Source organism: Ambystoma mexicanum, chromosome 4q (assembly GCF_040938575.1).
Source record: "Ambystoma mexicanum isolate Mex_15411 chromosome 4q, UKY_AmexF1_1, whole genome shotgun sequence".
Taxonomy (NCBI): Eukaryota; Metazoa; Chordata; class Amphibia; order Caudata; family Ambystomatidae; genus Ambystoma; species Ambystoma mexicanum.
In genome coordinates, this window is record NC_090928.1 from 426144142 (window position 1) to 426216230 (window position 72089).

A 72089-nucleotide genomic window follows, 5' to 3' on the forward strand; every position below is an offset into this window, starting at 1 on the left:
CCCTATGTTAAGGGCGGCCACTGTAACTGCCATGGGGTAGTAAAGTGGAGTCGTGTGCTTTAACTTCACAAACAACAGCTCCAGAATCTTGAACAGAGTTATAAAAAGTAGTGGAACTGTTAACAGCAAAATATAAAAGTAGTGGAACACAGCCCCCGAACGTTCCCACTCACTTTGACCACTGGTGCCACACCAAAGTAGTGGAGTGTTTTCTCTTGGGGCAGACAATGTTTGCGTTTAGGAGCCCTGCGAACAAAAAAAAGATCACTGTGGAGAAAAGACTCCACAGGCACCAATGTACACACATTTCTACATTCTGGAAAAATACTAAATCTTCAAGGCAAATCTTCGAAAATCTGGAAAACCATCTGCAGTGAATCTCAATATGACGTTCATTTATACGTTTGTGGTGAAGATAACGGTCTTGCCTGTGGGCAGGGGTTGCTGGAGTGAGTGCAAGCTGGGCCACTGGGGTCAATGGCTCATGTGTCAGGGTTGAGTGGCTAACAGCTCACACTCGACTCTGGCTTACACTCTCAGTTCACACCCGGTGCTGTAGAACGATGGTTTTCTGGCTCATCCCCTGCTGCTTTGCAGCTATGCCTAAACTTAAACCTTAGAGGAAGCCGTGGCCCTGTGGATTAGTGGCATCTAAATGTAGCCACAAGGATCCATACACGTTGCAGGATTCCATCTGTCAGAGTGCTCCAGAAATAAAGTACAGTAGTAGGACTCCTCATCATGCAAACCATCTCCCTTGATGGGCTTCTAGGCTGGCCTAGCACTCCCAGTTGGTCATCGTGCATTCTCCAGTTTTTAAACTTTTATTTTCCTTCGATATTTCAATTGGACATGTCACGTTTCGAGTCTTTAAAGGATATATATATATATGTACTATTCATTTTGGGATATTATTGAACAAATGCAAGTATTCTGGATCATGGATTTGTCTTCTCTTAGTGGATTCCTTGATCTTTCGTGTTTTTTTGGGGCCTCTCAGACATATTCAGAAGAGGAGTTTGACCCTGGTACCTTGTTGGGGTTTGCACAGGACATGCTGTGCCTAATTGAAACACTTGTCTATAGGCGCGTTATACATGCCATATCATATCATAATTTGTCAGAAGAACAAGCCTAGTGTCCAGACTAAAACACTTGTTTACTGTCAGCTGACCAAGCACCTCCCACAGTATAACCTACTTCATTACAACACGTGTGTCTCTAATATAAGAAGGAACCACCATTTTATTTTACCTCAAATGCTAGGATTCTGACGTATCAAACTTTGACTTACATAGACGACAACACTCTGGGTCATGCTGTGTTTGTGAAGCAAACGTACATTACAATATGGTCTGTAGTAGTAGCGGCCGGCATACTAAGGTATTAGGCTATGCTTTTCAGTGCTCGACGAAAAAAAATGAACTGTGAGCCTATTTGATAAATCAGACCTACCGCCAATTAAACAAGAAGCAGGTCACCATTTTGTTTTACGTTTTTTACCCGGGGACCTCACCCGCTCCTGCCTGCGGATCTCAAATGTCTTAAACATGCCACTTGTTTGTTAAAACTACATGTTTTTCAAGGTTGAAAAGTGCCCATTAAAAGTCGCAGCAACCCTGCTGTCCTTCATATCAGACGACTGCTTTCTCAGGTCGTGTTCATAAAACGTAAGGCTTTTATTGAGCACGTTTATAGTTTTCTATCAAGAGCATGGAGCATGTAAAAGATGGCGAGCCCCCTGATATTTATGAGATTGGAAGTTTATTGTGCTCCCCTCGCACAGTACAGGAATGTAGGTACTAATAAACGCAGCATCACTTTACATGGTGTATATTTCAATGAAGGTAGAGAAGGGTACTGCTTCTCCTGGGGCAGAGGGATCCAAAGCTTGGAAGTTAATGAACAGCAAGAAGTAAAGGCACTTCCAGCCCAGCAATAGCGAAAGTAGCGATACGTGCAAAGAACTGGCAAAATAACATTTTAACTTCGACAATTTGCAAAACGTATTGCGTTACTTGAAAAAATAAGAATTCATAAAACAATTAATGAAACCATCGAAGTTCCACAAACTTGGAATACAAGAAGAAAAACAAAAGTACGCTTCATTGCTAATTGCGCCATAAAGAGAAGCAATTAGCCTCTCTGTGCAACACTTTGGGCCTGATTTGCAGATAAAAATGTGCAGCGCCAATTAAAGGCACTATGCGCTGCGCAATAATAAACCCAACTATTTACAGATCTGCCTCTGCGCTGGAATCTAGCACCCTGCGGCACGTCTGCGCACCTTGACCGAGGCGCTAGGGACTGGCCAGAGCAAAGAACAAGAAGGGGCGGAATATGCAAACCACCTCATTAAAACAGAGAAATGAGGGACAAGATGGGCGTGGGGAGGGATAACATGGGCGTGCAGAGGGAGGCTCCCAGTAAATGCACAAACACGCCCCAAGAAGTGCAAACAAGGCCGTATTCACAGAATAACCTCTGGATCTGCACCAACCCACCGCCACCAGTGAGCAGGCGCAATGTGAGACTATGTCATGCAATTGCCGGAAACAATAACCTGCCGTGTAAACATAGCGAAAGACCTGCACTATGCTGGTCCCTGCACTTTTTTCATACCAACTGCTACATAGAAGGAGGGCCAGAATCTACCATACACGCACAACGCTATCCAGCATGCCTGATGAGGATGTTAATGGCAGATACCGCACGCCCCCATGTAATCCTTGAGTTGGTCAGAGAGTGGGAGAATGACCGGGTGTCACAAACCATGTGCACCCAGCCGTTACCACCCTTGGTGAAAGTCCTAACAGCACTACACTTCCTGGGCACTGGCACATTCCAACCGACCTCAGCCATAGTTGGTGATATCTCACAGCCCACACGGTTACACTGCCTCAAGCAGGTCGTAAGCTGCATCATTGCACGTTTGCACAGCCACATTGACATGCCATGCAACGTTATGTTATGTTAGTAAAATGTGTACAGCGCATGGTCACCCAGAGGTATCTTGTTGCTAGAGAGGGAGGTGGAAGCCATCATCTATAAGCAACAATAGACTAGAACAGATATGTTTTAGCGCTTTCCTGAACGCCAAGTGATTGGACAGATTTTTTACTGTCAATGGTAAGTCATTCCAAATTTACTTGGCTACAACTGAGAAAGCTGTCCCCAAATGCGTGAACGACAGAAAGTCGGCACTAGTAGCAAACCGGACGATGCTGAGCGCAAAGGGTGGGTTGGAAGATGCTGGGTAAACTTGGACTGGAGGTATTCTGCCCCCTGTCCATGCAGCGCCTGATGAACAATACAAAGTGCCTTAAAATTGATCCGCTGCGTGACCGGAAGCCAATGAAGGGCACGCATCACCAGAGAGATATGGGCCCATAAGTAGACCCTGTTGCCGCCCGGCGGGCAAGTTTTGAAGACACTGAAGCCGTTCGATCGTACCCTTAGGCTGCACAAGATATAAGGGATTACAATAATTCAGTCTGGTTAGCAACAAGGCCGCAACCACCGGCGGGTGAAGAGTAACCGGTAACCTAGGAAGCACCTTTTTTAAGTATTTTGAGATGAAAATGACCTGCTTTACAAACTACAGATACGTGGTCCTTCATAGAAAGAGAGGCTGAAAGAATTACTCTCTGATTCTTCATGTTGGTCACAGGAACAGTAAGAGCACCAAGGGACGAAGGCCAAAAAGAAGACACCCAAAGTGTAGGATCAGGGGGGGCATCTACCACCATCACCTCCGTCTTGTCCCCATTCAGCCTCAAGCAGTTACGACTCATCCACTCGCCCACAGCAGTCAGGCACTGATGAAGGCACAATGACACCTCAGTCCGATCAAGATATATTCGTATCAGGATCTGGGTGTCGTCGGCATAGGAGTAGCACCTGACACCGAGTGAGTGAATGAGACAGATCAAAAGCCAGATGTAAATGTTGAAAAGAATGCGTGACAAGGCGGAGCCCTGTGGAACCCCACAGGTAAGGTGGCAGGAGCCCGAAAGAAAGGAAGCAAGAGTAAGCACCTCTGTACGATCAGCCCAGAATGATGAAATCCAGGCTAATACCTGACCCGAGATGCCAGTCTGAGTCAGGCGAGTAAGTAAGGTGGCGTAGTCAACAGTGTCAAAGTCCGCTGACAGATCTAAAAGAATTAGGGCGACTACCCCACCTGCATCAACCAGTCTGGCCATGTCATCCAAGACAGAAACAAGTACACTTTCAGTGCCCTGACCAGGCCTGAAACACGATTGGGCAGGGTCAAAAAGTTCTGAAGATTCCAAAAAAGAGGACAGGAGAGGAGAGACCAAAGATACCAAAAGCTTCATAGCAAAAGGAAGTAAAGAAATAGGATGGCAATTGGAAAGGAGCAGTGTGTTCAATGAGTTTTTTTTAGAAGGGGAATGAATTCAATTCTGACGTGCAGGCAAGGCAAAGAATGGCACAAGAATTCTATGCTGTTGCCAAGTTCCCACGTGCACTCGGGAAATAGAATGCACACATGTTGCACTACAACCCACACGAGCCACTGAATACGTATACAATAAATTGAAAAATTGGCATTTGCTTAATGTGCAGGTCATCTGTGATGCCAAGGGACACATAATGCATTTGAACACAAACTACCCTGGAGGCAGCTACATACTATGCCATTACCCCATCCACCATGCACTGGAACTGGAACACTTGAAAACAAGTGGCTCATTGGTATCACCCTGCACACACACACAAACACACAGATTGTGGTACACATCAAATCCAAACCACCATACCACGGCATCCTAAAACCAATAACTTTTCTCCTTCACATCCAAGGGGGACAACGCATATCCGAACTCACCATTCCTGGATGACACCTTTCTGAAACCCCACCAACCCATTGGAGGTCCGCTACAATAAAGCACACATTGCAACCAGAGGAATAATCAAACGCACATTGGAGTGCTGAAATCAAGCTTCCGCTGCCTGAACAATTCAGGTGGAGTACTGTTGTATGCACCAGCTGTGTCATGTAAGATCATATTGGCATGTTGCATCCTGCATAATATAGCCACATGTCATGGAATACAGTAGAGGTGCATGAGGGGTTGCAGTGACAGCCACAGGCAGGACCTATACCAATAACAGGCCAAAGGGTCAGGGGCCAGCAAAAACAGAACCAGTTAGTCCAGGCATACCTCACATGAAAACCATAAAGTGTGACAGCCACACCATTGTCGGCCTAGTGTGTGCTTGGTGGTACCAGTGCAGTGGGTGAAGACACCACTGCATGCAGTTTCCCCCCCCACCCAACACTGGCCTGATCCAGCATGGAAGCTGCAGTGGAACTACAATGCGTGTGCAGTGGCTGACTATGTGGGAGCAGACAGCACCACATCACATGACTGTGCAGCTGCCATATTGGCTGGTTCAAGTGACTGCAGGTGACTCTGTGGCACACCCGAGGGCCCCCGGTCATCTGTAACACGGTTCCAGGGGTGGGGTTGTGGTCAATATCCTAGCATGTGTAGGGAAGCACGTCCAGAGAGCAAAACCACAGCAGGCAAACATCATGGCATATCCAAGTGACACAGCACACATAGTGTACGTTGCCCTGAACCCATCCAAAAACATAACCAAAACTCATGAATATTGATAATGCAGAAATACCCAAGACACATCTCATGTGAATAATTCCATCCGGGGTGAGGTGAAACTAAGGTGCATAGGATGCACAAGCATAATGAATTTGCAACCCAACACCAAACATGGCAGGACAGGGCATGCAAGGAAGAAAAGACCTGACATGAAAAGAACCCTGCACCAAACGAGCATGCCAGTGAATGGTTCAGCAGCAGAGACACATGCACAGAAGGACTGCCAGTGCACAGAGCCCGATCAGCATGCATCTGACACCTACACAACTCCAATCAGCACTAAAAGATCACCAAAATTGCAGCTGCCAGCTGTGACAAACCAACACATTACACCACTATGACACAATCATGTACCACCCTACCACTGGCACATCAGGACAGTACTGCAACACAAAACCAAACATACATGCAAAGCCTCTGCGTGTCCTACCTTACATCAGGTCCATGCTGTTGTTCTGTGCATCCCCACCACCTCCACCAAATATTGTGCCTCGCCATTTGCGAAAGGAGGGTCAGTGTCAAGCAGAAGGAATGGGGAAAGGGCAAATGGAGAGTGTCATGTTAGCATTCACAGGGTGACTGTAGTACGACACAGCAAAGTGACCTGAAAAGGTGACAGATACATGAGCATCAGTGAGCACTTACACAGGTGCACACATAACACATGTAAACTACTACTTGGATCAACATAGAATTCCTACCTGAATGTGCCATTATGTTCCATGGGAAACCAGCATGTCAGTTGATGTCACTGAACATTATATCCAGAACATGACTCAGTCATCACAACTCCAAATGTACCATCCTGAGCTAAGCAACTGCACATTGTACCAGATGGCAATATTCATCACAACATGAAAAATAGAAGACCACCCTGTCCTGGGCACGAAATATGAAAGGAAAAAAGGTACATCCATCACGGTCCACATAGTCATTGGGGCTATTGAGTAAGTGGTGTGGTGAGGTGAGAATCAAAACAAAAAAGGTAGTGCAGGTTCACCAAAACCTAGCATAACTTGACATAATCCAAACTAGGAGCCAACGTGGGGTTCCCTATGTGAAGGGGGTTCATGTCCACGAAAGACCAGCTGCCACACATGACACAGATGCATGCAACAGGTCCTGGTGTATCACTTTTTTCATTTTTTTATTTGTATATCGCACAAAATGTCTGCAGGCATTGTGGTGCTGTCACAAAGGTCAGTAGGCACCATAGTTACAGTGGTACATACAAAGAATATAGAGATATAACAAAGGTAGGTGAATTGGTTAGATACAGAGAGTGCTAAAGATATAAAAACGATAGGAGAATTGGATACAGTGGTATACAAATTAGTTACAATGTGTATGGCATAACATATGAAGTGTACATAGTTGATTTGGTGCAGGAAACATGAATAACACCCATGTCAACTAACACCCAAGTAGGCGTGAGTCACAAAGTAGGGGTGCAGCGGTTAGTTAAACAGCCAGGTTTTTAGTGCTTTGCGAATGATGGGTGTGAAAGTTCGTTTCTGAGGGTAAGTGGCAGGGAATTCCATTGTCTGGCAGCAATTTAAGGGAAGCTAGCACCACCTGCTTTGACTCGCTTGACTCTGGGAATGATGAGACGGTGGGAGTACGCTGTTCTAGTGGGCCTGGGTGAGCTTGTTCTCACTACCTTTGAGAAAAGGTAGCAGGGGCTGTGTGAGTGATGCACTTATGAGTGATGGTGGGAGTTTTTAATAGAACGCATTCTTTGATGGGGAGCCAGTGTTCTTCACGTCTGGCGGAAGATATGTGTTCTCTTTTGGGAATGTTGAGAGCAGCTCGAAGTACGTTGTTTTGGATTATTTGGAGGTTCATTCTATTTTTTGATGTAGTGCCAGCAAAGAGGACGTTGCAGTACTCCAGTCTTGAGCCTATTATGGATCTGGTGATGGTGAAGCAGTTCTCAGTGGATAGAAATGATCTGGCTGTGTTAATCAGTTTGGTATGATAAGCCGCCAAGGAGGCGATGGCACTGACTTGACATGACACAGAGAGGGTCGGCATCAAGGTAGACTCCTAAGGTTTTGACAGAGAGGTAGACAGGAATCTGTATGTTGTCGATTGTGAAGGTGCTGTATTGGTCGGTAAGTTTATTTAGGGTTTCCTGGGAACCTACTAGAAAGATTTCAGTCTTATCGCCATTGAGGCAGAGATGGTGTGCTGACATCCAGGCCTGAATGTTCAAGTAGGTTTTGTTAAGGGCCTTGGCATCAGTTTCGTAGTTACCGGAGAGTGGGAGTAGGACTTGGGTGACATCAGAATAGCTGGTGTAAGCTATGCCAATGGAGTCTAGGATGTCAAATAGAGGCTTGGTGAAAATGTTGTAGAGAGTGGGGAGATGCAGGCTCCCTGAGAGACTCCACAGAGGATGGGGGTTGGAGCTGCACAGGCCTGCTCTGAGAACACTCTCATGGCTTTTCCTTGCAGGAATGAGCTGATCCATGCTGCAGGATTCGGTGAGAAGTGTGCTGAGGAAGTGAGGTGATGACACAGACTGTTGTGTCCACTAGGTTAAATGCGGCTGATAAATCGAAGAGGAGGAGTAGGGCAGGGTTTCCTGCATTCTTTATATCATCAAGTTGTTTTTTTAGGTCAAGAAGAGCAGATTCTGTGCCATGTCCAGGGCAAAGGCCAGATTGATGAAGGCCCAGGAGCTGGTTGGTTTCAAGGAATTGTTGGACCTGGGTGTAGGCTGCTTTGTCGAGGATTTTTAAAAGGAAGCAGAATGTAGTTATGGATCTGTAGTTGTTGGGGAGCTGGTAAAGTGATGGCATTTTAAGAAGTGGTCGTACCCAGGCTCCCTTAATGCTAGGACGGACCAGTCCTGATGCAAAGAAGGTGTTGATAAATGCTGTGAGAAACAGGGCCAGAGTGATAGCACAGTCTTTGATGATCGTGGCTGGGCAGTGATCGCCTTTGCAGTTCGAGGGTTTGAGGTATATTGGGAGGGTGAGGACTTCGGTTCTGTGACATCATGGAAGGAGAAGAGGTGGAGGTCCTGGCAAGAGCGATTAGTGATATGTGTAGCAAAGGGTGAGGACAGTGTGAGGAGAGTGTGTTCTGGTTGGTTAGGATTCTGCTCTGAAGAAGGTCAAGTTTGTTGAGCATGGCAGGTTGGATGTTTGAACACCACGATTTGTTTTTAGGCATGACCTTTGTGGTTGGAGCTGGTGATTCTAGTTCGGTGCAGATCTCCTTGGTTCCAGATTTTGCATTGGTGATCCTACTGTTGAAGGAGGCGGATTTGGCTGAGATGATTGCCTTTTTGCATTGGGTGAATTCTTGTTTAGTGGATTCTAGTGGGTTGGTTTGCCAAGTGGAGAGGGTGGAGCATTTCCTGCAGCATAGTTCCAGTAGCTCAGGGGTGAACCAGACGTTTGCATGTCTGACAGGTTTGGCTTTCCTGGCTGTCAGTGGGGCTATAGCATTGGTTGCATTATTTAGTGCAGAGTTGTATAGATCAGCTAGAATGGAGGGGTCACTGGAGAAGGGATGTCTGAAAGCAGGAGTTTCTAGATAGGGCAGTAGACTTTCTATGGTAGTTTCCTTGAGCTGTGGGCTGGAGTGGGTCGGTAGAGGAGTGGTGAGAGGTTTTTGTTTCGTAGGCATGGCGATGGAGAAGTGGATGACATGGTGGTCTGTCCAGGTGCAGGGGGCTTTGGAGCAGATGAATGGGGAGTGTGTCTCACTCAAGTCAGACCTCGTAGCTGCCCTCGAAGCATCCATCTGGATGTTGATGGTGTCCCTCAGGGATGACAACACAAGACATAGAGTCTCCCTTGAGGCCTTCATCTCATCATGCAGGCATTCTCTCAATGCAGATACCTCACCACACAGTGGCATTGGATGAAATTATGTTGTCAGCGAGGCAAAGCATGTCCCTGCCAATATCCTGCATCACCTCACCCTGTTGCACTATTTTGCAGTCCAAGTCAAACCTTGCAACAGGCATACGTCCCCCACATGTGCAAGGACACCATAACTGCGAGGATGCAGTCCCTGCCTGCCTTGTTATCTGCATTGGCATGGCCTGTGTGTCCAAATGCAAACCACCACCTGCACACACCACCACCGAGTACATGACGGACGTTTGCAATACTGCAGGCACTGTGCCACTTGAAGCAGCATGGCTCACCACAGGCAAGGGCACGGTCTCCTGTCCCCCATCTGGCTCCTCGTCTCCTATGACCTCAAGGAGGAAGATGGGGTCGGAAGTTGCTATTCATCCACCATCTCCCGCAATAAGTTTGCCACATCATTATCCTCCTCTTCTCCTGATGATTCCTGTCTAGGCATGCTGATGATACTCTGCAACATCAGTGGGTTCTCGCCATGCAGTACTGCCCTGCTACTGCTGGTGCATGCTTGCTCATCCCGTGATGTGCGCACTGGCACCTGCTCCCCCTCAGCTGCAGCTGCACCTACAAAAAACAAGCCAACACAAATCATGTCTACATCTGTGAACACACATGACTCACAACAATAGAAAGCAGCACAAACAGTAATAATCACCTATATGTGGCCAGATTAGTGGGCAGCAACATCCAATACCTAAAAACGTCTGGACAAACAATGCCAAGGTGACAGTCGTCAACCCTGCAAATCTCACAGTAAGCCTGGCAACAAGCTACAAAAGAACACAATGCACCACTGGCATGTATTGCAAGTGGCTGACATGGTGGTCACCACTGTGCTCATACATTTATCTTAGAGAATGCAAACATCAAATAGTACTGCTAACACAGGCAACATGACAATGTTGCCGGTTACTGGCATCATGCCTGTAGAGGATTACCCCCCCACATACCACTGCCATTGGATACCTCCAATTTGCTACATATGACCTTGCATTGAATCACATAGATATGCATGACCCTTTGCCAGTGGATCAGCCATGTGAGTGAACACAACATTGATGTCTAACACTGCACAGGCATGGCATAGTAACTGTTCATGTTGCCATGCAGTACATGGACACACATCCATGTCAACATTGGCATATCCACCTAATACTGTAAGGCACATTGAAGTGTCCTCCACGCATCCAAATGACAGGCCACAGACCACGTTTATGGGACCCACAAGTATGTACATCTGTAACGTAATACCCATGATTTGAATCTCACTGCGCACCACCAATTCACTCACACATTGACATGCGCAATGTCGTCAAAATCTAATGACACAGTTACACCAATGACTCACCTGCAGCTTGCTCGAAAGTGTTGATGCGCCAATGCCTACAACCTGTTCAGTTGCAATGAGGCCAGAGGCAACCTCCTCAAATGGTGTGAGCTCCTCAACACATGGGAACAGCTGCCAGTTGCCTGTGGTGAGGACACATTTGCAACCAGCTTTTCCTTGGTCCGCATGGTTAAGTCATCCATTTGCTTGTGCACCTCTTTTGCAGTGTGCCTCTCCACCCCACAGGCATTCACAAGGTCAGTCACCTCGTACCACTTCCGCATATGCTGGGCCATCGTCAGGGTGCTTCCAGCCCTGGGGTGCAGCTTGGAGTGGTGTTCCTCCACAAACTCGATGAGGACCTGAAGTTTCTCCTCCTCAAATGTCCTCTTCCTGCTCAGGCCCTTGTATGCAACTGGTGACTGTCCCGTAGCGGTACCTGTGGCACCTTCATCAACAGCGTCAGACTGTGCAAGTGGTGTGTCCCCACCACGTGGCAGCAGTTCTCCCCTCCTGGTATGTCTTGCTGGTCATCCCAATCCCTTAACTCGTCTCCCAGCCCTGCCAGTTCCCCTGCCATTCATGTCAGCTGGTCAATAAGTAAAGAATGTACTAGTAGTTCTGCACTTGCTCTGTATATATGCCAATTCTGCCAACAACGCCGTCCAGGACTGTGCTCCGCGTCCCCTGACCATTGAGATTATGCTGCAGAGATGCTTCCTACACATGCGCATAGTAATACTAGGAGTTCCGCATGCGCAGTTCGCATGGTGTAACACGCGTAACTTACGTGTTTCGGGTTCTTCTTAGTTTTCGGTATGAATTGATGCAGTCACAAAGAGTGAGACTACACAACACTTATTTGCTTGGTATTAGGCAACCCACCTTTTGGTATAGGTCTGTACTACACAAGTTGGTAGTCTGACTGAGCAGTCAGGCCTATCTCAAGAGGGGTAAATGTGAGCTGTAGAGCTGTATCAATGACATTTGTAAATACAAGTAACCAAGTAACACTTACACTTAAGGTTTCTGTTACAAATAGTTATTTATTTAATTAACATCAATTTTTAAATACACATTCTTTAAAAAGGCAATTCATGTAACAATGTGAATACACTTTAAAATTGCTTTTCAGAATCAGAACAAGTTAGTGGATAATCTTTGATATGCTTCATACACAATTCCTACACCCTGAGGTGACTTCATTCACAAGGACAGTAATGGCATTTATATATCACTCTAGTTAAACTTTGCAGATTCTGAGGTTGCAGAAAGGCAAGGTTTAATGGAGGAAAAGGTTAAACAGGTTCTCAGTATATGTGAGAACACTTAAATCTTCCAATGAAAACTAGACAAGGCTTTCCCAGCAGTAACTGTCTAAAACTAGTTATCATCTATGAGGGACAAACAATATCAAAGTTAATGGGCTAGAAGTGTCTTCATGGAGCCCGCTACAGCCAAAGTCAATTTGAAACAGTGTATGGAGCTGAGGCACTTCTTAGATTAGAGACAGTCTTGACCAAAACTTAGAGTTTGTAGAAAATCACTTGTAGGGTCGCAAGCTTTTAAGTATGTGACAAAGAGAGTTGGAATCAACTCTAAAAGTAAGCCAGTGCAATTCCCAACTGAGAAAGCACAGCTACGAGACAATGAGGTAAGTACCCCAAGTCTAAACAGTATCTCGGGTTTGAAGAAGAGTGGTCCAGCTGGATTCTGTCTTGCTACAGCGGTACATACCCTGTGCTCCTGAGCCTCAGTCGTGGGTTCCTGATGGAGGACGTCTGGAGTGCTCCTTTGGTGGTACTTGGGAGGTCGTCAGCATCTACGGGCTCTTTTTGGATCAGCAGCACTTTGCGGTTTCAGCACATAGTAAATAGAACTGTTGCGGATCTCGGATACCAGTTGGGCTTCCTTCACTCCTTGGGTCAAGCACTCTGGTGAGGGGACTCAAGCGCTGGTCGTCCTGCTTCTGGAGGGTCCTTGGGAAACTCCTGGAGCTTCGGGATGGATTTCAGAGGTTGCACTTGATTACAGATTACTCGATCCCTGGCATTTGGTTCTTGCAGTTACAAAGTACAGTCAGTCTGGTAAGAGGGTCCAGTGGAGTTTGTCTCGGGGTTAGTTGGTCCCACTAACCCAAGGGGAGAAGTCGTCCCTTCTGGAGCTTCTCTGTTGAATTGAAAAATGAGTTTTAGCACAGCAGCAGGGCTTCACCAGGCAATTCAAAGGACCAGGAGGATGCAGCAAGCTTTGTTCATAGTTTCTTTGTTGGGTATTTCTCCCGGTGGTCGACTCAGCCCATGGTCCCAAAACCATAACCTTTTAAGCAGGTTTCTCCCATTCATGCACAGCCTAGGCTGCCAATCAGGACTGGTTGCATTCAGGCACCTCCCTCACATCATCCCTCTCCAGACACAATGGAGCCAAGGACAGGCTTCCGTGCTGAAGCCCACCAAGGCAGAATGAACAAAGGCCTCTAACCTGTCGCAACGCACAGACTAAAACCCAAGAAAGATCTCACAAACAGAAAATGGCAAGAAAAGAAGTCAGGGGCCATTTTGACAAAATGGTCCCCCATGGTTGCTGTACTGCAGCTGAAGTTTCAGCCTGTGGTAGAAAAGCACAATGGTAGGAAAATTAAACCACTGCCACCAGCCATTTAAAGTAGTTAGGGTAATATTAAAATGTTACATGAGAATGTAGAATGAGGGGCTACTAGGTAACCCCCCAGCACTCCACACACGATGGTGTGTGCTTGATCTACAAAGATAAAAGGTAAGTAAAGTCACTTTAACTTTACAATTCTTGGGAACTGTAGTCTACACAAGAAAAGGTAGTTAAACCGTATGAGATATCTCAAAGGATTTCTCTGTGACACTGCACTGAATGTGCTGTGTGTCACCATACAAAAAGTAAATGCCTATGGCGTTTGTCAGACTCCAAAAACAGTGGAAACACATAATCCAAATCAGGTTAAAACACATTACTTAGGGAGAAAAAGGTCTCACTCCAGGGCTAAAATTAAAAAGTCCTTAAGTCCAGTAAAAGAGCTGGGGGTCTCTAAGGTTGAAGGGAATTAGCACAGAAAGGAGAATTCTCCCTAACACTTATTGCACCTGGAGTTGGATGTGTCCACTGACAACTCACTGCAACCGGTCCTGGACACATCTTCACCTGCTTGCACACTCCTGGAAACCCTCCAGTGTGTATGAAGTGCACAGTCTGCTCCAGGTGGACTGTTACACGCCAACAATACCTTGCTGCCTGCTGCTACTCGTGCGGGTGAGTGGGGGAATCTTGAAGGGTGAACCTGTTGATCTGTAGCTGCATTCACGGTGGGGAGTGGGATGGTGGGACTCATGGGGAGTGGGTAACGTCATGGGGTTACAAGGCGTGTTGTAGTTGGGTGCCAACCTATGTATGGGCATGCACATGTGGCTTGGATACAGTTGCACTGCATTGCATTTGACTTCTTCTTGTCCATCATGCACATTGGCAGTTGCATGAATTGTGATATTGAGGTGCCTAGGTTGCTTGTGTAGCACCTTCAGTACCCAGTGCTATGTTTACAGATGGCCAAATGTGGTCATGGACGAGGGTGAGGGCATAGACCACCATCAGAGATGTTTGATGTGGATTCACCTTTTGTGGATTTGAGGGTTTGGTTGACCCTTTTGGCGGCACTGCATGGTTGGATCTTGAATGTTGTTATGCGTGTGAGGGAGTGTTGGGCTTGGATGGACTAGTATCTAGATGGCTGTTGGATGGTTGACTTGCCAGGTGGATGTGGTGCTCTACAGAGGGGAGCAGTGAATCTGCCATGTCCGCCTTGGCCATGGACATGTACCATGTATGGGTGCGGGTAGAGTGTCTGTGGGCAACAGTGGATGCAGATGTTTGTGTCAATGATGTATTGTGGATGGCTGCGTGTCTCTGTGATTCGGGCCTGTCATCATGTGTGCCCCTTACATGCAGTCAGTAGGCCCTGCAGAATGGTGTTCCCTTGGACTGGCAACTGTTCACTCACTGCAGAGACATGCATGATTTAGTTATTTGTTTGCATCATGTGTTCCGTGCTCACATGTCTGGCTCCTGATGCAGTATAATTGGATGCGTGTTGTAATTGGGATGTGGATTGTGTATGTGTGATGGGGGGATATGGCAACTGTGTAGCTGGGTCTTGCAGATGTGCACACAAATGCATATATGCCTCTCCTCTCTCCCTTTCTAACCAGTGTTGCATGCAGCCGCGGAATCGAGCATGGAGGACAAGCAGGTGGCAAGGCAAAGGACCTCAGGTAGGCTGTGCAAATGGCATACACTGATCCACTCAATTACTGCATCTGAGGGACAGGTATCAGCTGAGGGTTCATCTTCAGATGCATGGGACATTGCATGGTCCTGGACGATGAGGGGCAGGATGAATACGTGTCTCACTCAGAAAGGCAGGTTGACATAGGGGTGACATCTCAGTTGTCAGGGTCTGGTGTGGTGTGGTGGAGGTGGAAGAGGCATTTTTGGGCATGTCTGTGGTGTCAGATGGTTATACAGAATCTGATGTGCAGGCTGCAGATGTGCACCTGGGACAGAAGGGTGTGCAGGACACAGTGGCAGGGACAGCCACTAACACTGTCGAGGGGCAGTTTTGCAGAACAATGTTCATGCCATGACACAGACTGCCCTGTCAGTGCATGCTGGGGATGCCATTAGGGATGCTGTGCTGCCCATTCTCCTCTCAGGTTGTAGCCGGCAACTGGCTGCACTCAATGCACTGGAAATCACCTGTGGCCAACTTGTTAGCCATCATGGGCAGGTGTGTGACAGTCTGTCCCAGACGGCTGGAACAGTGCTGGGTGTGGTGAAAATGTTTCATGCATCACAGGTCACACCCACCACCTCCTAAGCTACTGTGCCACCGGGCACCCACAGGTGTGGAGTCCATGCATGCAACCACCGCAGCATCATCTGTCCATGTTCACTCTTTCGCTGCCCAGGTTCAACCTTTGCAATCTGTGGGGATGCAAGTGCACATGGGGGGCCTATCATTGGAACTTGGGTCGGCCATGTCAGGCTCGCGTGATGAGGCTGTGCAGGTGGACATGGCACGTGTGGACAGTGATGGGCCAGTACTCCCCTCCAAGAGTAGGTCATCTTACCAGAGTGAGGCCCAGTGCAAGAAGCGGGCTGACAGATGGAGGGAGGAGTTGCACCAGCAGAGGCATGCACCGGTTGGTTGGAGGCAAGGCATGCCCAGCAAAAATACTTGATCTGCAAGGAGAGGATGGTGGCAAGGGAGCATATTAGAGTGGCCAGAATATGCCTGCTACAGCGCGTGTGACAGCCGGAGGAGAGGCACCATGCTGTGTGGGAGGCAGCTGACAGGGCCAGGGCTGCTGTACATCCAAGGGGTGAGGTTTTATGAACCGAGATTGAGGCTGGGAGCAGGAGGGCTGCAGAACAGATAGAGCAGGCAACTCGTGAGGCCCCGCAGGACCTCAGCACATCACAGAGGCATGCCTCTGGGAAGTGGAGGCGGTAACAGAGACTCCATTGAACTGGGAGTTTCCAGGAATGGCACAGCAGCTGTGAATGCACATATGTTTATTGTGGTGTGTGCATCATTGATGTTGTTTTCAGAGGGGGGATTCCTGTGACTTTCTTTTTGTCGAGTTGTACCATATTTTCATATGATTTGCAATTATATTACAGTTATGTGTTTGGTTGTATGGGATTCTTGAGGTTATTCTGTCATTTCTTCATGGGGAGAATTGCTTTCGGCAATGCTCATGTGTGTGTGCCATCATCCATTGTGTGGCATGTCATATTTGTCTGCTTTTGAGAGGTCACGCCACATGATTAAGTGGTATGGTTCTCTGAATTCATTTGTCATCTCTCTGCATGTCATGGTTCTGTGTAGATTATGTTCTGTGTGGAATGTTGACATGCATGTGCTCAAGGTGCATCAGGGCTTTGGGGTTACATGTGCACAATGCTAATGGGTATAATGTGTGATGTTTACAGTTGAGGGTGGTGGTGGGGAGTTTTGATGGTTGATAATACTCAATGTCAGTGTGGTGCTACATGGTGTTTATTGCACAGATGGTCATTTGTCCAGGTGTGTTTCCCGTACGTGTATGTGATTGACACTGTATGGGATGGTACCAGCTAAGCGACATGTATGTTGGTTTGTATTCTGCAATGTATTTTTCATCATGGGGGACGCATGGGTGCTGGGCTGTGTGATTTAGGGGTCCACATTGTCTGCAGGTCCTTTGGTGTGATGCTTGTATGTGTGGGGTTATCTGTGTGGTGTGGTGTTTGGTGGTGTTATAGGGGTTGTGTTTATTGTGTGTAGGTGCACTTTACACGAGGGTGGTGGTTCCTTTTCAGGGGTTTACAGGGGGTGGAATTAGTGGGTGTGAGTGTACTTTGCATGTGGGTGGCTTAATTTGATGGGTGTACAGGGGGTGGGAATGGTGGGTGTGAGTGCCCTTTGCATGTGGGTGGCTTAATTTGGTGGGTGTATAGGGAGTGGGAATGGTGGGTGTAGGTGCATTTTGCCTGTGGGTGGCTTCATTTGGTTGGCTACAGGGTTGGGAATGGTGGGTGTAGGTGCTTTTTGCATGTGGGTGGCTTAATGTGGTGGGTGTACAGGGGGTGGGAATGGTGGGTGTAGGTGCCCTTTGCATGTGGGTGGCTTAATATGGTGGGTGTACAGGGATGGGAATGGTGGGTGTAGGTGCTTTTTGCATGTGGGTGGCTTAATGTGCCCAGATGCCTTTGGGCCAGGCATGCTATACAAATAAATAAACAAAATACAGATACAAATGTAGTGGGTGTACAGGGGATGGGAATGGTGTGTGTATGTGCCCTTTGCATGTGGTTGGCTTAATTTGGTGGGTGTACAGGGGGTGGGAATGGTGGGTGTAGGTGCCCTTTGCACGTGGGTGGCTTAATTTGGTGGATGTAGAGGGAGTGGGAATGGTGGATGTAGATGCCCTTTGCATGTGTGTGGCTTAATTTGGTGGGAGTGCAGGGGGTGGGAATGGTGGGTGTAGGTGCCCTTTGCATGTGGGTGGCTTAATTCGATGGATGTATAGGGAGTGGGAATGGTGGATGTAGGTGCCCTTTGCATGTGTGTGGCTTAATTTGGTGGGTGTGCAGGGGTGCAAATGGTGGGTGTAGGTGCCATTTACATGTGGGTGGATTAATATGGTGGGTGTTCAGGGTGTTGGAATGGTGGGTGTAGGTGCCCTTCACATCTGGGTGGCTTAATTTTGTGGGTGTGCAGGGGTGGGAATGGTGGGTGTATGTGCCTTTTGCATATGGGAGGCTTAATTTGATGGGTGTCCAGGGGGTGAGAATGGTGGGTGTAGGTGCCCTTTGCATGTGGGGTGCTTAATTTGGTGGGTATACAGGTGGTGGGAATGGTGGGTGTAGGTGCATGCTGCATTTGGGGAGCACAGACTTATTTGATGCATGGGTTTGTTGATGGTTGGTATGGGTGCACCTGTTGGTGGTTGCTTGTGGGTTCTCGCCCTGCTATTTGTGTTGCTTTTGCTGCATCTGGTTTGAGAGCTCGAAATGTGTGCAAAAACGGTAGGTTTCACTGGCTCCTTAGTGGTTCAGGGGTGAATATCGGTTTCTAAACCAACAATCAGCCCCACACCTTTAATACACGTGAAGGCATCTGAACAGATTGGAATTAAAAGCAAATTATAAACCTCCTTGTCCACTTTTGGTAACATTGAGAGAACGGCAGGCTTATCTCCGAAAGGTCGTGGATCATTGGTTAGTTGCAACACAGCAAATATACCACTATTACCCAATGCTAAAAGGCACTGACCAGTCAAGGTTGTATAAAAAATATCGACTTCATTTATACCACAACAGACAGTTATAGCAACACTACGAAATACAACCCACCCTGTAACGAAATGCAGAGGGCAGACAGTTTCAAAGAAGGAAAGGGGATGCGCTCTGCATACGGACAGGGGGGTAGACTGTATGGTTTATTAACTAGAGCAGTTTAAGGTTACTTGGCTACAGTGCAAAGGGGAGAATGGGTCTTAATTTGTCTGTAGGGACCTTTTAGGAAGGACCATATAGGGCACAACCACAACGTACTTTGTGCAGTAGGTGTTCTTGGTGCTTGACCGGGTCGAGTCAGCTTCAGGTGGCTTTGCAGACTTCGGTGACAGAGTTCAAGATGGGAGTCAGCTGCGGGTATCAGGCAGCAAGATGGTTCAGTGAGCAAAGCTGGACAAACAGCTGCAGGCTGGCTATCCTGAGGTAGGGGCACATGTGTTTTTTGTGGCAGCGGTGGAGACACATTGCAATGGTTTCCCAGTTCACCTCCAAGATGGTGGCCGATAGCATTTGCAGGATTCCAGTCCTCCTGCTTCCATGTATGCATTGGGCTCCGCCACCTGAGGCAACAGTGATTCATAGGGAGCAACGAACTGAGGAACTTTGCGTAGCTACTCTTACTGGTGAGCGCACCGTGAGTATGCTTCTAGTGATTGTGATTTACATTCTCTTTACTTATGCTGTGCCTTTCTAACCCTAGAATTCTATTTCAGGTTTCGTCTCTAAGAACACTCATATTCCGATCCTCCCAGTTGATGCACACAGGCGCCGTAGTTCTGGGTCGGAGTCCGTATCTACATTCCCTAGGCAACTGGCGCTACACAATGGCTCGCTAATCTTCCTTCCCTGTTTTTGTTTTCAATCTGGCAGTCATGTTCCTGCATTTTCAAACACCCCGCTCGGAACGCTCTGAGTGTTCTTGCTGCCTTTCGACAGACAGAGCCACTCTGAGTGCTGAGAAGCTCCACGATCACGACTCGACAAAACCGCACTCCTCTCTGTGTTCCCTGGCAACTGGTAGGTGGAAGGCTCTTCTCTCTTCTCCACTTATTACTTTCTCCTCTCCTCTTTCTCTTGAGTTACGCATATTCTCTCTTTCCTAACAGCTTCTCAGAGAGCAGTTGCCTCGATCCAAATTACATGCGCCCTTCGCTCATTGGAAATCCTTTACTCTGAGACCATAGAACCCATGGCTCTCATTACAAGGAATCCAGCGTAATCACAAGCATAGCCTTACATTTCAGGAAAGGGGGGTTACTGCTGTAACTAATTCCCTTCTTTCTTATAGTTTCACAGCTTCATCTCAACTCTGAAGGCAGTCCTGTGAAAGCAGACTGCTGAAACACTGTGTCATCATCACTTGAGGTACCGAAGGGCTTCCCACCACTAGAGGCGTCACAGGGATTTTGTTACTCAGAGGGTTTCCCTAGAAACCCTGTCCCTTCCTAATCTTGGGAATCCTTCATATGATCACCCAAAAGAGGGGCTCAGCCCTCTTTTAAAACTAAGTGGGCCACGTTGATTGGTGTATCTTTAGCCTATCTTAATGAACCAATCCTGGGGTCCCTGCCAACAATCTCCTGTATGCATGAGGTTATAACCATAGTGCTTTGCAACAGGAAGGGTAAAGGAGTAAAGGGGTGAAAAATGGTGATACTAAATCCCACCCATCGTCCTACCTGTTGTTCAACAAAAAGTCTCTCCACTCTGTGGTTCCTGATTAAAGTGGTAGGTATCCCTTGAAGCTGTGATGAGACCAGATGCTCTGGCTCCTGCAAACCACATTCCCGTACCAAGGTAGCCTACTATAAACATGCAGTCCCAGACATGACAGCTCACTGCCATTGATACTGATGGAAGGAGCTGGATTCAGGTTGACAAAGTTACATACGAAAGGTTGTTGGTTATCCCATCTCCTTTGTTAGTCTATGCAGCCAGGCCCCTTGTGGGCCTGATTGATGTACGCTCTAATTTTATGTTAATCGCTGCCACCAGTTGCAGGGCTCAACAAAAGAGCAGGGATGATCCAAGGAGCCTTTGTTAGTTAATCAGGCTTGCCATGGCAGGGGGAAGTTTGGTTCATCCCCTTCCCGGAGATGACAAAGTGTACTCCTGGCTGTCGCATTCCAAATAAATATGACAGGGTGGACTGTGCCTGTAAGCTTTGTCCCGCCAGAGTACACAGGTCTATGCGTTTGTCATGGTGTTAGCATAGGAAAATGGGCGTGGATTAGCCCCACACATTTTCCTGAGGTTCATCTACCATCATTTCATTTAATTACAAATTTCAAAAAAGTCTAGGCGAGTGCATACCCACCGTGCCGATGGTCTAATTCATCACAACCTGCATACTCGTAATTAGCCCATTTGCTTTGCCTTGTCTCGCCTCGCCTTCTCTGCACTATATTGAAAAGAGGGTGAGTAGGCAGACATATGAGATGCCAACTATGTCACCCTTATAGCGAAGTGCCTACAGATTTATTCCTTATGTAGGGCGGATTACTTAGTGCATCCCTACACTTATAGAAAGTAAAAGAAAACTTTTATTTGTTATCTGCTGATTTATTATTTCCACCTCTACATCTTGAGTGAAGCTAAATATTGGAGTAAATGTTGTGAGTTATGCCACCATAGTCAGGCAGCATTTATTGCATGCAATTTTTCGTTTGGGTACAGCATGTTATGAATAGTACCTGGACTTTAATAAGGTGAGTGGTTAGAAAATGCATTCAAAGAATACTTTTTTGGAACTAGGGAATTTTTGCCCTACTGTGACATGCACTTGCAAAGTTGCACAATTTCTGCAATATGGCCATCAGACTCTTACGTGCCTACCCACTGCACTTTTTCATACTTCAACCAATGCCAGATGGTCTTGTTCCAATAATCTGCAATACCACATCGCCGTTTCTCTGTGTAGATTCTAGGGTTCAAATCCACACTCAGCACTTTAAATACTTATGGTGCTTTTAAAATGGCGAAATCCTATTATACGCAGACCCCTACAAAAGTGGCAAACATCTTTGGAAACACATGTTGGATGAAGCACGTGTGCTCCTGAGTGTAGCCAAGGTCATTACCTAAACAATGAGGAAATAATATTTTTTAAAAATCCCAAGATATATTAGGATATACTATATAATAATATTACAAAATAATATATGACCTTATTAGTGAACAGAAATCCAACACTGGTATAATGCAAACACTTTTTCAACCAATGTGCAGGCCTAACAGCGCACTTGTGGCCGTTGCATTATTAGCAAATTGAATATCAAGGAAGAGAACGTGATAAACCTTGAAAGCATCTCACAAAATGCAACAGAACTTGAAGCATCGATTTATTTTAGCAGGCTTAGTGTGAGGTTAATACAGCCTGGCAATAATATAACATTTCAGTGCCAGTAACCTAGCAATTCTATGGTGTATTACTACTCACATTCCATAATATTTGGTCATATTTTTCATGTTGTCATTTAGTCTTTAATCACTGAGTTACTCAGAAGTGCTGCTGCTTATGTTGTATTTAATGACTTTTACCTACAGAAAACCTCATAAAAGTATTATTGGTTTGGGAATGCAGAAGTTCTTGCCCTCCATTTGGGTCATTAATGTTTTAGGAATGTAGAAGTTCTCGCCCTAATGAAGATTGACATGGACACAGTGGCAGCACCTCGCGCCGACATACACCCCATTCAGGGGGTCACGGCCATAGTGGCTGAGGCGTGTTTAAAACAACACTTTTACAGATGGTGCTACAGACATACAATTCATGATCCCCAGCAGGATTCTCATGTATGTATGGAACTATCTTATGCAGATAATTCGCTAGGTAAAATATGTTTTTTGTTGAGCCCTATACGCATTGTTGATTTGCTGCGCTTGACACAGCCATTGACACAGATAAGGATTGGTGCTGGGACTGAACGATGCATATCAAAAACATTATGGGGTATGGAATCTGCAAATAACCTTCTCTTGAAAATGAAGCAGTTTTGACGCATGTGTTTTATGGGGGTTAGAAACATCATTGAGAAAACAGTTCCCAATTGGGCGGGGATAAAGTATATATAGATGAGAGCCTAATGGAGTGAAACACGATCGCTTAAGGAAGCAGTGGCATGCGATATATTTGTGTGGTATCCGCATGTATTATGGATTATATAACCGGGTCAATTATTTTAGTATTTTAATATGAATATATTTTGAATAAAAATTGCTGTTTTAAATGCCCCAAAAAATCTGTTGTTTATAAAAAATGGACTGTGTCGCACCTTAAAACACTTCTGTATAAGTGTGTTATAAATGCCATATCATATCATATCATGTTGAGCTGTTATGGGATAACATGTCTGCCCTGAATCTGTTAAAAATATATTATGATGAAGGAGGTGTTGGTTGTTATGGAGGGGTTGACAGCCTGTGTCATAAACTACGAACCAATGGTGAGAAGGTGTCATGGGGAGCAGTTAAGATGTGGCTTTCAGGGGAGGATGCCTGCATGCTACACAAAAAGGCCTGATAATGTTTTAAGTGGCCAATGACAGTGGTATGCGAGGTCAATCAGCAGTGGCAGGCAGATATTATGGATCTGAGTCATTTTTGCAAAAATAATGATGGTTTTTGATACCTTCTAGCTGTCATCGACGTTCTCTCCAAATATGCTTTTTTTGAGGCTTTGAAGAACAAGGTGGGCCACAGCGTGGCGATGGCTTTTAAGTGCATATTTAACAAAGGGAGGGTTCCCGCTAAACTACAGACGGGTGCTGGTAAAGAGTTTTTAAATAAGCCGTTGCAGAATCTTCTAAAGCAACAAAGTTTGCTCCACTTTGTAATACACTCTGAAGTTAAAGCCTCCATTGTAGAACATTTTATACGAAGATTTAAAACACAGCATTTATAAATGTACATAACAATACACATCATAGATCTATTAAATTCAACCCTGCTGATATAATGTCACAGAATGCCCTCAAGTTATGGAAAAAACTGTACAGTGAAAGACTTTTTTAAAAAGACAAAACTTATACCCCTTAAAAAGGAGGATCGTGTGTGCATTTCTAAACACAAGGCCGTCTTTACAATAAAGAAAATGGCTATATTTTTTAAGACCAGATAAAACGTTACAAAAAAGGGACCAGATCTACAAACACTTCCAAAAGGGTATGCTTCCAAGATCCCCTAGAGGATGTATCACCAAGAAGAGAAACAACAACAGAGTCAGAAACATGACCACAGAATACAAAAGTGCCATAAGGCTTTCAAGGTCCCAAGCACAATTGCAACAGAGCGACTCTCTATGCTGAACTTGGTTCTTAACTTATCTAGTTACCCTCTCAATCTCACTGAAACCAGTATGCTCAACAAGTGACTATCTTTTGCCCATAGAGCATCTGCCGACCTCGTCCAAGCCCTTATAGTCCTGTTCAAATACACCAGGAAATTCAAACTGAAAAAAAAAGTTGAATGGCATACAAGTAAAACGAACCCCAGAATTAGTGGAATTGACATGCAAAATCTGGATCTCACCCACCTCCTTGGAAATTTGGAAGAAGTTGAAGCAGGCATCACCAACACAAAAAGAGACATCATCAAGGATCTCAACATAGAAGAACTCAATATTGACACACCTGAACTCTGGATAAAATCCAAGTTCACTCCTAGCTTTCATGGGGACAACGTGATAGGTATTTTCCAGCAAGCGTTCACGTGCGATCCGCATTAACTCGAGGACAAGATGAGAAACAGCAAAAACATGAGACACAGTAACCTGAACGCAGGAGAACAAGACGCACTCAAAACCCTTTGAAATAGTGATAGCATCATTATCAAGGAAGCCGACAAGGGTGGTAACATAGTCATTCTTGATAGAACAAACAATTTCAAAATGGTTACAACACATTTGTCAACTCCAGGCTGCTATGAACAATTAGCTAACAACCCGACTGACAGCATTGTAAGACAAGCAAAGGAGCTACTTACAAAATGGCACAAACGTGGGCTCATCACTGATGAAGAACTCAAGTACCTACAACCTAAACATCGAAAGATACCAACAATATATTTTCTTCCAAAGATAGATAAGAGCTTTGAAACAACACCAGAAGGGAGGCATATCCTCAGTGCCATAGGTTGGGTCACAGAGCTCTTCACAAAGCATATCAATAGCATACTGACTCCTGAAGTTCCACAAATCCCAACATACCTATGTTACATGATGCATACCCTACTAATTCTTAAAGAAGTGACCTGGGAAGCCCACTATCTGCTGGTGACCTTAGATGTCAAGGCACTATTCACAGCAATAGATCACACACTAGCACTGAGAGCGGTTGACTACACATATTCCAAGGCCTCAGCATTGTTCTATTCACATCTAGAACTAACAAAAGAATTTCTAGAATTCTCTCTAACCAACACCATTTTCCTTTTTAACGGGATTTACTACAAACAAACCAAAGGAATTGTGATGGGGGCCACATATGCTCCTGCCATGGCTAATCTATTCATGTATCAATACAAACAGGTTTATGCCTTTGCCAACTGTGACTTTAATAAGCTGATCCACAAATGGTATCGTTATATAGATGACATACTCATGATTTGGACAGGAACCCCACAACAACTGTCGTCATTCAAAGAATACCTGAATACCAATCAGTTCGGCATTGAACTTATTGGGACACACAGAAACTACACAATTGACCTTTTAGACATCAAAATCACTAAGGACAACCAGAGCCTGAACAAAACTACCTACAGGAAACACACAAAAGTGAACTCTGTATTATTTGCAGCCAGTTGCCACCGCAGATCTGTAATTGACAACATCCCTATAGGAAAATCTATCAGAACGCAAAGAAACTGCAGCACCACTGGGGCATTTGAAGCACAATGTGACCTCCTATGTAACAGATTCTTGGAGAGAGGATACACCAAAGCAGCAATTTGATCAGCGGTCAACCTTACCAAACGTACAGCACGTGAAACATTACTAACCCCTAAGATCAGTGGGGGCGCAAAGACAATGCCATCCAATATGTAACAAGATTCCATCAGGACGGCCACCAGGTTAAAAAAAAAAAATCATAGGTAAACATTGGCACCTGCTCGGCATTGACCACGACATACAGCAATGGATACCAGACAAACCACAAATGTCATACAGCAAAGCACCCAACCTGTGGACAATGTTGAGCCCTTCCCACATTCCACCAGAGGTGATTCAAAGATACAATCGGCTGCCATCAGCCAAACCAGCAGGCTTCTACAAGTGTGGCACTTGCTCTATTTGCCCACATGCAAAGAATGCCAACTCCAATAATTTCATGGGCACTCACAGTCACAAAGTCACTGATTTCATTGCCTGTAAATCAAAATGTGTCATTTATGTTATTATCTGCACTTGCAATCTCAAATATATTGGAAGCACCATTTGAGAACTCAGAACCAGGATAAGAGAACACCTTGGGCTGTTAAAATCACAGGACGCAAGATACCCCTTGGCCCTGCATTGGCAGGAGAAACATCAGATGGAGAGAAAGGAGGACATCCAATTCATCGGGCTATAACTCATCAAAAGTGATGCACGAGGAGGAGACAGAGATTTGAGACTAAGACAACGCAAAGCCAAACTGATCTGAAAATACAGGATTGTGAGCACAGGCCTCAACACTGACCATGAGCTCAATGTTTTTCTATGTCTCTTCATCATCTCTATGTATATCTACTAACAACTCATGTCTATACTCACTGTGAACGTTCAGGCAATTTGGGTATGCCCGATGACCACCATATTTCCTGGCCTCCCCTCGGCCCCTATGCCATGCAAGATACTCTCCATTCACTCTGCACTACAGACCACCGACATCTCGGCAACTACGACACGCGATATACTCCCCTGGCACTTGTCCCTCTGAACCTTCAGGTTTTTTCTTACTACCTCAGCCTCCATACAGAGGCACTCCTAACATCACCATCTGGCCCTCCTGGTGCTTGTCCCTCTGAACCTTCAGGCTTTTCCACACTACCTCAGTCTCCATACAGGAGCACTCCTAGCATCACCATTACCTTGGATTAAGGCGCTATATAAATACAATAAATACAAATACAAATACCATCTGGCCCACCCCACCCAAACTCCCCCCTTCACTTCATATTATCTTCACCCAACCACACAGAACATTGTAGATGCCTTATGTAACAACACCACAGCCCGTGTGTCACCCACCTATTACCCACCCACCTATTACCCACCCACCCGAAGGCACACGCCTCTTCCTATCGATACCCTCCCACCCGTAGGTCCAACCTGGATGTATTTATGTATATGAGCCTCACTAAGCATTCCCTTACACAGATCCCATTTACCTCCCTCATGCAGTGCCTAAAACGTGTGCCATCTTGGCACTGTTCCACAATGACCTGCTTGGTTACTTATGGACACACCAGCACCTGATCACCCCCAACATGCCCCCTCTGGCAACCATTATCATCAGGGTATTGACATCTTTAGCACCTTCAGCTATGCAGCAAGCGCCACATGCACATATCGGGACTAATTTCCCACCCGCCTTCTGTGCACACCAGCTATTCCCTAACCATCACACATAACGCTCTTGTATCTCAGCACACCTGCCCCAGGCCTTCGCAACCAAGCTGTGCACACCCATGCCCTGGGCCAATCCAACTCTACCAATGTACAATGCACATGGGCAGCCATACAGTGATATAATATACTAAGACCTCACCCTCTCTCATATGCCGCACCAGCCTCCTCTTATCATGATACACCCAACATGACATGGGCTTGCCCTATCCAATGTCATTTTTTTGGGCTCATGTTGAACCAGCCAATGAGAGCATTTGTCTGAACAGGCTCCGTAATGCATTCAAAGAGACGATAATATATTAACACACACCCCTGGGCTAACAGGATCTAACGATCGCCGTGAGCCGAGTGTGTACATCGAAGCCCCGCCTGGCACCTCAGGTAAGCAAGTTTGCTATGTCTTTAGCAAACTTCCAAACGCCGTCTCACTCCCCACCGTGGCGACACTGACGTTAGGACTCTGACCTCAATTTTCAGGTTCACCATGCGCACACCTATTCTCTCACCTGGAAACAGCCCTTGGACCCCACACGGGTCCCTCAATTCCCTCTATTCTGCCTCCACTTTGGTACGGGGCCACACGCCAGAGCGGCTCTGCACCACCCCCCCACTGCGCGCCAATGTGACAACTTGTTAGAGACTGTGCATTATCTGGCCTGTAGATACCTTCCCCACTTGCTCAGGACCTCACGGCAATGATCCATGCTGGATCAACTCTCACCACACCGGGCCTTCAATCGCACCCTCCTTCTCCCAACTACACTCACGTGCGCAAACTAGCAGGGTGCCTCCTCCACTATCCGCCTATGCTTTTCACTAAGGAGCTCCCGTCCCTGGACAACGCTTCCTCTGCACACAGAAAGGCACTTAGCGCCCAGCTTGTGCCCCCCCTCGACCTGGCAACATGACCGCATGCACTGTAGCTAACACTGCAGCTTACACCCCACTGGGGTACTTACTACCCCCACCAGGACCACTTGCCTGGCTTGCTTAAATCAAACCCTCCTTGTCACCTAGCAGGGTGCTTCCTCCAGTATCCACCTTTGCTATTCACTACTGAGCTCATGCCCCGGACAACGCATCCCCAGCACACAGCTACGCACTTAGCGCCCAGCATGTGCCCTGCCTCTACCAGGAAACATGACAGCATGCACTGTAGCTGACACTGCAGCTAACACCCCATTGGAGTACTTAGACACCCCCTTTCCACCGGCCCCTGGCACTATATGGCCTAGCTATGCTCGAGACACACACACTACAGGAATTAGTGGGCACACCCACGCTACATTTCCTTTACTAATTCCTTCCCTTGGTTATTGCAGAAGATCTCCAGCCATTTATCGAAGGACCAACTAGTCCTAGAAATTCCGGTAAGAACCGCAATCCTCATCTACATATCCAATAATTCTTCAGGCGCCCACGCACCGTCATCTAATTCATTCTTCTCTTTCTTCTCATCTCATGCTTGGTGCAACTTCTTTACTTCATCAATCATACTGCCTTACTAGGCTAAATGTGTGCAATTGCACATGTGTACCCTTATGACCTCACAACCACCACACATCACCTTATTGTAAACAATTTGTGTATTTATGAAATGTGAAATGTATACAACACAATGTCTATCATATCTCCAAACCATCAATGGACAATTCACAGCGATTCACCACACACTACCATGCACTATTGTGCTCACACCTTTTCACAGCCTTGATAAAGACCCCTGGTCGAAACACGTGTTGGATTTTTTCATCATCAATATCTACAAATGCCTTCTTGCAAGACCAAGGTGCCTTATTGCCCGTTAAAAACCAATATTAAAAAACCTATACACTGTGAAAACCCATGTGTTTTTAGCAGTGATTCAGTGATCATACACTCAGGCATCACTACAAAGGATGACAACTGTCAGATCCAGCGCCATTATCACCAGGGATCCAACCACAGCTTCCTTGTCTTTACAAAGGGGTATGAGAGGAACTACAGCGACAAGATCTTTATCATAGAAGGAGTGACTCAGAGGGAGTGTGTCTATATATACATACTAACTGATTATTCGGGCAAGGGTGTTCAAGGTGTTTTTTATAGGGAGGAGTTCCAGAAAGGCTGTGGAGCCAGAAAACAATATCTAGTTAAATGGCTGGGGTGGCCTGACCAATTCAACAGTTGAGTGTCAGCTGCATCCCAAGAGACCATGGGTGTGTAACGGTGGTCAAAATGGAGCCTGCATCTTTTTATATCATGCTTCCCAGCAACGCTTCAGCTGAGACATTTCTAGGGAACAAAATATCCAACTTCACTGTGAAGCTGGCCAAACACGTAAATCTGGAGGGGCAGTGGATGGTGGCGCTCACCGGAGTTCAGTACGTCCGATAGTGGGACACTTTAGCCCAGGGGGGCAACATATGTTATAAAATGAACAATCCCTCTGAGGCTCTGGGTGTGTGGATTTCTGAGGGGCACTATTCAAATATACCGGAACTTGTTCGAGTCGCCAACAAGGCTGTATCAAACATACCCGAATATGAGGACACAACGCTACTAGACTCCAAGCAGCGTGAAGCTGTTCTACAGGGTCCAGACCCATCTGTTGGGTTTCAACAGCGGGGAGACTGTGCAACATACTGGGGACAGTGCAACACATTGGAATTAAAGAACCATGGGATAATACCTGCGCTGATATTTACAGGGATTTTATAGCTTATTGCTCTATAGAGATGGTGGAGAGTATCAACGGGTGACGATAGCTACGCCCCGCTATTTAGAACCGTGGAGATTAAAGGGAGCAACAACGATATTGTGAATACAATACAACAAACCTGACTATATTTCTGTGTGAAAGAAGTTCCGGAGACAGAGTTCCCCCAGAGCGGCTTGGATTCAGGTAAGCGTTTGAAGCTCGTACAGTCTTTAAAAAATAAGCGAAGATTTGCTGAATGCTTACTAATGCCTTTTTTCTGTTCTTTTCCCTTTTCCTTAGGAAGCGGCGTGCCGGGATGGGAATGACACCGCCGAAGTTGCCCGCAGAACAGAAGCGATGAATGATGGGCAGAAGTGCCGCAAGGTAAGGTTGTTCCTAACAGTGTTCTTGTTCTTGCAGGAGCTGAGCGCAGAAGAAAGATGCAGGCCTACTGGAGACCGATCCGAACACGGTGAGTGTCACGCTGCAGGTGCAGAAAACACAAAGCATGTTTCTCAGCCTGGCCATGGCTTAAATAGTCTCTGGGTATCCCAGGTGTCTCTAGGCTGAACCACACTCAAAAGACTAGACTGCACATGTAGTTCTGGGAACCGAAATATGTGGGGGCATCCATCTTGCCCCCATCAATGCACTACAAGTCCAATCCCCAATGTTATCCTATGGGAGTGAGTGAGTCTGGTGCCACAAGTGCCACGTCTGACTCCAAGTGGGTCTTTGGAGGGATGGAGAGGCCCTTGAGGGCCATGTAGGTGATCGTGGTCTGGGTCCAGCATGACATCTTGGAGGGCTGGGGACATGAGGGGCAAGAATCATGACACCCCTCCAATAAAAAAACATAAAATGTGAATTACAAAATGACTCTTTAGTGCCAGGCGGATTCCGGAGACAGTTTTTCCATTTCCAGGTGCACTTTAACTTAAATATATAAAAATGCAGGCTGGCAGTTAATCCTGCCTGCAGCTAAAGAACACATTTTGTTTTAAAAGCTCTGTTTGCACTGTTAAATAAAACACACAGGGCTAGATTCTAGAAAATATACTTTTAAAATGTTTTTTACATCTTGTTTAAATATTTTGCACTTTTAATATACAGCTTTTTATTTACTAGCTTGCATTAAATACATGAAATCAACTCACTTTTAAAAGTAGAATGCCACTTTCGTCACCAGACTTTAGATGTCCTGGGGTTTTCAGTTCCAGCCGGGGCTCCACAGATTGTGCACATTTCTGGAAATCCACAGCGCTGTTCTGGCAGGCTTCCAAAGCAGGGGTTTTAAAGACATACAACCACCCCCCCCACCCCCAGCAGAACACCCCCATCCGGTCTATTTCACATCCAGGCTGCTGCAGACCTTTGAAAACCCCTAGACATGGGGAATTTACAATACAATGGGTCATTCTGATGCCCTTTAGAAACAGCAGTCACATGCCAGCTGAACATTACATGTGTCTTGGGGCTATGCTTCCTTTACAATAAATGGGGCTCTGCAAATATCACTTAGTCACACCAGGCACATTGGCGGTGCATGATCACAATAGCCTTGGGGCTTCATTGCAAGGTTGCATCGTTCTGATGTGGCTTCGTATCATTTCTAAAACACAGAGAAACCGAAATAGCTGAGTGTCAAGAATTGGTGAACCCTGCCAAGCCTCCTCCTCACCTCTTTATTTGGAAGAGCTGTGATATTCAGTCTGTTCCTTCCTTCATGGTTTCTTTGTTTCCTTAGTCTTCTTTCCCTTTGTCTTCTTTTCTTTTTTGTCCTGCAAGTAGGGACAAGCTCCCCCGGAGGCCACCTTGGCAGGGAATGGAACCCAAGCCAGAGGGAACCCCGAGGAGCAAGCCCAACACCAGGGAAAAAGCTCAGAAGCACCAAAAAACCCTGGTAAGTATGAATAGGGGTATCTCCACACAGTCTATTGTTTGTATATTTGGATGATCTGTCAACGGTAGCAAGGATGACTCCAATAGGTAATGTCTCTGATTACAGTCTACAGTCTGTGCACACGCCTTCCAACTGCCTATGGACAGAGAACAATCTCTCACCCCTCCAAGGGGTAGATGAGGAGTGCCTTGAAGGAATCCTGGAAAGAAGCATTATACAGCTGGGACCAATGCAAAGTGTCTTACTTCTGTCTGTAAGGATCCGACAGAAAGATGGAGAAGGAGAGAGAAAACCAGAGACAGTAGGTAAAGTAGAGAAAAAGCTTGTAAGCGAGCAGAAGGCAGACAGGTAAGGATGCAAAGAGGAGTGAGTGCGAAGAATCATGGGAAACAGAGCGCAAGGAAGCACGATTGGAAAGGAAGCACAGTATAGTCAGAATATCAGTTGAAAAGACTGACAGAGCATGAAAGGAAATAAAAGTTAGCAGCCAAATGGTGGAAAAGAAAGAGCACCCCCGCACCAAGGAGACACGAACATGAAAGCTGGCGGGTAGGCGAGACGCAAGGTGAAAGTCTGCGTAGCGCGGCTAGAGAAGAGATAGCAAATTAAGCCAGAAAACACGGGAAAATAGTCTTCGAAAAGACGGGCAAGCACTGGAGGAAAATACCAAGTAGCAAAGCTCCACGAGTGGACTGCACGAAACAGCATCAAGTTCCAAAGAGGACAGATACAAGGCACCGTTCCTACAGCACGATGCGTTGTTATAGTAGCGGTGGCCATATTGGATGAGGACTGGACCGCATCTTCAGTTCGACAGAGAGCCCGTATTGCTCTATGCTGCTGAAAATTCCAACTCTGCCAAAGCCTCCAAGATCATAGCATGACACTGAGTCAGAGCACCGGGCTTCGTGTGTGTGTCTCTGCCCTGCTGTGGCATTTTCATAGATAAAGGCAAGCTGCAACTGTGTTACTGTGAACACTGTGTTTTGCACACCAGGCAGAATGGTAGAATTCAGTGTCCCAGCATGTTGCATGTGTTTGTCTCTGTTTATTTGTAGCCCTGGAATTAGATGTTCACTTTTCATTGTGTTATATATTAAAAACTATATAAGTCCAAAAAAAATGTTGTGCTTATTGCCACTGTAGACCTGATAAAAAACGGCTTTCATAGCAAAACCAAACATACAAAGCACTCAATCCAACAATTTCAGTGCACATAGCTTTCTTATATTAAAAACATCATCATTAATATATTAACCAGCATGGACTTAAAGAAATTGGCATTTAAAAGTCAAACACTCATCTGTCTGTGCCACACGTTCCACCACTATGCAGGGACTTCCTTTGGCGAAGTGAATCAATTTGTTTAGTGCAAGCCTTCTTCTATTTGTACTCTTTTTGAGGAAGGTGAAATTGAAAAAGTTCTTTGACACACAGATTAGTGGGCAAGATTTTCTCTCCCGGGACTCTATAACAGAAACAAGTATTCTCAGTGTAAAGGACATGGAAACAGTACACATTCTCGACAGTTTACAGGATTCCCAGATTCGTTTGACAGATTCAGAAATTAATGATTTTTCTGTGAACGATAGTTAAGGGATAGCGACGGATCACATTAAAGCTAGTGGTCTGAAATGAAATCCACCTTTAACCAAGACATTGTTTCTAATCACATTGATGTGTTTGAAGAATGTGTAATAAGAGATTGAACAGTTTTAACAGACCTAAAGAAATGAAATTCAATCTTACAGTATTACAAGGACAAGCTGTTGATGCATTAAGAAACAATGGGCCTCATTACAAATCAGGCGGTCCGGAAATAACGGTGGCGGTAAACCCGCCGCCACCGTTGTTTCCGGACCGCCTGATCCCGACTCCTGCAGGCGGGAGGTGATGTTCCCGCCAGGTTTGACCTGGCGGTTTTAACACCGCCCGCCTGCAGGCGGACGAGGAAACATGATCCCCATTCCCATTGAGTCCCATAGGACTCAATGGGAATGGGGATTAACACCATTCCGCCTCCGTGATTCCCAGAAAACCGGGGTTGTAATGCCCCGGTAATTCCGGGAATCACAGAGGCGGAATGGTAATACGAGTCCGACGGTAACCAGGCGGTTGTACCGCCTCGGTTACCGCCGGACTCGTAATGAGGCCCTATGACTCAATTGTTATCAGACAAGCGGACAAGGGGGGAGGTGTGGTTGTCTGGGCCAAGACTAAATACTTGTTAGAGGCTCATAAACAGTTAGACAACCCATGTTACTATGAGATCAAAGATTTAGAGTTCATCAATGATATCAAAATTGAACTTGATATGATGCTTAATTAGTATAAATTAACTGACCTTTTAGAGAGTGATGACATTGCCTTCATGAAAAGGGATTTTCTCATTACTCCTATTTTTAGTGCTTTATTCTGAAAGTGCACAATACAGACCCTCCAGGTAAAACCATTGTTTCCTCCAGGGGTTCCTTATTAGAAAATGTATCTAATATCTTGATTTTTTTTACAGCCCTTTGTTGAAGATCTAAACTCATATGTTAGAGATACAACAGATCTATTGAACAAGATACAACATATTGAATGGGAAACAGGGTACTTATTGGTTTTGTTAGATGTCACGTCCCTTTATACATGCATTCAGCATCACAATGGTCTTAAACCTTGTCAATTCCTCTTGGACTCTAGATCTGTCAGCTACAAACAACGTAATGGTGTCATTATACAACTTCTTCAATTTTGCTTAGAGCACAATGTATTTCTTTTTGAAGATGTAATAAATAGACAAATGTGTGGGACAGCTATGGGGTCATATATTGCTCCCATTATGGCAATATATATATGGGGTGGTAGGAGCAAAAGGTGGTATGGTCAGAATTGAATTATATCTATGTGAACCAGATTATTTGTTGGCATAGGTATATAGATGACCTGTTTGTAGTCTGGAAGGGTAGTCTTCAGTCTTTAACACAATACATTACTATCTTAAATGATAATGACATGAACCTTGGGCTTACGTTTGAAAGCAGTGATGAAAAATGTGTTTTTCTTGATTTAGAATTGTTTGTTGAAAATTCAAATATTAATAGCAGACTACAAAGGAAACAGAAACAGGAGGCATCTAACTCTGTCCTTCATGGTACAAGCCATCACCCCGAAAAATGAAAAGCTAGTATTCCCTACGGTGAAATGATAAGGGCTAAACAAAACTATTAAACAAATAAGCAAGGGCTTCGCCCTGGCAACCACCCCACAAATTGAGCCCTGGATCATGCCTGGAAAGACTGTCGCTCAACCTGAGAAGTGATTGAGCCTTGTTGTTCACAGTTCTAGTTTTACAGTTCAAGTGTAAACATTCCCATGGTGGTTACATCACCCCTGTTTCTCAGGTGTGTGGGTTACTGATGCCCCAAACCCAGTCTTCTGCTTAGATGAGCCTAGTTCTGGGCATTCCTTTATCCTCTACCCCAAAACCAAAGCAGCCCCTGATCTCCTTGAGGAGGTTCCAGAGTTCTTCAACATGATGTGGGGGTCAGACAGGAGAGAGCAAGAATGAAAGCATTCCTTGATGTGTCTGTCCTTCCCACCACCTCCTAAATTATCACTGGCTCCATGATCCTCATGAGACCCTCTTCCCTCCCTCAAGACCTGACTATGTCTAAAAAGTGGTATTTGTGTCCGACCCGCAGGCTCACAAATCAATAGCGTGACTAGGCCCAACCACTTTTCTCTCCCCCATTTTCCTCCTCCAACTCTAATGAAAATATGGCACTTCCTCCTCACTCCAACTCTCCTTGTCAAGGGATATCTTTATTTCACCCTCCACTCTAACAACCTGCTACTTCCCTCCTCCTGTCCTCTGATCTTCCCCTTTCCCTCAATTCCACTGCAGCTTTTACTTTCTTCCTCATGTCCTCTGATATTACGACCTCCTCTCTTACATGTCTAACTCTCATAACCTCCTGCTCTCCTGTAGATGAAAACTCCTCCTGCCACCCATCCGCCTCTCTCTTTTTCAGCACTCTCGACAAAAAAGGCATACAGTTGCAATCCTTGTAGATGATCTCCCTATGATGATTTATACTCCATGATTGGATGGGTTGCATTTCTGGTTTGGGGATTTATTAGGTTATCTGGAGTGTTCTTGTGGCTACAGAAGAAGAAGAAGGACTCCCTCTGAGCTGTTTTATGCTGCTTTTGCTTATTTGTTCAACAGTTTTGTTTACCCCTTCACAGCCTTCATAAATGCTTCTTTCAAGACAGGTATTGTCCCGGATAACCTAAAGGATGCCTGGGTTATCCCACTCCTCAAAGAACCCACCCTTGACCCTTACATCCCTACTAACTTCAGACCAATCACAACAGTCCCATTCTTGCTTAAGATCTTGGACCGCGCAGCTTACCTGCAGATTCAGGATTACCTCGAACTAAACAATCTTCTAGGCCTGAGACAATCAGGATTCCGCCCTAAGCATGGCACGGAATCAGCTTTGATTGATTTAAAAACGCAGATGGATACACTAAAGGACAATGGGAAGTTAGCCCTTCTCCTCCTCCTCGATCTTTCTGCAGCTTTTGATTTGGTCAACCACCAAATACTATGCCAACATCTTAAATCCGCAGCCCATTTCTCTGACTCTGCCAATGCTTGGATCCACTCATTCCTGAGCAATAGATCTATGAGAGTCTTCTCTCCCATGGCTTCAGCTGACCCCTCCCCCATTCACTGTGGCGTTCCTCAAGGATCATGTGTATCCCCTACGTTGTATAACGTTTTCACTAAGCCCCTCTTCGACGTGCTCGACTATCTGGGTGTCGCCTACACCAACTACGCGGACGACACCCAGATACTCATTCCTATCACGGGAGACTACACATCTGACACCAAAGCCCTCAATGATGTCTACTCGGTCATTCAGGCTTGGATGGCCCATCATGAACTCTGCCTTAAAGATGACAAGACCGAGCTCCTACTTCTAGGTTCCAACCAACGGCTTAACAAACTAGATCAGACCTACAATTCATTCACCATCGACGGCAAAGACATTAAGGTCTCCAAAGACACCAAGACCCTAGGCGTCTATCTTGACTCCACGCTTTCCTTGAACAGACAAACAAACACAGTTAGGCCAGCATCTGCCTATACTTGCAAACTTATCACCGCTTGTAGACCCTTCCTTAACTCGACCAATTGCATCACCCTCGCCAGAACTCTCGTCATGGCCAAAATTGACTACTGCAGTGCCCTTTACTTAGGGACTAGTCAGTCTAACCTCAATAAACTGCAAACTGTTCAAAACAATGCCTTAAGGGCAGCCTTAAACATCCCGAGACGTTCCCATATCTCCTCTGTCAGATCGGACCTACGTTGGCTCCCGGTAAAACAAAGAATTGCCCTGAAAACGCTAGCCTTTACTCACAAATGTATTAACAACAAAGCCCCACCTTACCTGTCTGCCCGCCTCACACTACACACATCATCACGTCCAATTAGAGCAGCCCAAACTCACAGCCTCACGTTGCCTAGATTTAAACTCCAAAAAGCGGGTGGGGTGAGCTTCCCTGTTCTAGCCTCCAAACTTTTGAACAAGCTCCCCACTCCTATCAGAACTGAACCATTGTTCCAAGCCTTCAAGAACAACGCTAAAACTTGGCTGTTCTCCCATGATTTATGAGACCCTCACTCTATCTAGTACTCTTGTGTGTTTTAGGCCATGCTTTACACCTCACTGTACTTACACTACAACCTGCCATGGCACTCTTTCTGTACATCTCCGTATATCACTGTATATTGTGTGTAATTTCTTTGTAATTAACTAATTCTGTAACTAATGTACTTAATGTAATGTAATTACTTGCTGTAACATGTCTTCAAGAGTATGCGCCCGGTTGCCCATGGGCCTGGTTCTTTGCACTTTATAAATAAATAAAATACAAATACAAATACAGACTGTTTAGGGGCCCTGATACAGTGCTTCTCTGCTGTTGCTATTATCTATTTCCCTCCACCCTCCCAGTCCAGCTAGTGTTGGGGATTATGCATTACCCATGCTTGCTCATCACCTCCTGCAGAGTTAACTCGACTAAGATGCCAGAAGGCGAGTCAGGGTGTCCATTAATAATACGTGTTTCATATCTGTGATTAGTAGTGTGACACTCTCACCCCAGACGTTGTACAAACATCTTTTTTAATCTGAGACTCGACCAGTCTTTGCTCCCAACGCCAAGCAGCCTTGTTTTTAAGTCTCACATTGTGTTTCTTTAATTATTATACTAACAAATGCAAGCTATTTTTGGAACAACTATTAACAGTGTCCTTTGCCTGTTTTTTCCGTCAAACTCGTGTTCACCCTTTTAATTGCATGTAATGACTTTCCACTCAGACAGTTTACAAATGTCAAGGGCACGCTGACAGTCGCGTGCATTGATTGAATGAGTTGAGAGGCGGCTGTGTTTGCGCGAGGCTTATCTGATCTGCATGCGGCAGCGTCGATTTTGGAGTCAGCGGAGCTGCCAACTGTCACTCTTGAGTAGGGAGTGCCACTGTGCTAGGAACTAAACATGTTAATTTCGAGTACATTGCCTCTCCCTGCCCTACTCTGAAATCCATTGAGTGCCATAACTCCCAGTGTGGGAGTTGGTACATGTCACTCACCTCTCTCCAATATTGTCCCCATGTGAACGTCTTGATGTTAGAAGCTTTGGATTTAAAGCATTATTTAAGCATCGCTGCGCACAAGAACATTGAATTCTCTGGCATAACATCATAGAAATGTTGTTCTGGCCTTGTACTGATGCTAAGGTGTTTTAGTTAGTGTTAAATGTATATTACGAGATTGCAAGAATGTTCTTAAAACATCACTACTGTCATAGAAAGCTTTGAGATGCAATAATGTTCACAATATTCTTACACCTGTTATAATACATAGCTGTGCATGCATTGCAACATATATTTAGCACGCATAATATAGAGTGAAAGTTATTAAGTGGTTTCAGTGAAACTGTGTTAGGACACAGTGCATGATTATTGAGTAATTTAAAGGTAATTCTGTGAAATTACTGCCAAGATCGTTTACCGTTGCCGCTATTCTATTCAGTGGAATTGCCACTGGATTACGAATGGTGATGAGGCAGTGTACATTTCCTGATTTAACTCCCAGCCTATCTTATTGGGTATTTACCATGATCATTAATTCCGCTTTGTTAATCCATTGATTTTTGGCATTAAAGTGGAGGATTTACTGCAAGCATTTTCCTAGAGGTAAATCCTTCATTTGAAGGTCAAACTCGGAATTTGGTGTGTGGTAAAAGTGGCGGTAACACAATTTCTGCCAACAAGGTGCTGTTAATTGAATTACTGGCACGTTTTTACCGCACCACTTAACTTGTATGATGCTTCTTTTCTCTAAGCCTCAGGTTCAGGGTACAAGAGCAAGTACCCTTGTCAAATAGGGTCTCCCAAAAGCTTTCCTGGGCTCACCTACAGGTAGCTGTGGTCAAGAAGTCAAGGACATTTCAGACAAGGGGAGCAGAGTTGACCTGAGTGCAGTGCAGCACAACAGTACTTACAATAAGGAACGTCAACACAGAGTTTTGATAAAAAAAAGGTCCACACAAAAATGTGATTAAAAATGAAGTCTTGGTATATGTATTGCCATTAAAGCGTGATATGGCTGCTGTGATACTGCAATACGAATTTTGAAAGTTTTGGAGCAACTTTTGCAGAATGGTCAAGTGGCTAGAGTTGTCCCTCGGGCCAGCACAGATCATTTGCAATAACCCAAATATGTCTTTGCAGGAGTGGCATGGATGTTTATTAAAATGAAAGGTTGCACTCATTGACTCTATCCTGGAGTTGTGCATAACTGGCGTTCATGGGTGCAGCTGTTTACGAGTCGTCTCTTGTTATATGCGCTCAACTCTGTGTCAGCAGTGCCACAGCAGTGACCAAAGCAAAAAAGCCTTCCAGGGAACAGCAGGCCGGTGAACGACCAGTCAGGCAAATTTCAGTTTAGTTCTTTAGTACACATATACCACAGGCACTACTGATTGTGTACAATGCTTCCACTCCATCCCTCAGCAAGCACTTCAGACATTCTTTGAGCAGCTGACTCAGCTGTGCCTGCCAGGTCAGGAAGATATCAATGGTCAGGGTTTCCGTCTAGCCAAATGGAGTCCTTTTCTGGAAACATAGGCAGTGATTCCCACATCCAAAGAGGTCTTAGAAGGCAGACATTCCACACAGACCTCTTCTTGTGTTTTTAGGGACTGTGAGAAACCTGAAGGTGTCTCACACGCTAGTCCCTGGGGATCTGTCATCCAGATGGCCAGGACATGGCCATCGCTATTGGATCAGGTTCCTGGCAGAGGACCAGTGTGGGAGGATCACCTGGATGGGGGCTCTTCGGGCAGTGGAATTGGGACACCGAAGGGTGAGACGTAGTATCCCTTTTCCTGTAACACCTTTTCCCCATACTACCAGGTAGGATACCGGGAAGCTAAACCCCCCCATACTACCAGGTAGGATACCGGGAAGCTCAAACTCCCCCCAACCCCGATTTCCGGCACAAACACTTTCTCATAGACAGTTCATCGTGAGCAACAACAGACTAACACCAGAGCCGTATACCTGATATGTTCCAACACCATTATTAATCAATGCACACACCTGACTCCCATTATACTTCCTCACACGGATAAAAGGCAGAGCACTAAAGCACACTCTGAGTGAGGAAAAGCACACAAGATGGTGATTTAACATGAGGAGAAAAGCAGCGAGACTGGAGAGGGTTGCAAGGAGTACCCTTGACCTCTAGAGACCGCTACATACACGAGCCTTGGAAAGTGAAAAGCCTAAGACAAGGAACTGAAGCTGAGCAGACCTACACTGTGTATCAAAGGTATCCGGGGTGCTCCTCTGTCGATAATCCAGTCTGGGAGGAGTGATTGTCATGGTGGTACCATCCTTGGCTCCTGCAAGAAAGCTGCACCAGTAAAAGCAGCACAGCCGGGGAATTGAGAGAAACCGTTTGAACCAAGGATACAAGCGGCAACACTGTATGAAGATGTTTACAAACAACTGTGTTCGAAGCGCATGTGTTAAGAAACGCGAACAATTGGCAGCTTAAGGAGTGAATAAACTGTTGAAAGCTAAATCACATACCAAATACAGGGTGGTCTGGCGCCCAGGGGGGTGCTCATTCGAAGGTCTCTGTTGGGTATCGAACTAAATAAGAAATACATTGTCAGAAGGAAACTTTGAATCAAAGTGGTCCTGCGATGGGCACAACAAAAACCTGTGCACAATCGAAAGTCTTCAATAAGTATAAAGTTGAACTTACTATTGGTCTGAGCCCGGCTGAAGGAGACTAGATGAAGGTGAAGAGGCATTTCAGTCGGCTGACGGGGGATCTGGGGTGAACAGTGAGTCAACCAAGAAGGAATAGTTTTGGAATTGCAAGAAAAGGGGATCTGATCCTGGCTGAGGGGAATCCAGGCAGAATCCTCCAAAATCATTTAGTTACAAGAAGAAAGGAACTTTCTATGTTTTTGTTTTGCATATCAGGCCCTCTAAAATAAGATACTTTGATGGAAAAGAGACTTGAGCACAGAAGACCCTGATATTGGAACTGCCATTATATCCTCGTACCGCAGACAGCAAGTGTGCGCTTTGCTCAGAGTTAACTGCTTTGCCCTCTGCTGAAAATGTGGGGAAGGGAGGCCAACGGACCAAGTATCCTGATTATCATTTTGTGAACACTTCCTTCTTTTTCAGGAATTATGCCCCACACTATTTGTAGCTAGTAGTGAGGATTGGCAATAGGTTTGTTTAGTATAGGCCCTTTTATTTTGACACAACTCCACTAGGACTGCCTTCTTTATTGTTTGATATTCGTAGCTTGCTCCCATATTAGATTTCGGTTTATCACACCTCTTTAAAAGTTCAATAAACACCCTTGAACTGTGAACACTTGTGTATGTCTTACTTTGATACCATGCCTTCCTTACAGGACTTATCCACATTGGCATTACAATTCACATGCTTGGATAAAATATGGGTGCAGACTCTTGGCCTACACCGGATAATCATGAGATGAGACAGCTCTCAGCTCCATTTCACAGGGTTATATTCATTAACAAATTTGGTGGCCACTCAATCAATGAGTGACTTCACATTAGTTTCCTGTGAATCTTCCCAGGCTATGGCTCAGGTAAAGGCCAAGGATTGGCCACCACCCCACTAATGTGCAAGATTTCACCACCAACAACAGAACTTTGCTTGACTAAACAAACCAAAAGAGTTAGGCCATGTACTCTTTAAGAACAATGCATTTGAGATGTCGTTTTACCTAACTATCATTGGTATCAATGTGCCACAACCGTTGTGTTAACACTGGATGTATTACAATCCAGTGATGTTTTGTTAGAAGACTACAGCATCAGTAAAAAGTGCTCATGATCACTTTTTGTCTTTGGTTTGAATATTAGGAACCAATTGTTTTTTAGAATGGTTTTCATGTAGAAAGCAATCTCCTGTTAAACCCAGTATTGTTTTTCCATCCCTATTTCAGAACCTATGTTTTGTCTCAGATGTGGGTAAACCTGGTTCTAAAACATTGTCTCCATTCCTTGACTGCACACAATGACAATGATTTTTTCTTGTGTTTATATGTTGTTCATCTGACTTTCATTTATAATACATGTAAATAAACACATGTCCCCTGAAGTAAGGGGTTTAATACAGTTGTTATGATTTATTCAAATATATTTTGTTACTTCCTTAAAATGTGAGTATAATTTAAAATACTTGCATGCTGGGAAAAGGGTGATTATCTTTAACACCACTACAGTTCCCTGCAAATAATACAACCTTCCACAATTTGAGAATGGTTTAATTCTTTCGGCGGTTACCACCCCCCCAGTTATACATACAAAGGCCATATCTAGACACCATTCAAGCATCCTGCCATATCTCCTGTCAAGTGCAGCTCTCACTCTCTAAGACAGGCAGAGACTAGTTTCATAAGCAAAAGCTGTGTCCCACTCATGCTTACAGGGCAGAACATCGGACTGTTGAACATGGTACAAACGTTCAAAGGAATTCCATGTAGGGACACAGCCTAGGACACAAAAAGGTGTACACAACCAGAATCATACACAAAGGCTGCCAGCAACCAGTAGAGCCGGCTCCCTAATCCTGCAAGGTGTAAGGGCATGCAAGGGCATATTTGGAATTCTGTCCACTATGAGGAATTTGATAAGAACTAAATGAGGAAAGCTTGTGTGCCAGACTCGCAACCAGTAAAAATATCAGGGAGCTCACAGCAGAGGAGCACTATAGGATTTCTAGTTTTGCAAATGGAAAGATGGCATTGCAGTGCAACTGGAGCCCAGGCTTGCATTGCAGTACATGTAGCAGTGCAAGACTAACGATTCAGTACCAGTGAGGGCCAGTAAGGGCCTGTGCTACAATAAGCATTTTGATATCACTACCTTTGGCTCACAAGTATAATGGCAGTTGTGTCAAGATTCTAACCCTAAACGCATCAAATATGGACCCATAGTAGGAGATTTTGGTTTCAGAATGGGAACATAGCCCATCTGTGGTGGTACTAGCAGCTTCTACATACTATTTATTTATTTTTATTCATAGCATGTTTTCTCCAATGCTAGGAGAAGTGGAGATGGCTCGCATCTTTTCCGACACCTAGGAACACTACAACTGCTATTTGTTACACTTTACCCAAGAGCCACAAAAATCTGGACAATCCCTCACGCAGCCCAGTCATATTAGGAATCAATTAAATCCTAAAACCTCTATCTAAGTACACTGATAATATTTTTTTACACATCATGTTTCCAGGATTAGATCTTACAGAACAAATGCTGCCCATGTGATTAGTCAAAGGACTGAATTGTGATGAATCCAACAACTTTATCATCAATCTTGATATTGAATCTCTTTACACTTGCCTCCCTCAACGACCTGCCATGTAGAGTTTTATGATCCGCATTGAATATCGCAATACAGAAAAGCAAGAAGCAACAGAATAATGTACATGCTGGTGTACTGAATTTACACTGAGCAAAAAAAAAACTCTCTTTTAAGATCAGCTATATTATCCGCGAGATGGACCGGCAATAAGGAGGTACCCTGTTTCCCAACATAGCCACAAAAAGGTTTTTGAATACACGTACATATACACCATTTATTAAAGTTTTTCTATCATATAGTTCTATGGAGAAGATACATTGATGATATTGTGGTGATTTGGGGAGTAAACAAGTGCTCATGTTTCCCTATCTATGAGCACCAGGCACATGGGTTCTGCCTCAAAAAAGGGCCGGTCACTTGACACTAGATGTTACCATCAAATTCAATAGACATACAATGATACAGTGCCGTGGTGCAATCCTGGCCAGAGTCCCCACCTTTCTGCGTCAATATACTGTGTTGACATACTGTTGAGTCACTGTGAATGGTTGGCCTAGCCATGGCACAGAGTCTCATGCTCCTCTGTATTCCCCAAACCCTAATACCCGCCAACAAACACACTATAAAGAGAAAGACTATACACCTACTGTCTAATCACATTCTGGTATGTGCCAGACAAAGTGTGTAAAATAAATATGATGCAAATCAGTTGAAAGTTGCAATAATCAGTGGGCTCAGTAAAGATTGACCTCACCAAAGGATCTGAAGCAGACTGGAGCTGATTACTAAAAGTCCCAGTAATTGTCTTAGTTACCTGATCTGGAATGTGTGTGATACCCATAGTGTTGAAGGCACTGGTCAACCTAGGGCAAAGGTATTCCTCAGTTTTCATGATTCCAACTTTGCAGAATTTTGCATTGCCAAAATATTTACCACATTTGTTCGCAAAGCTATAGATGGTACATTTGGGTTTAGTATATAGAAGGGGGATGTGGGAGGATGAAAGATGGGGTTTGGTGGGTCTACCCCTGCTGTTTACAGTGTAAAAGTGATACAAACGGCCAAATGGCAAAAAATACAAATAAACAAAGTGGATAACCACAAACAACATTCTCAGTGACTCAAGCCATAGAACCATGGGCTCATAAAGTGCACAATCTGTTGACCGGCAATGCCCACCCGAGGAAGGTACCTGCACTTATATAGTGTCTATGCGACTTTGATAATTTGCGTATGGGCAGGGAATTGCCTAACACATAACTTTCCAATTCTGACATTGGGCCTCATTACGACCCGGGCGGTAAGTGAATAACGATGCCGGTAAAGTATTACCGGCATCGCTTACCGCTCTGGCCGATTATGACCTGATAAACCACTATTTGCGGCACCATAATTGACGGTGCCGCTAAAAGCGCCAAGTACACGGGCACGCGACCACCCATGCCACAAATACCGGCATGGCACAAACAGAGGAACATTACGAGTCACGTGGACATGCAGTTAACGCCCTAGTGAAGGCCATAAAGTACCTTACCGCCATGGTGCAAATACCGGCATCGCAGACCACCCGTAAATGGCCATGTGCAGTGTTCCCAACTCCCACAGGTGCACACAATCAGCACAGGTGGAGGCAATACAGACTGGGCCAGCTCAAAAGGAGCACACCCCAACCCTTCCCACACCCAGTCACACTCCACAATGATTCCAATACTACTAGCAATGCAGGGGCTGGAGGACTTGATTGCATTGGAAGTGCTACTACAATTACAACAACAACAACAACAACAACAACAACAACAGGCAGCACAGAGGAGACACAGGAGGAGAAGGAGGGCAGGGCCAGCATGCCCCACCAGTGCAGCCAGTGGCACCACGCAGGCAGCCCCCAATCCCACGCATCAGAGCCAGTCCATTCAACCTAACCCCTGAGCAGATCCACATCCTGTACCGTCTGTATTGGGACACCATCACCACCATTGTGGACATGATACATGATGACATTGTCAGCATGATTGAAACACGCACCGCCATCCCACCCCTACTGAAGGTAGTGTCTGTGCTCCACTTCCTGGCCACAGGCACCTATCAGCACACAGTGTATTTGTATTTGTATTTGTTTATTTATAACGCGCAAACCCACAGGCCCAGGGGCATCAGGGCGCAATTTGTACAAGGTTGCAAGAAAAGAACATACAGGGATATAAATTACAATAAAAGAAGTGGGGCACATGCATGGCATTTCACAACCATTATTCTCACGTACGCTGAACCAAGTGCTTGATGCCCTCCTCAAGCACACAGACGACCACATTTCCTTACCACGGTCTGCCCTGGAGATCTCAAACACCAAAGTAGGTTTCCATTCACTGGCCGGCATCCCTGGTTGCATTGGCGCCATCGACTGCACCCATGTGGAATTGGTGATCCCACATGCCATGGAGGTGAGCTACTCGACACCGAACCAGAGGCGAAATCCCCACGCAACTTGATCAACACCAGGGTGTGGCATCTTGGGCCCCTCCAGTATCACACATAGAAGCATATTGTACCACGCAGCAAATCTACAATAGTGTACGCCTCTTCCCAAAACCTCGGAAGAAAACATGTGCACACCAACAAAGAAGACACGGCCGGCCCTACACGCCCAGTATGGCATAAATATTATTCGGCAAAGATCTTAACAGAACCCCATAGCTGAACACGGGCCCCGAAACCAATGCCAACAAACCTGTGACAGAGAACGGTACTGGGCCCTACACCCCACGTACTGCCCACCTGACATCACCACCAGAGACCCATATGAACACCAAACACAAGCTGTCACTCTTTGCCTTCACCCCCACTTCTCCCAAACTTGCTGAACCTACGATGGCGAACAGCACCACCATGGGAAATTACCTCACTGCAGCAACAAAAGGAGATATTGCAGCCCTTTTGGGGGAAATCAAGAACCTGGGCACCAACATAGGAGGCAAAATAGACAGGATTACTCAAAGATTGGATAGCATGGAGGATAGAATTGAAGGGGTGGAGAACAATCAGGCCTCCATTGACACACTTGAGGCACAACTTGACCAGAGAATGACAGAGTTAGAACACTGAGAAGAAGAGTTCAAACTCAAGCTCGATGATTTAGAGAACAGAGAGAGACGGAATAACATCCGCATTTTCAGAATCCCGGAAAGGGAAGGAGAAACGGAAACCGATCTGAAGCAAACACTCCACAATATTATCAAACTTCTGACGGCAGACGAGGCTGTGGATGAACCAATAACAGAGCGAATCCACAGAGCTGGAGGCCCCTCGGGAGGATCACGATCAGTGCTTGCCCGATTCCATTGCTTCCGAGATAAAGCTTGAATTCTTGAAACGGCCAGAAGGAGTGATATGATCACGCTGGAGGAGCCCAAATTTCAATATATCAGGACCTATCTTCTTTGACATTAGCCCTCAGGAGGATGTGCGGTCCCCTCACAAAGAAACTCAAGGAGAAAAATGTCTGATACAGGTGGGGCTACCCCTTCTCACTTACATTTGAATATGAAGGGACCAGATATAGGCTAAGATCTGAAAAAGAAATAAAGACATGCATATCCAACCTCCTCGGCTCCCGGGAAGAAGACGCTAATCGGGACGAGACACAAAGAGAAGAACGAGAATGACGGGTCCAGGGCCCCCGGAGAAAGAAAGTGAAGGGGTCGCAAAAATTCCGGAGAGGTAACCTTTCCCCGGAGGGGGGCAACTGAAGCTCTACAAGACTGGTAAAACAAAACCTAAACAGTTATCTACAGGGTATATGCAAGAGACATTAGCATCAACGCAATCCCACAACTCTAATGAAGAAAATTGGGGGGACCATGCAGGGGCTCAATCTAAGCAGAGATGTCCCAATTGGACAAGGGCCGTGACGTAACGGCCCTTATAGGTGGTTCGCCGCCGGCTTGGTGCAGTCAACCGGGTTCGATCGAACGCCACCAACTGGGAATGGAAAGGGGGATGAGGGAGGATGAGGGGGGTTTAGGGAATTTGATGCAGTCAGAGCAGGATCTACAGTAACCCAAGACAGCCAATGCAGTGCACAGTTTAGAACGGATAAGCAACAAAGAGCAGCCATTAAGAGACATCTCCCAGTGAAAACACCCAATGGCTACAAATATTGACGCAGGGAGAACTGCCCCCTTGTGAGTAGGGACACTCAATGTTAAAGGGCTCAATTTCCCAACGAAACGGTCACTTGTGGCCAGAGAATTCCGCAGGGCCGAAATTGACATTCTTCTCTTACAGGAAACGAAATACATAAAGGGTGAAGAGCGACGGATCCTACCAAAGCGGGTTGGAACAGATTTCTGGGGCTCCGGTCCATTGAGAAAAGGGGGGGTGGGGATTCTCATCAGAAGAGGCATAGAATTCGTACTCTCCAAGACATGGTGTGATATAGAAGGCCGAATGCTTCTAGTGAGTGGTCACATAGGCAAAGTCAATGTAACCATTGCGACCCTCTATTCCCCAAATACGGGTCAGGCCAGATTCCTCACCAGAATAATCCCTAAGATACTATTCGAAGCATCAGACCATATTATCCTAGGCGGTGACTTTAACAAATGGGCAGACCCTATCAAAGACCGTAAACCTGCCAACCCCAATGTGAAGCTCCACAACAGAACAGACCAAACTGAGCTGGCAAGCATGATGGAAATGTACAATTTGAGAGATGCTTGGAGGGACTACCATCCCGATGAACAGGGTTACACCTTCTACTCAACCCCCCTTAATACGTACACTCAAATTGACTACATATATCTATACAGAGAGCTTGCTGAGGTAGTATCATATTCAGAGATAACCCCGATCACTTGGTCTGATCATGACATGGTCCTCACAGAAATGCAGTGGATGAATCTACCAATCAAGGGTGGAAAATGGCGTTGTAACGAGAGCCTCTGGAAAGACGCAGTCTTTAAAGCCGAAATGGAGACTGAAATCTCCCAATTTCTTGAAATAAACAATAACGGCGAAGTGTCCAAACATACGGTGTGGGAGGCGGGAAAAGCCACCTCCAGGGAAATCCTAATACGAGAAGGCTCGTCAAAAAAAAGGGAGCGAAATATTATTGAACACAGGCTTCGAACCAAAATCTCTCGGTTAGAGGGCAATAATAGGAGAGACACAGATCACGCAAAACTGAATAAGGCAAAAGAGAAGAGAAACAAATTGAAACTACTAGAAAACGAACAGGTAGTGTGCAAGCTGAGATTCTTGAAACAAAAGTTTTATGAAAAGGGAGACAAGGCGGATGCACTTCTTGCTGCTAGGCTCCAAGAGCAAAGAGCTGAACAAAGAGTTCTACAAATCATTGAAGATACCCCTCTCAACCCACATGTTCACCCCACTATCCCAGAGAGCTTTGTCAACTTTTACGAAGCCTTATACTCCTCGGAAACGAACCCCGACCAACCAGAAATAGAATCCTACCTGTTCCCAATAAACATGCCCGGTATCCCACCCGTAGATGCCGACTTGCTGGAATCCCCCATAACGGAATTACAGGTCCAGGCTGCTATAAAGAGACTCACCATAGGCAAATCTCCGGGTGAGTACGGATACACAGCCGGATTCTATAAAACCTTTAACACTTCGCTCACTCCTTTCCTAACAGAACTCTTCAATGAAATAATAGACACCGGGAAACCCCCAGACTCCATCACCAGAGCGTTGATCACGGTCATCCCGAAAGATGGGCGAGACCCCACGAAATGCGGATCGTACCACCCTATTTCGTTGCTCAACTTTGATGTGAAAATCTACACAAGAGTTTTGGCCGCGAGGTTGGAAACATTAATGTCACAACTTATACATTCCGACCAAGTCGGGTTTATATTGGGGAGGCAGGGGGCTGATACAATGCGTAAGACCTTACACCTAATCCACGCATCCCAAACCATGGCCAACGACCCAATCCTCCTATCCATTGACGCAAAGAAAGCCTTTGATAGGGTCGAGTGGGGATTCCTGAAAGCAGTATTACGCAAAGTGGGGATGGGCTTAAGGTTCAGAAAGGCAATACACGCTGTATATACAAACCCCAAAGCATCAATATTTGTAAATAGCGAATATTCCAGATGGTTCAATCTAGAACGTGGAACTCGCCAGGGGTGACCCCTTTCCGCGATCCTCTTCGCCCTCTCCCTAGAGCCCCTAGCAATAACAATGAGAGCTGACCCCATATTGGAAGGTATCCAATTGGGGATAACAGAGTATAAAGTAGCCCTTTATGCAGACGATATCCTTCTTCATATTACTAATCCTGCGACCTCAGTCCCCGAGCTCTCCTTCTATTAAACGAATATGGTAAACTTTCAGGGTTCAAGGTGAACAAACAAAAGTCCACACTCCTTCCCCTACAAGGCCAGGAAGATGCGAACGCCACAACCTTTTCCACATTGGGTCTCAAAATCGAACATGCAAAATTACAATATTTAGGGATACGAATCACTAGACAACTAAATGATCTCTATGAAGCAAATTATCCCCCCTACTACAACAGTTCCAGGTTAATTTGACGAGATGGGACAAGCTCACGATATCCTGGTTGGGGCGACTTAACGCAATTAAGATGGTATCCCTCCCCCGATTCCTATACCCCTTCCAAATGTTACCCATCAGGATCCCAAGCAGTTGTTTTGTTGAAACCAAAAGAGCCATCCTTAAATTTCTCTGGCAAGGGAAGAAAGCGAGAATTCCGTACAAGACTTTAATACTCCCTACAGAGAAGGGTCGGGTTGGGCTTCCTAAATTGCAAAACTACTATGAAGCTTCCCAAGTTAGAGTTTTGATCCCCCACTTACGCAACCACCCAAATACTCAATGGGTCAACATGGACAATCACTATTTCTCGCCGGCCACAGTATCTGAATGGCTCTGGTTTCCCAAGAAGAGAATTTGTAGAAAACTTAAAGATCATCCAATACTAAGCACCATATGGGACATATGGACACAGGGCAAGAACATTCAAAACATTACCACATGGCCCGCCCCCTTAACCCACCTATGGTCACCCGGAATTAACAATCATATTCCGAACGTAGGAAGGTTTCAAGCATGGTACGAAGCCGGCCTAGAGAGAGTTGGGCAACTACAAAAAAAGTACTCCTTCATATCTCTCCCAGAACTAACGGATGCCCTGGAATTGGCCCCATATCCACGTTCCAATACACAAAAATAAAGGGCATTCTGACGAGACCAATGTGGAAGCCCCAACAGATGAGGGATCTCACGCCCTTTGAGAAGATACTAGACTCGGGAACAGAAATGAAGGGCCTGATATCAGCGATGTATAAAGAACTGGTGGGGGGTGGGGGGACTACAGACTCATTGAGAGACAGATGGGGAAAAGATTTTGGTGAACAGATCACCCCGGACCTATGGGAAACCATATGCCAAGCGGCAACACAAATCTCCATCTCGAACCAATACAAACTTCATGCCATTAAATTGCTACATAGATGGCAATATGACCCTGTTAGATTATCCAAAATGTTCCAAACAGCTAATCCAGAATGTTGGCGGAGATGTGGAGAAAACGCTGACTACTGGCACATGTGGTGGGGTTGCACCCGAATAAAGGTTTCCTGGAATGAAGTCCTGGGATGGATTAAAGAGATTGATGGCATTACCAGAAAAGCCGATCCTTACCTTATATTGTTTGGCTCGTAAAAAACGAAGACGAATGGATCAGAGTAAGAGATCTAGCCCCACAACTGCTGCTGGCAGCTCGAGCTGTACTTGTTATGAAATGGAAATCCACCTCAGTACCCACTAAAAACGAATGGATCAACGTTGCCACCAATATATGCATCATGGAGCACATAACGGCGTCACTGCACGGAAGGTCATCACAAGCTGAGGCCCTATGGATGGATTTCAAGAACAAGTACCTCCCCGGTGGTCTCTTTCGTGGCTCAACCAATACTCCGACATGTGAGGGGTAGGACACAATCTAAAGGTGTGCCATGGAACCCTCCTGAAGTACTTTCACTCTGGACGAGATCCCTACAACACGCAGAAACTGTGATTCTCATCTGATAAATGCTGCAATGATTGAGTTAAGAACTGCATGACCGACAGTGGGGAGGGCGAGGGAAAGAGGAGGGGGGTCATGTATTCATACAAGACCTAATCAGAGACAATGAGCTTGTAAACACAAGTACCGAATATACTGAATCTTACTGTTTTGTCTTGCAATCCTAAGCTTTGAAATGTTTTTTGTATCATGACTCATATTTGTAAACCTAATAAAGCCAAATTTACACAAAAAAAAGCTGGCTCTTGTTCCAGCGGAGTCAACCTGTAACTTCCAACATGAGTTGGTATTTAGGGTAATGCATGCAGTGTGAATGGGCCACCATGAGCCACATCTGAGCACATGTGCTTAAAAGGACCAACTCAGGTCTTCGAGGAAGTCAAGGTCACGCGGGTTTGTAATGGTAAAGATGTGCCCATGTAAAATGTACATTGTTTGACTGAGGCACCAACGCCATAGCACGTGAATTGCACATAGTCTCATATCTGCAGCAAGTGATCAAGAACGGAAGCCGTAGAATTTTTCGAGAAACAAATCTGAATGCTATATTTGTTCGAATTTCGGCTATACAAAAATGTCATAAAGCCGAAATTTCAAACAAATATACCATTTGCTGGCATTCTCGTTCACTATAATGGCATGGAGGGTTGCAGGGGTGTCTGCCGCTCCTGATTCAATAAAGTAAGAACAAAAAAAGGACCCTGCTGCGCAGGTGCCCATCCACGTAAGTGAAGGGAACCAGCGTTACCGAGGGATGGGGGAGCCGGCAGCACACAACGAGGTGTGCCGCCAACATGTAAGTAAGGGGCGGGTTAGGGATCATGATTTTATAGTATTGAGCATTTCGAAATCAGCATTTCCGAATTGTGCAATGTCGAATTTGAAATTTTGCGCCTCTGTTAAATCACTGATACCCATCAAGAACTACCAGGCCGTATTGGTCCATAAACGTGTATGGTCAAGACGCAATTTACAAACTCAATACTGTCTCACAGAATGACTTGGACAAGAATTAAGCCATGCTCATCCATTCCCGAAGCTGTAATGATTGATTACAGGCCGGGTCATGAGTTAAACAACAGAGAGGTACTAAAACCTGTAAAGAGGGTCTCCAGGCATTTACCACCTGGTACATCGCGTGGAATGGTTGATTATTCCTATTAGCATCCTGGCTTTGCGGACTGAAGTGCTGACATCAAGTTGTATCTCTAAAATAACAGGCTGCAACGAAAGTGAGACCCATTGTTTGGTAAAAAAAAAAAACCTTTGCTAAATTGGTTGCCATAAATGGAAACCCCGGCTCTGTGAGACTATTTGCTTTCTACTTCCGTGGCTAGCTCTATGGACCGAAGCACACTGTGCCGGCATCATGCAGAGGTGAGTGGGCCCTGACTGTGGGCAGGGCTGGGACGGGGGGGGGTAGTTTCAGGGTGGGGGCTTCATGAGAGAGCCCTGTCGTGGGGTTAACTGTACGTCCAGGCAGTTAAGGACACCCGGCCACCCTAGGGGCTGACTCATTAGCCCCAAAATGGTTGCTAGAATACCCCACCAACAATGGAATGTTTTTATCAGCTGAGCATAAAGTACACTACATCCGACACTCAGGGATATGTGACATTCTACAACAAATGATTCATTGTATACCAGGTCTGCAAGACTGTAAGAGGCTTCTCCATCCACGTGTAACAATTCTAAATAACATATAGCGGCTCTATGGGTGTAGCATTGTATAACAGCTCTGTTTTACATTCTCTGGCAGCCAACCACGTGTCTCGTCGCTTCCTAATGCACACAGGGACAAATGAGAACATGCAAATAATCTACACTATATGTATTCAATGCTCATCACTGAGCACCACCCCTTTCTGCCCCTCAGGGCAGGAGGAGAGGAATGACTCAATGGGCATAACAACAGGATGTATTACCCTATCTCTCTCCTTGTGCATTCTCACTAGCTTTAACTTGTCATTCACAATTTGCCAATTAAGTAGTTACCAAACACCCGCATGTTGTGGTGGGCTCTCTTACTCCAGAATGGAAAATAACCTATCTAATCAAAGCATGGACCACCAATACAATACCACAATTTACTCCTAATGGCTCAACCTGTAAACACCTCTGTTTCATGACGAAGGCCTATGGATAATGCCTTCGCCACTCTCTGCAGCTCTGCTGCATGTGGACTCCAGAGATCCCCAGATCAGGCGGGAGCCTGCACCTGCATCCAAAGGAAGGAGGCTAGCACCCGACGCCATTATGCCTCACGCGGCCCCCGCCGCAATACACATTGGTCGTGAGCCGTGTCTAGCCTCCATGGCAACCAGAAGCTTCCCAGCCCATGTGACTCGTCCACCCTTGCCGGCAGCCCCTCCTCTCCCGCTTTAAAGGGAGAGGAGCAGCGCCGCCCGGCAAATCCGCTTCATGGCGAAGGCCTATGGATAAGGCCTTCGCCACTCTCTGCAGCTCCTCTGCGTGTGGACTCCAGAGGTCCCCATATCAGGCAGGAGCCTGCACCTGCATCCAGAGGAAGGAGGCTAACACCCGACGCCATTATGCCTCACGCAGCCCCCGCCGCAATACACATCGGCTGTAAGCCGTGTCTCGCCTCCATGACAACCAGAAGCTTCCCAGCCTGAACCGAGTCATGTGACTCGTCCACTGTTGCCGGCAGCCCCTCCTCTCCCGCTTTAAAGGGAGAGGAGCAGCACCGCCAGGCAAAGCCGCTTCATGGCGAAGGCCTATGGATAAGGCCTTCGCCACTCTCTGCAGCTCCGCTGCTTGTGGACTCCAGAGGGCCTCAAATCAGGCAGGAGCCTGCACCTGCATCCAGAGGAAGGAGGCTATCACCCAACACCATTATGCCTCACGCAGCCCCCGCCGCAATACACATCGGCCGTGAGCCGTGTCTCGCCTCCATGGCAACCAGAAGCTTACCAGCCCGAACTGAGTCATGTGACTCGTCCACCGTTGCAGGCAGCCCCTCCTCTCCCACTTTAAAGGGAGAGGAGCAGCGCCGCCAGGCAAAACCTCTTCATGGCGACGGCCTATGGATAAGGCCTTCGCCACTCTCTGCAGCTCTCCGCTGCTCGATGACGCTGGACAGAGCTCCCGGTCGCCGTCAACAAGGTAAGCCTTCCAGCTGGCTCCTGAAACATCCACCCTGCACCGCTCAAAACACTTGCCTCTGCTCTCGCAATTTACCATCCCTACATACTTACACCCCGAGCACAAACCTTCGTAACCAGCGCCTCGGTAGTAGGTGTTGGGCTGATACCTCTATAGCCAATACTATCTTCTGCCCCTCCGGTCCTGCCTACTATGAGCCTAGCCTTCTACTACCATGCACTCGAGCCCCCAATGCTGCACTCTGGCCTGGGCCTGTTACCCCCACTATATTGAATCTGCCTGTGTTGCTTGTTGCACCCATTCCACTGAACTTGCCTACTGAGCCCGCTGCCCCCACTGTATTGAGTGCTGCAACCATTGCATCTAATCTGCCTGTGGTGCTTGCTGCCCCCACTGTATTGACTGCTGCAACCTTTGCATCTAATCTGCCTGTGGTGCCTGCTGCCCCCACTGTATTGACTGCTGCAACCGTTGCATTTAATCTGCCTGTGGTGCCTGCTGCCCCCACTGTATTGACTGCTGCAACCTTTGCATCTAATCTGCCTGTGGTGCCTGCTGCCCCCACTGTATTGACTGCTGCAACCATTGTATCTAATCTGCCTGTGGTGCCCGCTGTCCCCACTGTATTGACTGCTGCAACCTATGCATCTAATCTGCCTGTGGTGCCTGCTGCCCCCACTGTGGTGCCTGCTGCCCCCACTGTATTGACTGCTGCAACCTTTGTATCTAATCTGCCTGTGGTGCCTGCTGCCCCCACTATGGTGCCTGCTGCTCCCACTGTATTGACTGCTGCACACATTGTATCTAATCTGCCTGCGGTACCTGCTGCACCCATAGTATTGCACCTACCTGTGCCGGATGCCCATGACAATACCATCATGCCTACGCATGACCCCATGGCCTCTTCATCCACGGCCCAACTGACCTCCGCCCTTAAATGTGCCCTAATAAATGCCCATTCAGTTCCTGCACATGCCCTAGAAATACATGACCTTATTCTTAAAAATAGCACTGACCTCCTTATTTTCACAGAATCCTGGCTGAATGACTCATCAGGCCCTGCCCTCTCCCTGGCTATCTCAGACGGATACACCATCTATAGGCAAGATCGACCCCTTCTCAGAGGCAGGGGAGTAGCCCTCATCACCAAAGACAACCTTACCATTAGGAGGATTGAAGGTGAACTTGGCCACAACTGTGACCACCTTCCCCTCAGAATCTATCTCTCTCCTAACCTCATCTTGACCCTTCACATTGTGTATCGACCTCTGGGTCCTCTTGCCGAATTCCAGGAATCCCTCATCCATGCACTTTCAGTGAACCTAAAGAGAAAATCCAAAGTCCTTCTCACAGGCGACCTCAACCTAGGTCTCAACGATCCTAACGACACCCACGCGACTGCTCTAAACAAATCCCTCGCCACTCTCGGATTCGCACAAACCATTTCGAATCCTACCCACATCAAAGGACATTCCTTAGACTGGGTTGCCCACCACAACTGCCCAGTGCTAATCACCGGAAACTCTCCTGTCCCATGGACAGACCACCACCACATCCAATTTGACTTGGACACATCTAAAGGGCCCCCTAAACCCACCATCCCTCTTCCCGCAGCTCTCGCCAGAAGCTCACGCCTACTAGCTGTAGAAAGGATCACACCCTTCCTTGAGATACCGGCTCTTCAAGCCCCCTTCTCAACAGACCCCAACACCCTTGCCAACGTTTTCAAACTGGCAATCACCAATGCAGTTGATGCCATCGCCCCTCTCACTCTCAGAAAAGCTAAGAAAGCCAAGCATACCAATGCATGGTTCTCCCAAGAGCTTCTTGAGCTTTGGTCTAAGAAACAAGCTACCCTCTCAGCCTAGAGAAACAAACCTAATGACGCCACTAAATTCACCTTTAAGACTATCTCTAAGGACTACAAATCAGCTATTATCCTCGCTAAAGCTAACTCGTTCAACAATAGGATTGCCAACGCTAAATCTAGGATCAAAGAAATCTTCACCATCTTTAGGGAGCTTGAAACTCCATCCACCCCACAATCCACCATCCTGAAAGATGCAAAATGGTGCAATGGCATCCAATCAGCCATGCTCAATAAACTAGACACCTTGCAAACCAAAATTCAGGCACACCACAAAGCTCTGGCCCTCCTAATTACCAACCAGAATATCAACACCAACAAAGAGACCAAAACCCACTCCTGCCCACCTTTCGACTTCAAGGACATCACCGAATCTGAAGTCATCACACTCCTAAAAACCATCAAACCATCTAACTGTAAAGGTGACGTTTGCCCTGCACAGTTAGTCAAAGACTGTGGCCCTAACCTTGCCCCCTTCCTCATAGCCTTCATAAATGCATCCTTTCACTCTGGCCATGTTCCATCTGATCTTAAGGAAGCTTGGGTTTGTCCGCTCATCAAAAAGCCCTCACTCGACCCATCAGTACCGGGGAACTACAGGCCCATCACCACTGTCCCCTTTCTACTAAAAATTCTGGTCAAAGCGGCCTACCAGCAAGTCCAAAAATTCCTCGAAGAGCACCGCCTGCTGGGCCTCCGGCAGTCTGGTTTCAGACCTCGACATGGGACTGAAACAACTCTACTTGACCTAAAAAATCAAATGGACGACATTCGTGACGCTGGCAAACCAGCGCTCCTCCTCCTCCTCGATCTATCCGCGGCATTCGACCTCGTCGATCACAACACTCTGTACCACCATCTATCTATTGCAGTTAACTTCTCCCCAAAAGCATGCTCATGGATCACCTCCTTCCTACAGGAAAGGGCCATGAAGGTTTTCTCAGATTCAGCATGCACCTCTCCCAGTCACATCAAATGTGGGGTGCCCCAGGGCTCCTGCATAGCGCCCACCCTTTACAACCTGTTCACCCAGCCTCTCTTCAATCTCCTCGATGCCATGGGCATCTCATACACCAACTATGCGGATGACACCCAAGTGCTCATCCCGCTCACAGGTGACTATGAGTTGGACAAGAACACCCTTAATTCCATCTAAGCCACCATTCAAGCTTGGATGGCAGACAACTGTCTATGTCTCAATAGCAAGAAGACCAAGCTTCTACTTATCGGGTCACCAACAATTCTAGGTAACCTCAACAAACAATACTCATCCTTTACCATCGACAACATACCAATTGCGGTATCCCAAATAGTCAAAACTCTAGGAGTTTACCTTGACTCCAACCTCACCATGGACAGACATGTGAATGCCGTAGCCTCTTCATCTGCATACTACTCCAAACTCATCTACGCTGCAAGACCCTTCATCTCTTCTCAAAATGGCCTCACCATTGCCAGGGCCATGATAGGATCCAGGTTGGACTACTGCAATGCGCTCCTTGGTGGAACCTCCTGCAAAAACATTGCTGAGCTCCAACTTGCCCAGAACAACACCCTCAGGGCTGCCACAGGTTTCTGCAGGAAAGACCACATTTCTGACCTTAGAAGGCAGGTCCACTGGCTGCCCATTAGGCAGCGGATCACCTTTAAAATACTTTCCCTCACCCATAAATGCCTCCACGACCTTGCTCCCCCCTACCTTGCCCAGAGGATTTCACGACCCACCTCTGCCAGGCCCTCTAGATCTGCCTACACCAACCTGATTTCTACACCCAAGACCTGCAGAGCACGTGCAGGTGGTTCGAGCTTCCCAGCTCTAGCTGCTTCATACTGGAACGCCCTACCCACGCACCTCAGGGGAATTGACTCTCACTTAGCCTTCCGCAAAGCCTTAAAAACCAGGCTGTTTGTCTAAACCCTCCTGCCATGATCTCGTCAGGTAGACGATTGTCATATGTAACTACCCTCCGTTTTCTATCTCTGTAACTAAGTAGCTATGTTTTCTATGTATACACAATCTTGCTTGCATACACCATCATGTAATAGCGCCTCGATGTCTAAGGGCTGCAGTGCGCTCTACAAATTAAAAAAATAAAATAAATGATGCAAGGCCCAATCTAAACCCAATAAACCTGAATAGGTGTAAGCTGAAACTAGATGCATTTCTGATGGTAGCATTTCAATAAACCGATACATCATAAGACATCTTCTCATACGTCAAGGCACACTATGGCCACTTATAGTTATACTCCATCCCTTCTTAAACCTAACTACTCACAGGTGGCCAAGGCAACATGATAAGTCACATTTGTTATAAGCTAAGACAACTAATAAATCATATGCATGGCAAGAATGGAAAAAACATTTTAAGAAAACGTCTTGCAGAAGTAATGAAAGCAGGCCTGTCTATTTGCTATTCGCTAAAGCATAATCCAGCAATCAATAAAAGCTTCAGACCCTAAGGTTCTGAACAATCAAAGCACACACTTCTGTGTGACAGACCCCCTAATGCACATGCTCAGAGCCTGGTACATGCAGTCCACATGGGCCACGGGCAGCATGTTCCTCTGTGATCAGCGCGAGCATCGTTCTTCTAACCAGGGGCATTTATATTTTTCTATATGATGGCTTCTATGGGAGTGCTCTAAGCCAGTATCTGGTCATTGCATCTAATGCCATTGCATCTAATGACATTCCATCGAAATGTTTCCATCTAAAAAATGTCCATCAAATGCATATTTTTGGGGGGTAAAGGATTCATTTTTGTTTACGGGCATTATAAAGGGTATAAAACAGGGGTTGGGGACCCCCGCCCCCCAAAAAAAGAAAAAAAGAAATAAATGCATTTGATGCACATTTTTTAGATGGAAGAAAATTGATGCAAATGCATGTCGATGCAAGGAATTTGATGTAATGACTATAAACCCTCTAAGCCACTCCATAATGTACATAAAAACTACAAAGCCTACAAATAGGTTAATAATGATCTCCATGCATATGCTGTAAGCTTCTTCATAATGTAAATGAAAAGCTAAGAGCTCAAGGTTAAATAAACAAAAGCTTTCTACTTTTTCAAGATGCCCTTCTCTTTTTCGGTAGCTTCCCTCGCAGTGGCATCTTCATAGAGCAGAATGCGCATCACTCTTCATTTACAAAGAGCACAGGGCACACGGCAATGTCAACAAATGTGCCAGGAAGCTCAAAAGTAAACATAAATGCAGGCACCTTCGCTTTACTAAAACATATTCTATGCCACTGTGGCTGGAGAATCTGTTACAAAGGACATGTCCAAATGTTCTCATAGCTCTTGCAAGCTGCTCTTTGGATGTGGCAATAGCTTCCATCTTTTTATAATGGGTATTGCTATACACTACTCATATTCAATGTTTGCAAATAAGCATTTATATATGTTTCAGGCTATATAGCACCTTATTCCACTTACTTCTAGGAGCTATGTATATTTTTATTTTTTTATTTTTATTAGTGTACATAGTTTTTATGCTGATAAAATAACTTAACTTACAAAAGGAGATGACTTAAAAAAACAGAAATTTCAACTAATAAATCAATATGCCCCGAGCGGCGGGGACTTTACCGACTCAGGTAATGCCCCGGGGCCCATACTTAAGAAGGCCCTGGGGCATTACCTGAGTCGGTAATGCCCCTGCCGGAAGGGGCATATAGCTATTAGTACCCTGGCCCGCAAGAACTGCGTGACCGGGGCACTAAAAGCTTTTTTTTTGTCCCAAAATGCTGCAGCATTTCGGGAGAAAAAAAAACAAACAAAAAAACAAAGAAAATGGTTGCCAGGAAAGGGAAAACGGAGTCCGTTTTCCCTTTCCATGGCGGTCATCGGGAGTGCACGCGTTGGAAACAGAAGCGTTCCCAACGCGTCTGCTCCCGAAAAAAAAGAAGGTAAGTAGGGTTGGGAGGGCGGAAGGGAAGGGAAGGGGAAAAAAGAAAACATTTAAAAAAACATACCGCGGTCTCCGGCGGGGAATGATGGAAGCCTCCAGCAGTGTGGAGGCTCGGAGCAGAGATGGCCCCGCTCTGAGTCTCCACACGCCTGGAGGCTCCTATCGTCCCCCACCGGGAACCAAGGGATAGAAGGGAAGTGGGGTGGGGAGGGCAGGGAGGTGGGAGGAGGGAGGAAAGGGTAAAAAAAAAAAAAGCCTTACCTGAGTCCCCGGTGGGGGGGGCCAAGGCAGCCTCTCAGCCGTGGGGAGGCTCGGAGTGGGGGTGGCCCCGCTTCGAGCCTCCTCATTGGCTGAGGGGCTGCCACGTCCCCCCCTCCCCCCGGGGAGGACAAGGAGGCTGGAATCCCAGCTGCAAATCGCTCTTTTCATTCTGATTGTGCCCTCACCGGGTACTAATACATTTTGGGTAACAGGATAAAATATATATCAAATAAAGTACATTAGTCCCATTTATATCTATCGAACATAAAAAAACATCCAATGTCATGTACAGTCATTCTTCTTGAATCCATCTTCCTTCATCTTTAACTCTGCGCTTCTATTAATTTGAATGTGAGCTCTAAAAATGTAGTTAGTGCATAATTCAATTTCCTATTTCTGCATTCGTATATCATCTCCCACTATTTTTTGGAATCCAAGCCGCATGCAACCAACACATACTGTTGGAAATATGTGATTCTCAGTTCCCTCAATTCTGGCCAAAATAATATAAAATGCTGCAATGTTTCACACTTCTGTTTGTACAGCCTGCATTTCAAGCAGATTTGTTCTTTAATGTTAAATTGTACATTTTATATATAACTAGTTCAGAAAATATATCACATTAAAAACATTCTCACTGTAGTTAAACGCTGCACGTTTCTGCACAAATAATGCCTTGCTCTAAGACAGGTTAAATGATATGATAGTTTATTTATATAGCGCCTACACACAATGGGCCTCATTACGACCCAGGCGGTAAGGGGTTAACGGCGCCGTAAAAGGTGGCGGAACCGCTAACCCCTTACCGCCTAATTACGAGGTCCCTTTGCGCGTACCTACCTTAACGGTTACCAGCCGTTAAGGATTGGACCCGCAAAGGGACCTTGGAGGTAATTACGGTACCGCAATTTACGGTACCGTAAGTACCACCTTCCCCATTTCCATTGAGCCCTATGGGGGCAAAAATGGGAATGGGGAAGGGCCAATGGTGAATGGGGAATTACCGCCCCGCCAACCACGGAATGGGGCGGTAAGAATCGGTAAAATACCGGCGGCAAGCATGGCGCTACTAGCGCCATGGTTACCGCACTGGTCGTAATAAGGCCCAATGGCCCTCATTAGGACCCTGGCGGAGTGGGTTTCCGCCAGCGCTAATCGCGGCGGACCCGTCCGCCGTACTACGAGTTCCCTTAGCGCCATGGAGGTTTTCTCCGCCTGGTTTTGCCGGGCGGAGAAAACCATGGCGCTAAGGGACCTCGTTGTTAATTACGCCGCCGTACTTTACGGCGGCGTAATTAACTCCTTCCCCACTCCCATTATACCCTATGGGGCAAGAATGGGAATGGGGAAGGGTAAAATGGGGATTGGGGATTTACCGCTCCGCCAAGGTCGGCATGGGGTGGTAAATCCGCCAACCCCCATGGCGCTATCGACGGCTTTCCGCCGTGCTTCGCGGTGCATTTAGCACCGCGAAATCCGCCAGGGTCGTAATGAGGGCCAATGTGTTTCATCTAATCACTTCTAACAGCTGCTAAGCTGAATATGACATCAACTAACTGATTCTTACTAGGCCTCAGTCTCAAGTAGTCAAAGTCTTCACTTATGTTTATGAACTTACATAAGACTTGAAGGTGCAGCTTTTTCTACACCTGCTGCTTCATTGTTTGCTCCAAGTGGGGTAGCCTTTGCCAAAAAACATGACATGAGAAGAGGCAAGGTGGTGTCTGCAGGATATCGACTATAAAAGTTGTTTTAATTAAATCGAAAAATAAAAAGACCAATTTAGAAAGACCACTCTGAGACGCTAAGAGCAGTCATTCTAAATCTGTCATAATTGTCACGCCCCTGTCGCACATGATTGCGCGCGGGGGCTGACAGGCATGTCCAGATCGGGCAGTGGACTGTGAGGTAAGTGTTTGTCTGTTTGTGTGTATGTTGTGGGCTAGTGTTTGCAGTGTGGAGGCGAGGGACTGGGGAGAAGGCGGGTGTTTGTGTGTATTGATATGGGGTGGTTGGGATAGTTATGGTGGGGAGAAGGCGCCGGATTAGAGTGGGGCTTAGGTGGTGGAACCTCACGATTTCAGGAGTGCAGGCGGGCGGAGTGTGAAAAGAGATATTTTCCGAATATTAAAGGCCACACCAAATCAGCAAAACAAATCGGTCTTTTTTGTGTGTGGCCTTTAATATTTGAGACTATCACATTGAACCATCTGCAGAGGTGAGTGGGCCCTGACTATTGGCAGGGCTGGGGTGGCGTCAGGACGGGGGCTGTGTGAGCGAGCCCTGGCTGGGTGGTTGCGCAGAGTAGTCACGCAGCCTGCAGCGTGCTTAGAACTCTGGCTCGGATCATTAGGTTTAGCCAGATTTTGCGCAGCCTGATTGGCTGCTGCCCCCAGCCAGAGTTCTAATAGGCTTTGCTGGTATGGCTAAATTGCGCTAAATGATCCTTTTGATGATGAGCAACCAGTGCAGGGATTATGAGAGACAGAGGAAACATGAACTTACTTCAATAGATTTTAACATTACTTAGGACGCCCCGTTTGTACATATCGCAACCTTGCGATTGTCCCTTTCTAAAACGTATGGCTTGGATGAAAAATAACACAGATGATCATGACTAGTAGATAAAAAAAATGTAAAACAAAAACGTTACCAAACTATGTGTGACCCTCGTGCTCAACTGTGAGGCCACAGAAACATATGTGAGTCATGATTATATAGGTTGAGATGGCTGAAATATTTACAAGGTCGTCTGAATGCTTATTGAAAAAACGGACTGCAATGACGTGTTGGTTTATGAGAACAATCTTATTAAATCCAATAACATATATTGTATTTAAAAAAGTCAGAGTCAATGGTATGGCCTTACTTTTTATGTTTCAGCAACAACCCTATACCCCAGCATTGTTCATGAGCCATTACTAATTGTCCATCTCGAAGGACGGTTTGGGTTTGACTAGACTACTGCATTGCTCTCTGTGGCGGCCATTTTAAGATGAAACAGACTCAGAAGTACACATTATGTAAAACCAGGAAGCCAAACTATGACGGAACTTGGACTAATCAGAGCTCAACACAACATTCCACAGAAGTCCTGTGCATTATTGACAAAACTGAGGAGAGAAATGGTCAGAATAACCCGTAGAAGGGCCTCCCACAATGTCCCTGGATGCCAGAGAGGATAACTCAGAGAGGCAGGCCTATCCGTAGATGGTGAGGACATCCTGACATAATCGATTGATATTTCACATTGTCGTAAAAAGTGCTACTCTAGGGGTTTTGAGAATGCCTCGTTTTGGTCATCTGACATCACACTACAGATTGAGGCCTACGAGGCTTTTATGGAATTTAATTGTACATGGGTCTCAACTTTCCGGGAAAATCGCAGAATTGCGTTTTTTTTTTAAATGAGGGTTTTCCTCGAAAGTTTTAATCCATGCTGGTATTCATTTTGAAATTGGGATACATATGCATGTTCTTCCTTTTCAAATGGTTTTTACTGATTTTTAATATCTGACGTTGTATTATTCGATTTTTTATAATTGTGTTAATTATGATAACTGGTTTTAGACAACTCTACTGTGTTGCTAGTTGAATGTGTGTAAGCTTCACCTGTGAGCCAGTTCAGAAAAAAATAAAATAATAAAAATAAATAATAAAGATGTAACTGGGGTACTGTAGTTGAGCAGGGATCCCTAAAGACCAGAGAGTGTTAAGCAATAATCACCCATTCAACAGGCCATACTGGGTGCTAACAGCCCAGAACCAGAGTAAATAGGCCGTAGTGCAGCACAGACCTTTAGCTACAGTGCCGACACCGTCCCTACCTGGTTCAATCCGTAAAAATGCCATTATGTGTGATAACTGGGGTGCTCCTGGCAACTTTTTGTCAGAAGAAAATGGGCCGTGGTTAGCACAAGACCCATTGGTTGGGCAAGAACCCCTCCTTACCTTAACATGGCCACCATGTGGGGCCCCTTCCATTTCCACGGCTGGCTTTTTGGGACAAAAATTGCTGTAACGGCACCTCAGAAGAGAGTGGGCCGGGGAAGCAGGAAAGAAAATGCCACTCGGATGTGCGGAGTAATCAGACAGGAGTGCAAGTGTGAACGGCACACTTCATGTTCAGGACCTGCACTTGGATATCGTTGAGCACCCTGATTGGGTACAGCAAGCGGCACACTGCGTGCAGCAGCACCCACCTAAGGTGCTAGAACCATTTTTGAGGAAGCGTTTGGGATATCCTCCACCACCACAGAGGATTGACACCTCATCAGCCTGCATTTAGGATGCCAGTTTCCCACTTCACTGAACCAGACATGCCAGCCCTCCAAGACCCTGACATGCACACCCTCCTGTTTGTGATGGCTCTCTTTGCTAGGCCCAAATGATCAGGTCTTCCAGGCCCTCTAAAGTGACAATTAAGAAGACAGTGCACATCATTAAATACCCACAGAGAAAAAACAATGACTACATATGCTCTGCATTGTGCTACATTGCAGCCATCATTGAATATTGTTCAAGCAGAGAGTCAACAGCAGTTTCAACGCTCAAAAATTAGATAGGAATTAAGCACTAGAAAGAAGAAGTAAGTGAAACAGCAATCAGGACGGTCAAACAGACCAATCACTGATCACAAAATACAATCACACCAACCACCACATGTCAGTAAATGTCTGAAATAAGACACCATCTTGAAGAACAAGTAAGAGATGGGACCTGATGGAACCTTTTTCTGTGGTGATGCTGTCAACCAATGCCAAACCTCTCCATTATCCCATGATATAGAAACAGCCGAACAGTAGAAACAAGGAAAGTGTTAGCCACCTAAAGCTCGGGTGGGGTGGGAAGCTTATTGACAACGTCCAATGTGTTTCCCCATAGAGTCATATGCATGTCCATTACCAGCATCCACCTCAATCCCAACCCATGATGAAAGCACATGTCTAGCCCATTCAAAAGGTTTGCTTCGGAGTCTCTAAAAATCGGCCATCTAAAGATAGTGCTGAGGCTGTGCCCTTTTCAGAGGCCAGATTCCCGAAAATGCACACACTCTGCTGCATGCTCCCGACGCTAATGTATGACATGCTCCGAGCACACGTGTGGGTGCTGCGAGCGCATGTCAGAGTCAAGGGCCCAGCAGTGTGGAATTCAAAGAAAGAAAGGACACATGTCCATCCTATTTGAGGGTTAGAAATGCAAGTGGAACCCCAGCGGCCCATAACGCCACTGCTCGACTTAAAAAAAACATTGGCTATGCATTGTGTATTCCCTTGTGGATGTTTAAAACAGGCACTGGGGAGGGTTTTTGTTTTCTGCATATTTAAAAGCAGCTCCCTTTCACAGAAACACCCCCTGATTTTTGCAATTGCCCAAAGGTGGTGAAAAAGCTCAGCTTTTGGGGGTTCAAGTGAAGGGGATATGCTTGCACCTTCCAAACCATGTGCCAATAAAATATTTTAGAATTCAACCATTGAGACATATTTTAAAAAATCTCACATCTTAAAATTGCAGATGTAACTTTTTAGATATCCATTATTTATATATGAAGATCTCCTTATCCACAAAGGTGCCCTGCACGTTTGAAGGGGGCTGTACTGCAGCACAAATGATGCGTTGAGCAGCCCCCATGCCTGCATGAGATCTGGGCGCATGCGGGCTCCCTGCGGCTGTCTGGGTCCTTGGAGTGCATGTAAGAGTGAAAAGCCTTTAAAACGCCTAACATTGTGAAAATCTAAAATAATGAACAAAAAAAATTCTATCCCTGCTTGAGGGGTAGAAATATAAGTGAGAAGGCAACAGTTCAAACTGCTGCTGCATTGCTTAAAGCGAAAATGCACGGCAGGGTCACACGTGACTCTCTCGTGCATTAAGCACCCGTCTATGCTTGTTCATGTAGGCACATTTGAGTGTGTTTGTTTGTGTGCGTACATGAATGTGCACCTCTTACCTGAGGTCGGGAAGCACTTCAAATGCACAGAAATGGCCCCTTGTGTGTGCACTTTCCGAGTGAGGTAAAAATAACCTCTGAATGTGCACATCTATGACATATGGAAAAATACAGTTAATTAATCCGTGTGGAATCCTGTTGCTCTTTGTATATTGATTGCCTTGAAGTAGTCGTCTCCCAAAAGATTGTGGTTTCAAGTGTAGCTAATTACTCGAGTTTAACTATAATGCACACTTTCAGCTGTCCTGTGTGCATTCGGGCGCTTTGTTGTATGTAGGTGAAAATGACGCTCTATGATATGACGGGTTATTTGCACTTATCACCCAGAGGTATCTTAGCGCGGACCCGAGGATCGAACCTATTTTGCCCCATGTCATCTTGCTCTTTAGGCAGGAACGTTGCGCCTGTGCTGTTCTCCCGAGCCTATGTCGCGAACAGCATTTAACCATATGGTTTTAAGTTCACAATACAGTTTTTATAACACTGGACGGTGGATACTGCTCTGAAAAATGGATTAGAAATTAACCTGGGAAAATACTCCATTTGTAATCCCCTCCCAAGTGAATGAGTTGCCTCTTTATATCAGTAAATTAACCAGGTTGCATGTCTCCACCTAAAAGTTGTCTCACTTAATTTCATTGAACCTGTAGATTGAAGGCCTGCCAATGTTCACAGGGCAAGATCTTTAATGAGGCTTTGACCCCAGGCAGGATTTCTCACCCCATAATTTCTGTACTTCAAAAAGTCTTTGCTTTGCAAGAGATAGGAATTGCACCTTGTGTTCATATGAGATCTTTTACAGTTGGATAACCTAAGCATCTTATGTAAGGGTACAACTTTGTAACCTCTCCGACTCCGTTGTTAATTACCCCATTCACGCCCCTCGCTTTGTGCTAAGCTGCAATAAATCCTAAAATTCAGGGGTGTGTCTTAAAAGTAATTTGCTGCTTCGCAGAACATTTCTTTGTAGATATGGCATCCTGAATATCAAACGCTTCCTCTGCAAATAATTGCTTGCATCTTGTAAATATGACTCTTAAGAGATGAATGCAACACTCATAAACACTTAAGTATACATGTTTCCCTGGTGTTAGAATTGCAGGCTCTCTTTTCGGAGATCAATAGAGCTAAGAGACAGGGGGTAGGTTGGCTGAACATCAGCTCTGGCCCAGTACAGAAAGCTTTTCCAGCAATATAACTAACTACTCGTTATAGAAACAGAAAGGCTATACATTGCTAGGTTTCGGCTATCGCTTCCATTGTAAGGCTCATTATGGACCACGTGTAAGGTGACCTATTATAGCATAGTATGCATATGGTAGACAAGATCAGAATGTATTTACTCCTGGTTTGCATGTTGATTGCCACACTCTGCCAAATGGCTACCACATAGTCTGCCACTCAAGGAGCAGAGGTAAAGAGGAAAGAGGACAGAGCACGGATATGTAGTGGAGGGATCAGGAGTGGCAAAGTCATTATCAGGATGAATCAAGACCCCACTCTCTACATGTCTATCAATGAGGGAGCCTTAGAGTGGGAATATCCATACTGCCCTAGTCCCTAGAGGGAATTATCCGGAATGGCAGAGAAGGGCTGACATTTTTAGTCAATTGAATATCTTTACAGAAGATTGGTTAATGTACCACTCTATTGAAGTAGCACACCAGTATAAAGTTTATTTTGCTTTAAGAAATCATGTCAGCACTACCCTGCTAATGCTACACTGCAGCATTGAGAGCTTCCTCATAGTAGTGTCCTGGGAGTGTTCCATTATCCTTAAACCGAGGTTTCATCCAGCAGTTTCAGTTCAGTGTTATTGGATCATGTCAGTGTCCATTTCCTCCTTGGGATAAACTGCACCCCCTCACCTGCAGTCTGACTTTCCTACTGAAAATCCCTGATAATGCTCTAGGACACTATCAGTATGAGCATCCTCCAAAATTGCCTTGTGGATAAGGTAGGAACAAAGCAAATTATGCTTCCTCCCAGTAGTGCCCTTTACATTGAATAGAGCCCCAGAATTATTAGATATCTCTATGAATGTCTGACAGTGATGTCCGGTGGAGAACCTGCATTGTGTGCTTCCTCCATCTCTATCCTCTTAGTGCTACAGGACCACAAGAGTGTGAGATGTTTTTCAGTAGTTGTGTATCAGTTCTGCTTAACTGTAAAATTGAGAGCTTGTCCTGACACTGCGCCTCGTTACGAGTCCAGCGGTAACCCGCCGGTGCTAACGGCAGGTTGTCGCTGGACTCATAACACTGTCTCTGCCGCCTGAGAATCCGGTGCCACCCGGACATTACAAATCCCGGCGGCCAGGAATATCAGGCGGTTTCAAGTGTAGCTAATCACAGTGGAATTCCGATGGGCTCATGTTTTCTCTCAAACCTGTTTAACAGGACAAACCCTGTCCAAAATCTGCAGGGTGGCCACTTCCATTCCTGAGCTTGCTAAGTGTCTGAACACTGCCCAAGCTACCCCAAGCTATGTAGAAGATTTCTGTAAGCTATTGCAACAGTCACAGACAATGTGTGTTCATGCAAGAGTGGTATCACCTGAGTCCAAGATCAATGTCTGGAGCTTTCTGGGATGTTTGGGCAAATGTATGTTTTGTCCCCTAGTATTCAAGGGCTTTAGGATTTGAATGTGTTACTTTGTGAATTGCTGATGGAGAGTGGTGAACACGAGAAGATAAAGAGAGAGAGGGGTAGAGCAGGAATGAGAGATTAAGTGAAGGCAGAACCTATATGTCATGTATTCCAAATGCTTTTAGATCTATTTGTGTTTTGTTGTGTATTTATTTAGTGTTCCCATTGTGTTTCTGGCTATTCTTCAGAACACAGTGATTTTTGCTGCCACCTGCAGACTACACCATCATCGAGATGGCATCCTTGACTGCTGAACTGCCACTTGGTGCTGCACCTGCTTCAGCACCACCCCCACCCCCTCCACCACCACCACCTCCCCAAGGGCCTGAAGAGGGGACAGGAGTGAGGATGCGGAGGAGGAAGAAGAGGATGATGAGAATGAGGTAGAGGAAAACCCTACTACCCGTACTAGACGTGAGTCTTGGGTGTGGCGGTTATTTACCATTCATGGTAATGTTCCTAAGGCTCGTGCAAACCGTGTTACCTGCAATGAGTGCAAAATGATACTCAGTCGCGGGAAGCACGGTAAGTACAGCTTTGGGACCACTACTATGAAGCGACACCTGAGGTCATTTCACTCTGGGGCTATTTGCAGGGTTGTACCTTGCGAAGAACGTAGCAGGTTGATTTCCTCTACTTCATCCTCTGTTTCTGATCCTGTCACCACAAGGACCACCTCTGTGGGACAGCGTCTTCCTCAAGCTGCCTCACAGGCCATACAGAATGCTGATGACCCTTACCTTTCAAGGGTCACAGTTGTATGTATGTACTGTGACACAGTACTCTGCAGGGGGGAGCGACTTCGGAGTGCTTTTGAGACTATCGTCTCAGAGCACGAGAAGACCTGCTCACTACCCAAATAAAACCCACTCTACATCTTCCTCTCTCAGCTCGCCCTTTCTTATCCCTGTGGTTGGTGTCCCCCCTTTACCCTCCTTTACCCTCCTCTCCTAGTGTGTAGTGTCTGAAAAACTAAAAAAAATACAAAATTACAAAAATCAAAAAAAAATAAGGCTCTTTTCAGAGCCGCCTTTCCCAGTTAAAAAATAGAAGTGAAAATAAATGAAGCAGGGCTCTTTGTATTTTTTAGAAGTCCGCGGACAGTTTGCGAACATTAAAAAAATTGGGTGCTACTACATCACAAACATTGTAATTTTCTCTGGAAAGAAGTGGTGGCTCTGAAAAGAGCCCTTGGGGTGGTGTTTGTAAGTCAAAAATTGTAAATGCTTAACATCTACTTCAAAATCATTATTTTAATTCAAAAAAAGGTCACAATGCATTTTGTACATTTCTCAGAAAAATCTGATTGCCAGCATAAGTAAGATGGACTCCATCTCTGCGAAAAATGTATGTACTACAAAACATAATATTTTCATTGTGAAAAGAAGACATGCCAAAATCTCTTAGAAAGGCACAAACAGCCTTATTAACATTGCGCCTTGCTTTTTCCATTTGTGGACCAAATGAAGAAGAACGAAGCCACATTTGTCTCTGCGCAATCCGTGAAAATATCACTTGAGAATTAGGAAACATGTCCATAACCTTCCTATGTCCTTCTTTCATAGCAAATTGCAAAAAAATTCCAGTCACTTGTCCTAAACTGTTCCCTCCACAATGAATTACAATTATGTCTGGATGTTGCTCTGTCTCCAAAGTAGCACAGAGAGGTAGCAAGTCCAACCACTTCATTCCACGTACTCCATGCCAGTGTACTTCCACATGTGGGAATCCAAGATCTACAGCTACTCCACAGCTTTCTGCATGCACCTTCAACCAATGTATCCACGAATGCCCTAAAATCCAAACAATCTGTTTTCTGAAACACACAGCCATAGCTATGTTTTGTTCTCTCAGCAAAAAGAGTATCTGAGAAAATCTCGCCTGGCACAACACACCCACCGAGCTTTCCTGACCAATCCCTTTCAGTGCTTATTCTCATTTGCATGACTTCTGAACCCAAAAATCCCCGGATGTAACTCCCGATGTCCGCGAACTACCGCCATGTCCGCGGACATATTGTAACATGAACAGCCCTTCTACCATTTCCACTACATGCTCTCTGCCATTCCCTCATTGGATGTACCTCAAAAATCACATGACCATGCACCAATCACATTCAAGACCTCTACATCTAACTGCATCATCATAGATCAGCACTGCAAATGTACTCTGAATCTCTCTGAGTACAAGTGTCATATCATTGGCAAGCAGCATCTACCAGAAATACTGTACAAGTCTTCAAGATTTCTACTTGCAGCTCCATGCATATCCATATGCATGAACACAAACTTCAGGTATGCATATTTTCTGTATAGTAGATGAACACATTTTCAAACAGACTTTTACCTTGTAAAATCTGTAAAATGAATTTACTGTACTT